A 72089-nucleotide genomic window follows, 5' to 3' on the forward strand; every position below is an offset into this window, starting at 1 on the left:
ACACTGCGATGAGTCATCCTTTTCTAAAGAGGTTGCCTATTGAAACTCATTATAATCTACTTCAAAAATCCATTACTATTGTTGTTAGGGGCTTTATTTTATATAGTTTGACTGGACATTTGAGAGATTAAGGTCACCAGTGTGAGGAAAATCAATACATTACTCGGGTACAGAACAGTATTTATTCGCCAGTCCATATACACCAGCTAGCTGGCTGATTGCTCCCCTGTGACATGAAAGCTTTAAATATGGTGAGAGCTTATTCAGAGTGAATATGCTGTATTGTTGCATGTTTCAGGAAGATTGCTTCTCTCTATTTAAGTATTGCTTGTCAGCATCAAGTGCTGCAACACAGCCGAGCAATTTGAGAGGCAATCCAAGCATATAGAGGGAAAAGATTCGCTCCCAAATTGCTTTTAAAAGAGACCTCACCTTGATTCATCTGCATTTTTTTTTAACGCAAAACGACTACAGGGAAATGATTCACCTTCCACACTGGAGATGGTCTGTCTTCTTTTGTCAAAATAATCCTGAAGTTAATACAGCTGTGTCAGCTCACCGTGGATAAGCTTGTATTGGACTTCATTGATAACTGTGGCAGCTTTATAGCAAACACAAGCACAGGAAATGGGGGCTGAGGGCTCTTTGCATCTGGTCTTTGGTGCAAAGAGGAGGAGGTGAGCTAGTTTGTGAAACAAAAAAGCGAAGCTGCGTTTATGCTCATTATATTATCCTGCACCTTGTTCTCTTACCTGCAGACTCACAGGCAAATATACTGGCCTTGAATGCAAAATTGCCTGCTGCTGTTTGATCAAAAGCAGTTTCTTCCATAAGATAAGTTGGGAAATCCTAATCTTCTGTTCTGCCTCAAAGCAGTCTCTGGTGCTATCTCACTGCAAACAGTGTTTTTGTTGAGTACCTGAACCCAGAGCAGCCACTTCACCACCCAGGGAGAATGCCTTTGACTAATCCCTACGGCTTTCTTATCAAGTATGATTGAATAGTGCCCTCAGTCCCCAGAAGACAGGCTAACCTTTATCTTTTTATTTTCTATTCTTGCGTCTTTCTTTTCCCTCCCAAAAAGTTGTTTGTGGGGAAAGGAGGCCTATTAACTGTTTACTCCCTCCAGTATGCGCATCTTTTCCACAGTAGGTGTGCGTTTAAAACATGAAAGGCTCAGAACAAAATAGGAAATTTCCACTCCATTTGCCATGCAGCCAATCAGTGCGCAGTGACCCAGATAAGGAGTGTGATATTGATAATGACAGCAATAAAGATGTATTTTCACCACAAGCCTTCCTTCTAATTAGGTTGATGTGTGAAGAAAATAAATTAATTTTGACAAAAAGCAAAAGAAAAAAGAAAAAATGTGCCCAGAGGATTAGACAGGCAAGTGTGACAGAAGAGGAGAGGGTGAGATTCTGGAGGTTTCTGGGGGTTAAGTGACTCCACTGTTGGCGAATGGGTGACAATTACCAGTGAAATGAGATTTTGTGGCTTCAGGTGCCTTCCAAATACGGTGTTTGGTCAGAGTAATTGTTCAGGGTCAAGTGGGTGATACTCACTGATGATGCTGTGGCTGTTTTTGCATCTCTTAATGAGCCCTTCCAGAACAGAAAAATATAAGGGTATTAAGAAAAATATAGGGTAGTGACTGTCTTGAGAACTTATTGTTGTTATAATACCAGGCTGGCTTTAACAGTTTGGCAGTTGGGAAGCTCTGCCTTCACTCAGTCAACACACTTTCTTTGTCTTTCCTTTTTTTAAGGTACTATTTTTTTTTCTGTCATTTAAAAACTCTTTAAAAGTTACTCCCTGTAAGGAAGAAGGCAGCAATTAAGCCACAATTTGCTAAAAGGGGCCTGTAATTTTCAAGTAATTTCACATGCTCTCTTTCAGCAAAGCATTTTTGTTTCATTATGTGTTTTACTTTAAATGTGCCAGCTGACACAAAATGAACATTATTTTTTAAAAATCTGTCCATGGGAAATAATTACATTGAGCGCATTCATGAGAGTGTCATTGAAATTATTTTAAAATATATATTTTATTAAATGGAATTATAGTTTTAACACCTTTCAGAATGCCATCAAGTTCATTATAGCAAGTCATTTATTTTTAGATTGTAGATTCTGGCTGACTAATGCTGTGAATTAGAAGGAAATAGTTCAAATATGATTCATGATTTTTTTCTTAGAAAGTTTTACAAAACTAAAAAAATATCTTTGTAAAAATTTCATGCTATCTTGTTTCAGCTTTCTTGTGCATTAAAATAAATAGGTAAATAAATAATAAAAATTGCAAAAGTTCTTTCATTTGTAGGACTTAAATGTGTAATTTCAAACTAGGGCTATTAGATAACCAGCCAGTCAAATTATCTGATTATCTGAAACCAAGCAATTTAATAAAATTCCACAACTCTGATCAGATTTGAGAGTGTACTGGAAGTTGGTAAATTCTGCTAAACTAGACTAGTTAGCTTTTAAATCATGTGAGGTGCAAAGTGTAGGTGCACTGGGAATATTTTTTAAGAATTAAAAATAAAAAGGATACAATTGTTAATTAACTGTGTAACCCACTACAGTTTGAACATGAAAGTTGAACATGCCAACAAGCCACGTAATATATATATATATATATAAATGCAAAATAATAATATTTAAAGTATTTAGAAAATTTTTTGGAATTCCTTTTAATGGAGTACAAAAACAGTTTAAAGTTTAAAAGAGCGTTAACATTATATATGGCTTATTTTTACAGTATCCTGTCTTATTTTGAAGAGAGCTGATTGTAAAAGGGAGTGAATGTGGTTGTGATCAGTAGCAGGATTAAGATCCGACAGAAGGCGTGAGAATTGTGTGTGTGTGTGTGTGTGTGTGTGTGTGTGTGTGTGTGTGTGTGTGTGTGTGTGTGTGTGTGTGTGAAGTGGAATATCTTCTCTGCAGTGTTTGTCGAGGCAAACATTTTGCAAACTGCCTGTGAGAAGCTGGTGACATTTATGCTCGAAATCCACCGAGCAGTAATTTTTTTTAAGCTTCAACAGCCCGCGCCATCATGTCCGCTGATCACTGCATTCCTTCACACAACTGTTTTTGTACAGAAAACATGTCCTCAGCCCACGGGAAACATGGGACTACAGACCCTATAGAAGCAGTATTAAAAAAATTATAATGAGTGTAAGTTTGACTTGAAAAGACGTCCAAGACAACCATTTGGACGATAAATTGCCCGTACACAGAGATCCTATGGACATCAACACTAAACATTCACATGTCACCTGGTGTTACAAAACAACCCAAAGACATCACTCTAATGTCACTTTGACCAGTGGATAATTTTAGTGTTAAATCTAGACTGTTTGTAAAAGAGGGTTAATTCCACCATTTGCTTCTGGACTCCACATTGGGAAGACTCAAATTGAGCATTTTGGCTGACAACACGTTTGGCACCATTCACTTGTCTGCTCTCACATGCATATGAATTCGAGGGACATCTGCTTCCTATTCCATAGAGTTTAATATGATATGAGCCCACCCTTTGCAGCTACACCAGCTTCAAGTCTTCTGAGAAGGCTTTCCACAGGGTTTAGAAGTGTGTGCATAGGAATTTTTATCTATTCTTCAAAAAGTGCATTTGTGAAGTCAGATACTGATGTTGGATGAGAAGACTGGTTTGAAGTCTCTGCTCTAACATCTAAAGGTGTTTTATTGAGTTGAGGTCAGAACTCTGTCAAATCCTTCAACACCATTCATCCATGTCTTTATGGACCTTGTTTTGTGCATTGATGTGCAGTCATGTTGGAATAGGTAGGGGAAATCCCAGACTGTTTCCAAAACGTTGGCATGAATGTCTTGTCCAAAATATCTTGCTAATGTAAGCATTAAGAGTTCTTTCACAAATGCTTGCGGAAGCAGTCTCCATGTCTAGGTTCTTGATTTTATACACCTGCGGGCATGGAAGTGATTGGAACTGAATGCAAAGAACTATATAAGTCAATTACAATTACTGCATTTCCACAATGAAAATATTGTTTTCACACTGTTTTATCCTCTTTTTCACAAGTTTTTATTTATGTTATATTTCCATAATCATGTTATCATGTTATCATTATATCATCAATGAGTTAATAGAAAGAGTTACACAATTAACTACAGGCTGTGAGAATGTTGCTTTCTCCAAGCCACCTAAAATAAATATCCTGCATTCAAGCCCATATGAGAATATCATAGAGGAGTATGGGAGTGTGGCTAGAGTGGATAGGAAGCAATCAAGCAAGCACGTAAGGAGGTCAGCAGCCAACACTGCCAGGAGGAACCGTCATGCATGGCAGAACAGAAATGCCAACCCCTACACTTCCCACTAGAGGAAGAGGAGGAATCAGCTGCTGTGTTAAGCTTCTACAGCATAGGGGAAGATGGGAGATGTCGCCCCACAGCAATATGCTGCAGACTCAGCAGGTGTTGACATCTAGATTAACCTTGGACTGCTGTGAGCACAACTCCTCTGGAAGTGCCGACCTGTTCTCATTTCCATGGCATCAAATACTGCCTTTCAGTCAAAGCCGCTGGCATCTCGGAGATATACATATATATAAGTTGTTCAACACCCTTTGGTGCCATGACACATCAGTCACAGCAATATTGGACTTGGAAAGCAAACCCTCTGGTTTGAAAGAGTGACAAAGTTTGTGTCCAGTGTGGAGGCTTTGTTTTTACTTGCTGTGTACGTTTTGTTTTCACTTACTGTTGAGTTTGAAATTTTACACACTAAAATAATAATTAACAGTACACCCCTTTACAAAATTAGCTATACAGAGTGAAAAAAAATAGGCTTTTAAAATACCCAGTATTTTAAAATTTGAAGCCAAAGGGTTGTGGCCAGGTTTAGGATGTGACAAGCTGGCAGTGAGGCTCAGAAAGCAGGGTCTTATTAGAATGCACACAGAGAGCTTGTACCCAGTCCCCGAGGCTTTCAGGTACTGCCCCTCATTTGCTGACCTGTCAGTCAAATCATCAGAGAGCACTGCTGCAGGGACATGGCAAACTTGGCTGGGACTTTTAACCCAACAATGCTTGCCCTAATTCATATTACTCTGGCTGCTCCTGGTGCTTATCAGGTTCATTCATATGGGGCCAACATCAAAAGGTAAATTCTGTATCAAATGTACAACTTAACCCTTAAAGTGGGTGTATTATGCTCATTTCCAGCTCCGTATTTTTATTCTGAAATTCCAGAGAGATGTTCTGCATAATTCATAGTTTTAAAAAAAAATCCTTGTTTATCTTATGATTGCTGTGGCTGCAGTTCCTCATTTTGTTCACTGTCTAACACAAGCTCCTTTCCTTTTAAGCCTATCCTCATTTTAAACTAATTTAAACTTCTTTTTTTTTTAATCTTTTCACCATATTTCACCAAAATTTTATATTGGTAAATTGCCTGTCTACAAACATTGCACCGACATAACAAAAAAAGGAGATCCACACAGCAATTTAGTCAAAAACTATTGAAAAGTGTATTAAAGATGAACCGAATAGAGCAGCTGATAACCCAAAAGAGCTTGTTGCTTGAACTGGTTACAAAACTAGTGATAACTCCAAAGCATTCAATGCAAAGAAAATGTAAACCAAGCCTTTCAAGAGAGAGAGAACTACTGAGGGAGGAAACTGACATACGCAAACTCCTAACTATGAAAACCTATTGATCGGGACCTGAAAAAGTGAAAGCAAGAGAAGCAAAATTAAGAGTAACGTCTGAGGCATTGTTTATAGCAACATCATTTAAATATGACATTGGACACACCTGCATTGTTAATTGTTTTGTCAGAGCTTGACAGCTGCTGTTATTTCTGATAGCTGGTGTAATAGTTCTTGTGACTTCTTTTATATTTACAGATACAGATACCTTTAATTAAATTCATAACCTGTTAGAATGTGGCAAGATATAGAAAATAGTGAAAGGCAGCACATTTAAACATAATAATAACAAATGAATACATGTGAAGTTTTGTTCACACAGTCCTCCTCCTGTTTGGTTTATGTATTCCAGCTGTGGACCATGACGCTTTAAACACTGAAGGTAAAAAACACAGGTAACACCTACTGTATAAGCTCCTCCAACAAGCCTCCTCTTCCCTGTGTCTTGTGTCCTCCAGATGCATTTTAGGAACAGAGACATCCTTCAGCACTGAGACTGATTTCTGGGTCACGGGCAGCAGGATGGAGGACAGAGTAGACAAGGGAGCACAAATTAGAGAAATGAGAAAACACCTACCATGAGGCCTGGGGCTGTCACAATATGTTGTACAGTGATATACTTTGGCTGCTCTAACACCTCAGAGATGATTCAAACAAATTAGTCAGCACAATATCAAATCAGAGCAATTTCCTTGTGGTGTTGTCGTTGCAACACTGTTGCAATCCAGCATTTTGAAGTCAAGTTTGAATCTGGTGAACTTGTTACATTTGTTTTGCATCACACCTTTAAGACCACTGACAGGTGAAATGATTTACTATCACAGACCGCTTTATTAGTTACACCTGGCTAGTACTAGACGGGACACAGATTCTTTGTTGCAAAGATTCAACAAGGTGCTAGAAACATTCTTCAGAGATTTTAGTCTGTATGGACAAAATAGCATAAACAATTCTTTATTGTCATTCTTTATGAAAGAAAAATGAATGAAGAATAAAAGATAGTTACCTAGATCTTGCGGTTGATGTAGATTTGTCAGGAGCACATCTATGTATACAACACATTGTATAGGTGCGCTATGGAATTGAGATCTGATGACTGTGGAAGCCATTTGCATGTGGAGAACTCACTGTTATGTTCAACAAAACAGCACAATATCCTACTGAAAGCAGCCATCAGTATACTGACAGAGTGTGGTCTTTCACTGCTGTAGCCCACCTGCTTCAAGGTTCAATGCGTTGTGTGTTCAGAGATGCTGTTGTGCATACCTTGGTTGTAATGAGTGGTTATTTGGGTTACCGTTGTCTTCCTTTCAGCTTAAAGAGGTCTGGACATCATTCTCGGAACTCTGGCATAAACCAGGCTTTGTCACCCGGAGAACTGCTGCTCAGTGGATATTTTCTTTTTCTGTAAACCCTTGAGATGGTTGTGCAGGAAAATTCCAGCCATTCAAAAGTTTCTGAAATGCTCTGTGTGGCATCACAAACACGCCACATTCAAAGTCGCTTAAATCTCCTTTCATCCCCCGTTTTGATCCTTTGTTTGAACTCCAGCAGTCATTTGTCCATGTCTACGTGCCTAAATGCACTGAGGTGCTGCCATGTGACTGGCTGATTAGATGTTTGCTTTATTGAGCAGTTCAGCAGTGTATCTAATGAAAAGGCTGGTGAAGTTATCCCCTGAGAATCACACGAGAGGAGGGAACAAAACAAGTCCATCAAACTACAAAGACGTGTAGTACAGCACGCTTACATAAAATAGCTAATAATGAGACGGTGTGGATGTGGGTTTAAAATAAAGATTACTTTATTAATTCATCTCAAACAGACTAATTCAAAAATACATTATGTTTCAATACATGTGATTACAGGTTACTGTATAGGCAAAAAAATCAGGAATCTAGTATCTGAAATTATTAGAATAAGTAATTTTAAGTTTGAGTAAATTATTGCAAACAGTATAAATGCTGCATACTTCTCAGTCAAGTTCATTACACGCAACTTTGTGTCGAAGACATGGCAGTTGTCTAGAGGAGGACAATCATAAAACATGGCAACTAATGACATGGTGGTTGAGATGAATTGTAATTCTTCCATCATTTCATCACCACTGCTCCTGAGCAAAAGCCATGTAAATACTAATTACATATATTTACTAATTAACCCATACACTGTGAATGAAATGTAATCACTCCACAGTGGAGAGCATGAATATCAGCTGGCAACACTGAATTAATATTCTCTGCTATGCGTAAAATCCATAGTGGAAGTCACACAACCTGTTGTCATAGCAACTCTGAGAAAGAACAATATTTCAGATGGGGTTGTCGGTCAGTTCGGACAAAAATGGAAAACAATGTAGATTCTGTCCTTCTGCTTGAGGATGAATAAAACATGGCAAAACTAATATATTTTCCTAAACCAATACAGCACATTGCAATGAAAGTGGGTGGTGTAGCTCCAGTAACTGAATTTTAAAGTAGAACAATGTTTCTTGTGAGGAGATGGTGGTGACCCCATTTTTGCCAAGTGGGAATAACAGTGTTTATGATCTCCTGTGAAACGCACAATAATCTAAGCAGCTCTCGACCTAATCCACTGGCAGTTTTCACCATTAAATGCCAAAGCAGCAGAAAAAGTGTTTTTGGCACATTTTAGTTGTTTGTCTCAGTCATATAAAGAAACAGGCTCTTAAAGGCATACGATTCTGTATTTTTCAGTTAGCCCTTAACCTATCTGGTTTCAAACAATTTGTATCTTATAAAATATGTGAAAGATGAAAAAATCAGCCAGTTGCCTAAAGTTCATAAAAATTCAAGCTTTTAAATAACAGTTGAAAAAAAAATGGAGTGTCGTTATTCCCAGTTTTACCCCAAGGTATGCTATGTCCCAAATAAATCAAGACACAGTCATTAAGAAGTGCATCTATGTGGCCTTCAGCTCATCATTTTATTTCATATTGGTGTTTGTATTGGCATCAAGATGAAGATGTACCTGAAGCTACTGAAGAGAAGTGTCTGTAAATGTCTCATGTCACTGATGCAGATCTTTTGAAAGCAGGAAAAAAGACGTAATCTGGTTTGCAGAAGGCTGTTTTAAATTCATCATAATTTCTAATATTACGAAATGGTGACTTTCAGAGACCTTTCATGATCTCAAAATAATCCGATTGCATGGAGCATTTTCTGTAACATATGGCAATGTTATACAACAACACAAACAGGACATATTTTACCAACATCAAGGTATTTTTAAATATAAATACAAGGTATATTGTTTGGTAATGATGCAGCTCTTAGGCTCTGGGGCTTTGTGTTTCACGATGCGTGTCCTTGCATAAAAGAGGGCATTCGTGTCAGTGTTACATTTGTTTTTTATATCTATATGTATATATATATATATATAACAAATTCCATAAAGTGTTCTTTTATTTTGGACTATTTCGTGGTTGGTCAGTCATTGACTGTCGAATTCGGTGTCTGATTGGTTAGAGAAGGAAATATTTCCTGTTGAATGAAATGCGTAAAGCCCCGCCCATCCAGCCTAGCAAGACCAACGGAATTGAGTTAGCGAAAACTTCTTAGCTCTGATGCGGAAAGAGCATGTAAACATTTTGGAAAGGTGATTCATTTGTGTTCAAATAGGTGTTTTAACGCAATGCATAGCAACTGCGTGACCTAAATAATACACCTGTGAAAATTTACTGTCAAGATATTACAGGTAAAATTTTTGAACGCTTCTGCAATGTCTAATGGTGCTTTATGCTTAGCTGTAAGGAAAGTATTCTGCTTGCTTAAAGCCTAAATGGTGATTTTATTCATCCATAAGATAATATGTAAAAGACATTGTGTATAATCACTTAAAATATATTTTTTAATTTGTATGTATATTTTTGATATTTATGTTATTTTAGCGTACATTTTGTACTGTTCCTGAGCTCATGATAGATGTATTCTGTGTACAATTTCTGTGGTTTACGTTTTAAAATTCAGAATTAAAATGAAAACGCATTTAATGGCTGATTGAACTGCAGTGTCATGTTAAGGGTTATTGATTAGCTTATGGCCATACAGGTGTTTCCCTGCCATATAATTTGAGGGGTCACTTCACACACTGGTTCGTGCAAAGTCAGTTTTATTTAAAATAGAAATATGAACATTTCCCTATTTCTGATTGTTTATTAATAATATGAAGAAATGAAATCCCAATAAACAAAACTGATTAAATATCTATTTACATTACAATTCTGGTGAGATTTGGGTGCTTATCAGTTTACTATTCAGGATATGCTCTGCAATAATACCCACAATAACAGTCCTCTTGGTGTCTGTGCTAGGTTTTTGAGACTTCTCAAGGATACTGTGTCTTGGACCTTGGACTCTGGTAACTTGCCATCACTAGAGATGAGCCAATCTTCAGAAAGAAGAAGACAGACCTCAGTTTGGCGGGAGCACTATGGTAGGACAATCACCCAGTTACTGCAGTTCTTTTGCTTGAATTGCCAGAACTTGAAACAAAACTGATTTTAGCTTTAAATGGTAAATGGTCTGTATTTGTATAGCGCTTTACTAGTCCCTAAGGACCCCAAAGCGCTTTACACATTCAGTCATCCACCCATTCACACACACACATTCACACACTGGTGATGGCAAGCTACATTGTAGCCACAGCCACCCTGGGGCGCACTGACAGAGGCGAGGCTGCCGGACACTGGCGCCACCGGGCCCTCTGACCACCACCAGTAGACAACGGGTGAAGTGTCTTGCCCAAGGACACAACGACTGACACTGTCGGAGCCGTGTCTCGCGAACTCCCAACTCTTGAGCTACGATCGCCCCCCTTTATGACATATTGACCTACAAGTAAACTGACTACAACTAAGGACAATAACGGAGTCTGAATATACCAAAGAAATGAATGTTGTTACTGGATAAGGAGCACTGCTCTAGAAGAGCAAAGGATCTGTGTATGATCTTTAAATAGACTGAACCGCCATAAAGCATATCACTTAATGTTTTATGGATTTTGTGCTGATATTGTACCTTTATTTTATTTTTTATTTTATTAACAGAGGTTGCGCTGCATATTCACACTTTTTCACGTGAAATGCAGGTTTCAATTCTACCTACCCACCCTTGGGTGTAGTGCAGGGGTTACAGAACTGTTGATAATTTATAACAGAGGCCCACAAGACAAAATCTGATCATCATTGTTGCAGCATCTCTACAAATATCAGAGTCTGTGGAGCAAATTAAGTAAAAAGTCAACCTTTTGGTGAGAAGAAATGTTAAATATACTACTTAGAATAGGCCTGTTGTTATGGCTGGCTAGTTCAGGAAGTCCTGACATTACTATCCAGAGTTATAATTTTTTAATGTAGCCCTAGTAAAGAAAACACTTCACAGATATCACCGAGATATCACCAAGGTCTCTTGGATGTTTTGGATGGTCCAAATAAAACCTTTAATTTCTAACCCAATTTAAGTGTTCACTGTTTAAAAGACTTTGGGTAAGTCACATTTTCTTCCTTTCGTTTCTTTTTTTTGTGCCCACACTTTCAATTTAGTTTAACTTTTGTAGTGCCAGTAAAACGACAAACATTTGGAGAGATTAAAAAAAATCCTAAAAATACATCCATGCAGAAATAAAAATTAAAATGGGGAAAAAGGAGGATAAATGAATGAGTTCAATTAACTTGTTGAAATGTTTGTTTTGTTTTGTTTACATCTTCATTTATGTATTTTTACCTTTTATTATAATAACTTGGGTGGTCCCAATCGCACTTGAAGTGATTGCGCAGTTTAAAGCAAGTAGACATCTGAAGATGATATATCTGATATATATGTTCTGACTGAAGTATTTCTAAAACAACTAAAATGAAAAGTAGTGGTTTTAACTGATGGATGCGAACTATTAATGAAAATTGAAAAACAGTTGAGGGCTTATAAAGTTTGTCTAGTTGGTGTATTGTGTAACGATGTGTTACCTGCTGTTTAAGTAGATAGCTGTGGTTGTATTAACACATCAGGATGAGGGTTAAATTGTTCTCAGTGATGGTCCATGTTGAGAGCATCTGATGGGCAGCAACAGATGCCATTGTATGGCGCAAATAAGACATGGAAAATTGACCAAACTTTACCAAAATGAACACCAGGTTTGTTATTAATATGCTGCTGTGTGGTTTTGATTGAAGTGCTAAAATAATCCAGGACAAAGGGGTTTTGTGGTATGCTGTGAGTTCTTAAAAACTGACCTTAAAGTGCAACACATAAATAGTGCTGATAAAAACTCTAGGGGCAGAATGGCAACTGAATCGTTTTTTGGGGACTTGTGTCTGTGTAGATAACAAGGGACAAAGCACAGCAGCACGCTAAAAGATGAGCACCTCATCCAGCACAGACGAGGCCTGGACCTGGAAATGGAACATTGCTATAAATGTTGAAGCTCTCACTAGCCAGCCCTAGAAATACATGTTGGTTAAATAAATTATTATTCTAATATATTAATGTAATGCAACGCCAGTTAGCTGCTGTTTTTTTTTTTTGAGATTCTGTGTTGTTACCAATCACTAACCTGTGCCCCAGCAGGCAACAGCTGCAGCCCACTCAGAAATATGCCACTTTAAGAACCGTGGCATTATATCATTTATGCCCTTCTGCATTTAGGAAATCTCTAGATTTATTTCTTGAGATATTCAGTTATCTTTTAAATATATATGGCATTAGGTTATGTAAGTATATTTAACTGTTTATGCCATCCATACTAGAACAACATATGGCAACAAAGTTTCTCCCCTTATAATAATTCAGTAACTATTTAAAACAAAACTGCCGGCTGTGTCGAGTCACTATGAAGGAATTTAAGAAAAAGAAATGAAAAGGCTGAATCCACAGTGGGAGGTGAAGGGTTAAGATGAAAACTGACATACAGTTTTCGATGATAATAAATGTGATGCCTCAGCTTCCTAACACAGAGCAAAAAAGTCTCAAAACATCTGCGTCCCCCTCTGTATTCCTGTTATTTGTAAAAATTTCTGTATCACTGCACCTCTATTCAAATTCAAATTCAGTGTCTTGCAACAAAGTGTTGAATTTACTCAGCTGTAAACCTGCTGACTGGCTGCTTGCACGCTGTGAATGACATGCAGTGGAAGTTTCACACTAAATCCCTGTTGCAACGCTGAACTGGCTTTATGTTAAAAATACTCAAAATCTGATAGAGCATGTGCTTCTCTGTGGACTCGCTAGGGCACAGAAGATCAAACAGGGTTAAAGATACTCTCTGGTGGTGACTGAATATTAGGCTTTAGTGCTGGACATTTTCACAGATCAAATGTAACTCTGGTAGTCCACAAACTGCACAGCCTTGACTTGTGGGGTCTTTTTTGGCTCCCTAATATATGTACCTGCACCAGACCTTAAAGTTTGGAGTCTAATTACGCTGGTCTTAAGTGTCCTCTCGACTTTATTGCTATGCAGAAGTCCGGGCCTTTGACCTGTAAAGGTATTTTGATCTGGGATTATGGTTGTGTGATGGAAGGATTAAGACCCAATTAACTGAAGGGCTGTGAATGATGATGATGTTTGAGGACTTTTCTTTGCTTTCTTCAAAAGTGAAGCACCATTTCCTGTGTGAAGCATTCCAAAATTCTTGAGAATTATAGTCCATCACCAGCAGGATTTTCAACAGCTCATGTTTTTTTAGACACTCCACAAGCATTTGTTACATATTTGTCCATGTCGTATATATAGACATATATTTAAATGTGAGTTTGAGTGTGTTTTGGGGGCATGGTAGTGTGTGTGTGTGTGTGTGTGTGTTTGTGCACAGCAAACTGCCCACTCTCTATGGCAGTGAAGTCAGTGGTTCATATTTTGGATGATATAAAGATTAGATATGCTCTAAATTCAAATAGCTTCACACTGCAATAATTCCACTCTTTGTGTGTCTTTGTATGTGCACACATTTGTGCGTGCGTGGGCCGTGCATCTGCACATATGTTTATGTCAGTATAATAATACGATTCTGCATTAAATTTCCCCTCTTACTGCGATTCTCAGACTTGGCTGTGACATTATTGTAAATCCTTCAGTAGCGATACAGTAGCACTACATCAGACTCAGCGAGCCGGCCTTCCTCCTTAGAGCCAAAACACCTCCGCCACTCACGCACACATTCAGGCAGAATTGGTATCTTTTATCCTCAACTGGCCTCTTTTTTCAGAGATTGAAATTGACTATTCAACATTCTTCCCCTTGTTAGAAAATAGAATATTGCTTTCTGCCACTGACAAAGTTGGCTGAATTAGAAAATATGCAACAACCTGACACCACCTTCTGTTGCAGAAAAGAGCCTCTTTTTCATTTTTTGATTGAATTATGTATAAAGGCTTAGAAGACACTCTTTGGCCATGGTGGTGTTACTTTCCCCATATTACTTATTCAACATGTCTAACCTTAGGCCCCATTAGCGTTGCAGAAGTGGAGCTATTTCCTCAGCTCTTCATGTTCAAACACAAGACTAACATAGAAGCAGGAGCTGAAACCCCACAGTGAGTCACACAGTCACAGTGTCTTCCCTCTCTGCCTCCTGCTCTGCCCACCTTTGGCAAATTAAGGCAAGATTTCATAGCTTTAAGCTACAGATAGCATGCACTGCCACAGGCAGTATGGTCCCAAGGTTTGCCATATTTGTCTACAGGATGTGACATTGTTCCTCTGCACGTCTTTGATCTGCTTTGTCTTTTTATGTAGGCTTGTCTCTGTGAATCAGCGACGGAGAATAGTGTGTTTATTTTTATGAAATGTGTAGTACTCCAGCCGTCACCTGGATGAGGTGATTTGTATGTAACTCCGATGCACATATCGAGTCTAATGCTTTGACTGTTCTGTTCATTTTATATCACGATCCCAAGCGTTGTGCAGCAATTGAATTTGGGCATTTTTTATTCCTTTGTGTCTGTCTTCCTTTGACATGTTGTCAACGTGGAAATTCACAGCACCCCGCCACTCTTCCTCAAGCAACCTCTTGATGTGCCACAGTGAGAGTCGTGTCATGAATAAACATGCTGATGTACAAAGGGATGAGTGTTGGTTAGAGATGAGATAGACAGTTTACATGTGTTTGAAAGGGAGGGTCTGCAGAGAGGAGAGTGACAGGGTCACGGAGCCCAAATGTTTAAAAAAAAAAGCTGCTTCCACTAACATCTTTTTCTTTTCTCTTTTTTATTCTGTGGTTAAAACATGCTTCTGTTGAAATTCTAGTTGTGGCTCCTGCTGTTGCTCTGCGATTAGTCAAATCCTGTTTGCAGCACTCCTTTTTTTTTAAAAGTTAAAATATTTTTTCCAGAAGTCGGTGCTCTGAGTGGTAAAAACACGTTGAGTTCTCAGCATTGTCAGGAATGAGCAGCAGCACCTTCTTAAGTTTGGAAATAATCAGAGGAAAAAAAGCTGGTACTTTACACTGAGACTCCTGGAGCTCTGGCAGCACTTGTCAAATAACATCAGCCTATGTCAGACCATAAGACCACAGAGCTGATAGCCTTCTCTTCCAACTCTGTATACTCCTAGTCGAGCGCTAAGATCATCAGGTCAATTACTCTTGGTGCAACCTAGGTCTCGGCTGAGGACCAGAGGCGATCGTGCTTTTGTCTAAGCTGCACCTAACCTCTGGAACAGCCTTCCTGCTACTATTCGTGCCTCGGACCCTATCCAATCTTTCAAATCATGGTGGAAAACTTACCTATTCCCGACTAGCTAGTGCCCTCATCTCATCTATTTTAATCTTATTATTGCATCTTTGTTTAGCCTCCTAGTTGATATTTTATATATGTGAACTGACCCTATCTCTGAATTCAGGTCTGATACCTACTTTATTGAGCCCACACTTCTGGTCTAATTAGTGCTTCCCATCTGTTAGTGTTAGTGCTAGTGCTTGTTTTGTATTTTGTTACTGCCTTTCTATATAGGGCTGGGCCATATCACACTGTTCACGGTAATACCAGTATAATGTTAGGCAATGATAAGAAAATTAATTGCCCTGCCCTACTTTTATATACATTTATTTTGGTCTATTGTATTATTGTGAAGCACTTTGGTATACCTTTGGTTTTAAATGTGCTATATAAATAAAGTTGTATTATATTGTATTGTTATTTTATTTGTTTTATCTGGGTAGGTATTTGTTCCCATTTTTGCAGAAGGATAGTTAATCTTGAAACATTTAATGGTTGTTTCAGCTCTTCATCCCAATTTTTAAGCATTTAGCTAGTACAAAATAATGTGAAAACAAAAAATATTTGACATTGATAACTGATTGGCTGACGTGGGTAGTTAGTTATTCAGGTGATTTATCTGTATTTCATTTAAAGTTTTGCAAAGTGTGGTTCATATAGTGGTTTCATTAATTGGACAAAAAGATGATGTTAAAAGTTGTGAATGGACTTGGAAGAAATCTAATTTGTTTGTTTTTGCTATACTTTAGAAAGCACAGCAAAATGTTAAAATGTGGCTTTTTAACATGAGATGGTGAAGCATTCCAGGTTTCGAGTGTTTAATCAGAAAAGGCTTCGCCACCAGCTTGTTTATGGGCTCTCTGGTGCGAGAGCAGCAGGGGAGTATTGGAGGACCGTGGGATATGAGCTGGGATTAGTACCTCTACAAAATGGGTTGGGGCTAAGCCATTTAATGTTTTGCAAATCATTAAAAGAACTTTAAACAACTCACTTTTAAGAATGACTGGGGAATAAGTTGGAGAAGCTAAAGTCGCTATCCTGTCCTCACACTGGTTGTGAGCCTCAGAGTGGAGCTTTAGATAAGTTGTTGCTGTTTTGTGGCTTTTTTATAAGTTCTTAAAAGTAATCAGATCGTTGAAGGCAAGAGTGATTTTTATCGCCTTCATGTTTTTTTTTATTAAATTACTGAGGTCACTGAGTAACACCCAGGCTTGTAACTTCTGATTAGCTCGTCCAGCTAAAGGACCAATGAGCTGATGCCATTGTGCCTCTGTCTACAGTTAACAAGAATCACTACTACTCCCAGAGTATTGTTCAGATTTCAGTGAAATTTGCACACAATGATAATCTAATGGGTCTTTACTCAAATGCATGGTCAAGGTCATATTTATCATTCTGCAGCTGAAACCAGTATTTTGTTACCTAGCTGTGCAGAAGCCTGTTTTCTTTTTATGAGCAAAGCCACTTCAGAACCGTTCCAGCCATTCCAGACTTTTAGGGTTTGACATTACCTAACCTCACATTGGTGACCATTTGTTTGGAATGATTATGCCTTGAGTTCTGGTCTATTATGTGTTTATTACCTTGCGGTCGTGTCCTGGTGATTTGTGTGCGTTGCCAGACATGATAGAAACAACCAAAATGCAGACGTCTTTGTGCAAGTCATTTTTTGTCAGGGGAAAACATATTTATTCCTCTTCTTTTTCCACTTCTTTTTACTTTCCCGTACATCCATTCTGACAGTTTCAATAATGTCCCAATTTGCTGACATTTATGAGTGCTTATCTTGATGCTGTGATTATTATTCTTTATGTGTTATTCTCTCACTGAGAAATTCAAAAAATGTGGCAGAAAAGTAGCTGGAATTGCACAGAAGGAATCTATGCTACTGAACTGGCCAATCATAATAGTTGTGGGTAGGGCTGTGCGATATGACCAAAATCTCATATCCCGATATAAGAATTCTATCGTCCCGATAACGATATAAATCACAAAAATGTAACATTTTCTGTAAATTCTGTGAATCTCGGGCAGCTCGACTTGCGGGAAGTGTTTCCAGCTGCGCGTCATGTAGCTGGAGTCGAGTGTTTTAACCGATGCATGAAACGATACATTTTTAGACATAAGTTGTAACAGCCGCCGTTTTCTTTGTATTTATTATACGGCGTGCTGCGGGGAAAAGCCTGTTCTAACGTTTGAGTCTAAGGTTTATTTTTTAGCACCTGGAGGCTATTTTTTTGCTTCTCATCCGTAAATCTGCTCTTTCACGTGGTTCAGTTTATTTTGAAAAGTCTCAACAGGATCTTGCGCTTTATTGTGAAAGGTTTATGTGGAACATAGACAAGCGGACACGCGATGCTGTTACCGTCGTTGTTGCTAACCACAACGCATAAAAACAGGCGCTTGTCCGTCCGTAGTGTGGTTATATTAAATATAAGAGAAAGAGAGAACTTTAAGAAATTAATATAGCCACTACAGTGACCATCAAAACGATGAAAAAATATTGCCGTAAACAGTTTATTTTGCCAAACCACGAAACAAATGATTGCGTAAAATGAAACGATAGACGTTTTTATATCGTCATCCGATATATATGGTTATATCGAACAGCCCTAGTTGTGGGCTGCGTTGACGCAAACTTTAGCTACATTTTTAGGTAGGTGCACACCAGGTTTGGCCATGCAGAGAAAAATGTTGCCCATACCTGAGCTAGGGTCAAAGCAAGACATTTGTACAGAGTTGTAATTTCCCTTTATTGCTACCACATGTTAGCTTGGTTTTGAACCTTTATCCAGTTCTACCAATATACATTATTAACTGTTGTAGTACTACCGAACCAGCATTCTGAGTGGATTATCAGATGAGTCTCACAATCATCTGCTTTTACATGCATGTGGCACACACTCTGTCTGTCTCCTATCCTCTGTGGAACGTGAATGAATAGGATGAAGTACTGAATAGCGGTTGCTGAATGCTATAGTGAGAAGAAAAGCAGCAGTGAGATGTTATCAGTGGGGGAAATGGTCTCTCCTGGTTGATTTACTAGTCATGTAGTGTGCTTGTCTGACTGCAGTATAGCAGATAGTGTCAGAGGGACATCAGAAGAGGCCCAAGGGACTGTCCGCTAAGAGATCAACCAGAAAAACATGTTATCAGTGACATACTGTGTGACCATGAGCTAATGCTGGCTGCGTTTTCACTATGAGATCAAAAGGGATTTTTAAGATCAACTGTCTGAATATTTGCTCAAAGCTGCACCGAAGCAAATTTATATGTACACAAGCACCCGTCTTATTAAATCAGAAGTTTGAGCCCTACAAGAGTAATGCAGTCCAATATTTCTAACTGAGATGCCATTGATTTACCCTGTTTGGCCAAATTAAATTCAGGTATGGGCACTGATACAGCAGGAAATCTGCTCACTACAGGAAGTCGCATTCAATAATTAAGACTGAAATGCAAACAGTATTCTAATCAGCAGTGAGTAAGTACCCTCTCAGAAAACTTTACCTTTGAATATAAGCTTTTCTTTCTTCCCCATCTGGTTTTCTTTTCTTTTCTTTCTTTGTCTTTCAGTGTAAACCATCAGGTATTGGTTGTGTCTGTTATGGTGGTTGATGTAAGAGTTTCAGCGACAATCTTTTGCCATCATTTCCTACAGCAGACATTCCCAAGACTGCCACGGCCCAGTTTCAAAATCTAAAAATCCACCCAAGCCGATTATAACATGAGCTCAACATAAAGTAATTCCTTCATTGTGTTTTTGTGCATTCATTTTGATCACTATTTGCTTATTTAGGTTGATTTCCTATTAACAAGCCTCTGCCACCTGACAGCTGCTTCTTTGCCGCTAGTAAGAAAAACAAAAAATAGACAAAATACTTGGTAACCACTTTACACCTACAGGAGCTGACTTGATAATGAAAACTTGTAGCATGAAGCTCCTGGTGCACAGTTCTTAAGTTTTCATTAGTTCTTAAAGTTGTCATTAGCTAGTTCCTCCATGGCCCACACTTTGGAAATCACTGTCCTCCAGGGTATCAATTTCTTCTTTTATGTATTAATGCTGGTAGAAATATTAGTAACATACACAGGGTTTTCCTGTATATAGAAAATCTTGGCGCTCAATAAAAGAATAAATCAGGACTGTAATTTAAAATTGTTTTTTGTGAGTTTTATTTCCTCTAGATTAAAATACTGTCAATAACTGGCAAAGTTTTGTTTATTAAAGTAATACTCATTCTTTGGGTAGTTATTTGTGGTATTGGAAAGCCTGTCCATTTCCCATTAAATAGTACCACATCTGAGTATGTGGGTTGCACCAATTAAAAAACTTACCTGTCTGGACCAAAACAGCTTATTCTACTATTGCATCTTGTTTTGACCTTCTGGTACCGTAGACAATCAGGTGCTGACAGTTAGAGTTCTGACTGGCACCTGATTAGGGCTGTTTAGCAATGAGTCTAGATTCTGCCTATGGCATTTGCATCTAAGGGTTGAAGGAGAAGATGTAGAGAACTCTATCCTGATTGCTGGACCAATAGGGTAACAGAGTTTAGTGGAGGCAATATCATGGTGTGGGGCGACATGTCCCTCACTGGAAAAACAAGGCACTTGTGGGATCAGATTGGGCGTGCTGTTCGTGTCAGAGTGAACTACACTGCCACACTGGCTGTTGACTACAATTACGAGTATTAAGAGAGTTCTCCTAATGCTACAGTCACACAGGGAAAACAATGGCTGAAGACCATGGCACAATCAAAATTATTGTGACTGAACTTGCAATCAATACGATTAGATGATGATAAGTCTGCTGTTACTTTTCTACTGAATGGGATTAAGTTTGCAAATACATGCAATGTATTTGTGATAATGCAACAATAATACTGTGATACTTTGGTGAAAGTTGCAAACCTGTTGTCATCAACATACACAGAAATTTACATCAAACACAAATTGATATTAACTACTGTATTCTGCAACCTGAGCCAACCCTCATTTCTTTATATATTGCTTCCAGAGAGCCAGACTTACCTGTATTTTTAAAAACTGGTATTAAGCAGTATTTCTCTAAGCTGTCTGTGCCTATTTTTAGAATGGTTTGTGTTTGTTTGTTGAGCCACTTAACACTTAATCATAGGTTAACTTACTTATGACACATTCAAACATTAAAATTGGCACCTAAATCAAGGTATGAACTAGGGTTGTGTCTACACACAACAGAAACTGTAGGAAAAAAAAAACAAATTTAAATGATATCTTTAGGGACACTAGGCACAGCCTGTTGCATAAACACAATTTGTTACCATTTTGTTAGTCAAATCCATGAAAACTGCCAACGGGCAAGAAATAGAATTCTTGCATCAACAAGGTTACTCTTGAAGACCTATTAACAAAAAACTTGGCATATCTAGACATGTTACAACAGTTATTTAACTGCAAAATGACACAGACACTTTGTAATCTTGCTTTTGGCATATAGGAATATAATCAGCATACCAAACACCAGACTCGACTCCATGAGTCTGCTGTTGCAAAGAGAAATTGCAATTAATGTCAGACTTTATAAATTAGACAGTCATTATTTGAAAACCTATGCCAATCTGGCTGGGAGAGTTTGCGGTCAATCTGAATTGGACTAAAATTGTTTGACAAGTTGCCTCCCACCAGATAAACTATGTAGTCACTTTGAGATTAAATGTAGTTGTTTAGAGGTTGGTGGTGTTGCATGTCAAGCACTTGTCAGCCAGTAACAGCAACTACTTGCAATCGGATGCAGAATATCGTTAGCTTCATAGCATAAGTGCCTAAGTCATTTTTTGGTCAAATTGAGATTTTTGCCTAACTTTACTCCCCTACCACTGCTGCATCATCCTGTCCGTCTGAAACACAAAACACAAAAAAATGACTTAGGCACTTATGCTATGAAGCTAACGATATGAGAAAAGATTATGCGATCAGGCAGATTTTTGGTTTGTTTGTTTGTACTCTAGTATTATTCTATCAGGCTGTCATATCAGTGTAAACTATAGGTGAAGAATCCTAACTTGCTGTTTACATGTGTTCCCATTTTAATCTACAAAATCCACACGGGCTCTTCCTGTAGATAAAAGCCGAAACTGGTTTATTAATCTCCAGGTCGGCAAGTATCGACAAAGGGCAGTTGTCAATGACTCAGTTATGACCCTGCAGAAAAAACTATTATGCTTCAGTATTCTCTCACTGCTGCTGCCTGCCTTTAAGTACTCATTAAGCACTGTTATGTATTGGTAGTGGTCTTGTATGAGTATGCAACTCTACGTGTAACTCTACATTCATCAGTGTTGGGAAGGTTACTTTTAAAATGTATTCCACTACAGATTACAGAATACATGCCCCAAAATGTATTTTGTAACGTATTCCAATACGTTACTCAAGTAAGTAACGAGTAACGTATTCTGAACACTTTGAATTACCTATTATATTCTCATGCTTTTTACAACCACATGAATGTACGATTGCTGTGTGAATTATTACTTTTACTGAAGGTTACTCGCCATACCCCCCATATGGAAAAGATATATATAAATCTTATAAAGTTTGTATCTGTCTTGTGTGAAACTTGTATGAAAAGCATACAAGAATGAAAACAGATATAAGATCCCTTGAAAAATTATATAATGAAACTTGTATGTTTTGGATACTTACTAAAACAATAAATGAAAGTAATGAGAAAGTGGCCACTTTCATGAGTAAATCATGTAAGTTTTTACTATTTCTTTTCCATATGGGCAATACCGACTAGATCTTTAAATCTTAATATAAAATGAGTAACAGTAGGGTGGACATTAGGGTAAGGCTGCATTTTTGCAGCGATGTCGTATAGAAAACTGTTTCACGTGCATATAAAACAGGTCCGCGGCTCCAAACCGTAGTTAAGGAACCTCTGGCTAATACGTCGGGTTCCATGTCGGGCTCATAGCCGAAAACTAGCTTTGCTTTGTTGTCTGGGTCAACTTTGCTTGCGAGAGACAAAGAGAGGCGTTGAAAGGCTGCTCCAACGGAACTTATTGTTTCGGAGGGAAACACGAACACAGTGTACAGTCGAGTCTTAATAGCTTACTTACAACTGGGCTCGTCAGGCACTGGTCTTGACTGCAGTGGTTATTATTATATTTACATGCTTCCAGCTCCCATTTCTGCTCAGTGACAGCTCGTACCTTTCCACTCTCCTTTTTCTCCCTTCCTCGCGCTCACAGACACATAACGGGTATGGCAGTCCATTCTCCCTGGAGTACGGACTACACTGCCCATGATGCTACATTCTTTAGGGCTATGCCTGTAACACTCTGCCTATTGCCTTCATATTAAATAATTTTTGTGAATAATTTTTTAAAATATTTCTTCACGTCATTATGCGGGCCGCAAGTAGAGGTGACATGGGCCGCAAGATTGAGACACAGACATGAGAGCCTCTTAATGCGTGTTTTATTTGGGGCGTGGAAACCAAAAATAGAGAGGGCATAGCCGAAGATATGAAACAGGAAAATCCCTTTATTTCAGCAAAGTAACTATATTCTGAATACCACCTTTTTAAACCCTAACTGTAACGGAATACAGTTACTCATATTTTGTATTTTAAATATGTAACGGTAGTACATGTATTCCGTTACTCCCCAACACTGACATTCATGTAACTCTAAATTTATTATACAGTTGGGAGGAAATTATTCATGATAATGCAGATTAGACTACAACTAAAGTGTAATTTTTTAGCACTATGGCTGAATGTAATATGACAGTAAATATTAATACACTGTAATTTGTTCAAACTGCAAATCAAATTCACATCCTCAGATACGCCGTCAAGTCAAAAAAAGCCAACGAGACTCACTTTGCTATTATGTGTGACAAAGAAAAACATAAATTAGAGTTTTGTAAGGATTAGTAAACTGTTGAATATTTGCATACCTGACTAAGTAATTATTATTTTTTGGTGTAAAGTTTTGTTTTTAAATCGAGGTCTTACAAAGCCTTTAAAAAAATTAGGTGTTATTTATTTATTTATTTAATGAATGGAGCAGGAACACTGGCATAGTAGTGAAGTCCAAGGTCTGTTGCCAGTTTAACTAGTTCCATTTTAAGCTGTGTGTGGGATGTCGGTGTCAGTGGTCAGTGTTTATTTGAGCTGCCAGTGGATAAAGAGGGAGGAAAGTTTCCGGATAGGTCAGAAGACCATCATCGACCAAAAAATGTATTATTTTTGTAACAGTTAACTCTTCATTTGATATTTGTAACCACTGGACTGTAATCAAAATGCCTATAAGAAAAAAGTAGGCTGTCAGCAAAAGACTGGAAGCTTTATGTTATTGGATAAAACTCATCAGAAACAGAATATTTTATTAATCCCAGAGGACATTATGTGGTCACAGTTGCTCCAAGACAGTAAGAACATTAACTAACAAGTTAAAGTACCAATCAAATATTACAATATTTTACAAAATATTGCAAAATAGCTCTAATATATAAATATCTCAATATATTACACACAATTAAATATAGATAAAGTTGTAATTGAGGTGCTCCTCTTATCATCCCGACTTGATGTTATTTTCTCTGTAGAGACTGTGCAGATATTAACGGTGTGCAACTACTGCAGTGTGTACTTCTGCTTTTAGATGGAGGAGTTGTACAGAGAGATGGCCGTAGGCAGGAATGATTTTCTGTGTCGTTCAGTGGTGCATTTGGGTAATCTCAGTTTCGCACTGAACATGCTCTTGTGACTGGCCAGCACGTCATGGAGTGGTTGGGAGAATATTGTCTTTAGCTTAAACGACATCTACCTCTCTGACACCGCCTTTAGAGAGTCCAGCTCCACCTCCGCAATGTTACTGCTGTGCGGATCAGTTTTCTGGCATCCACAACCCTCAGCCTGCTGCCCCAGCATGCAACAGCAGACAGTATGGCACTGGCCACAACAGGCTCATAGAAAATCCTGAGCATTGTCCAACAGATTAAAAGACTTCAGCCATCTCATAAATAGTCATGGCTCTGGCCCTTCCTGTACAGTGCATTTGTTTTTAACCCAGTCTAGTTTATTGTCAGTGTGTACTTTGAGGTATTTATGGTCCTCCACCATGTCCACATCAACTCCCTGGATTGAAACAGGGTCCACAATCATGTCCTTGGTCTTTATTACGTTGAGCTGCAGATGATTGTGCTTGCACCATATGACAAAGGAGTCCACCACAGCCTCATCGTCTCATCACCCCAGCGGATGCATCTAACCACCGCAGAGTCATCAGGTGCAGGTGTCGGTGCAGCAGCTGAAGTCTGTGATGTAGAGGGTGAATAGGAAAGGGGAGAAGATGGTCCCTTGTTTTGCTCCAGTGTTGCTGACCACCATGTCAGACACACACAGTGTTAAAGACGCTCAAGTCAAAGTTGGGATGTAGTTTGTAGAGAAAAAAAAAGTGGTAATAATGAAGCTTTTGATATATAAAATGAAGGGTATGTAATGTTGGCTGTTTCTAAGTAAACTGACATAATGTGTTGTGTTGTGTACGTGCCACATATTTTAGCAACATTTCAAATATAATTAGGTTATTGAAGAATGTGTTTCTGACTCTTAAAAGGCTCTTATATGTATACAAAATAAGTACATACAGTATTTGGTTGGAAAACAGTTTAACTAGCCCCGTTTAATTGCTCTTAATTTTGACTGTTTTCTCATTGTTTTCTACTTTTACACTAGTCTATTAGTTTTATATTTTTTCTCCAGTTTAATGGAGTCTGAAATTAGTTGCCAAGAACATCTCTAGTCCATTTACCATTGCACACTGTTCCCAGTCAGTGTGATTATGTTCATTTGCAACAAAAAGTCACAAACGAGCATAATCCTGAGTAAGTAAGATTGGAGAAGGCAATTTTTACCCTTTTACAGAAACTTCAGAAGTCAACAAATCAGTGATGCTGAAAGGGGCCGTGGCAGCAATCAAGGACTATTTTCCTATATACCTATCTTTGACTGAAAAAACATCAAGTTCAAACATTTTCTCTGGGTCTGGAATTGCCATTCAATAAAATACAGAAAATAACTGACTAAAGTACAAGTGGACAAGCTCTTTGAAGGAAAAGTCGGGGGAACAATAAAGTAATGCAAAACCAAGCATAAGCTTGATGTGTTAACAAATGTCTCAGAGGCTGAACTGTCCTCAGATGAATATGAGTATGCTTATCTGTGTGATGCAATGACCTTTTACAGATGTATGTGGCTAACATAAAAGAAAATGTTAGAATAAGAGGGAAAGGGGTATTTCCAGTGTGTTAAATAAGATTGAAATGCAGACTGGTAGCCTAATCGGGTTGTTCTTCTGTTCCCATTGCTGCTGTAGTCTGCCTCCATCAGGGAGTGCTGTTAAGAATCTGCAACTATGTTCCTTCTCATCTTCCTTCCCTACTTTAATCTCGACCCGAGTGCTTGGTTTTACAGTGAGTGAAGTGTGTCTTCTAAGCTTTGGTGAAGGAGAGACAAGGTTCTTCAAGTCCCAGCAGGTCTGAGAAGCTTCTTATGAGGCCCCTTAAAGACAACTTTTCAACAGAAGTGAGATCCTGACTGACTACAGCATTTTGCTTCTCTACAGAATTCTAGTGAAACTTCTGTACATTCTTGATAATTATTTGTGTTGTCCACATTGATGGCAAAAGGTGAGGAGCATAAAAATGATGCCATCACAAATGGCTTCATTTCTTGGGAGTGAAATGCTCTGAACCTATAGCCATTTCAGTCACGAACTGGATTAAGCACAGATAGAAGAAAGCATTTCCCTGCTGGGCATCTGTCCTACCCAGTGGCTCATTTCTTTCACTTAGAAGAGTGGTGGTCTTACATTAATGAAGCCTGTGTACCCAGGATGCTTCAGGCCAGCATTGACTTTTGGCTGTTTACTTGACTGTCTTTCCCTGGAAAGCTGTCAGGCCAGACAAGACTTTATGATGCCATTAAACATTAGCGTCAGACTGCTGAGGGACTGGATCTGGTCACTCTAACTGAGGTTAAATTAGCTTTTTTGGCAGACAAAAGAAATGCTACTGAGCTTAGAGCAGTATCAGAAGTGGAGCCATCAAGCCTAGTGTTACCTCAATATAGAAAGAAATTAGGTTATTCGGTTGACTTATGTATGAGCCATAATGAAGGTTTAAGGCTTTTGGGAATAGTGGCTTCATTACAAAATGCTTTATGTTAATAACTGGCATCTCCAAAAATAACTGAATTCAGCCTAGCAAAAGGATTCAATAAGGCAAAGCGGGCCTGATTTTAAAAGGGAACATAAGACATACAAAAAAAGCAATGAATGATGTTATAATTACTGCTTCAGGTAGTCTTAAATTGATAGGTTTTTACCTCAGTGACCTGGTGCTGATCATAAATCCAGCTATGTCCTGTAGGACACATTACTAAATATCAACGAAACACAAACAGTACTCGTCACACACATTGTTGTGATGTTGTGCGATCATTGTGTAAAGATCTTTTGTGTGTTAACAGGACTAAATAAAGAGTTATACAAATACACCTTATTAACCTTATTTTGAACTGCGCTTCCTATTTTAGTCAAAGTTCTACTTGCCTTTTTTTTCCTTTTGCCACATGTTAGTTCTCATATGTAGATAAATATGATGTGCGATGTTGTATCTGTTACTCAGGATATCTGCAAGTCCTTAAAAAGTCTTTATTTGCTAATTAAAATATTACAAAATTATTAACTGTCCTAAATTTAGTTTGAAGGATTCTTAAATGTTATTTGGATGTTTCATAAATGAGATTTTGAAGTACACAATGTTTTCACCACCTGTTCAGATTTAGATCACGCAAAATGACCTGAATTTAGATGACAGAAGACACGACAAGCAGAATTTAAGCTGTTCTTTAAGATTTTGTTCTTTTGTAGGCTTTTTTTTTTATACATTTTAAAAAAGTTAATTGTAATAGTAAGTTGATAAGACACATTATACTTCAAGGTTGGTTCATCTATATAAGATACTTTTGAGAATACAAAAATGCCTGATACATCAATCAATCAATCAATCTTTATTTATAAAGCACTTTTCATACAAAGAAAATGTAGCACAAAGTGCTTTACATAGTTAAAAGCAGCCCACCCCACCCTCCAACTCACTCCCCACACTCTCAATACACATATATCCCCCCACCCCCACCCACATACACATACACACACGCGCACACTTAAAGACATATACCTAGTGGGGTCATTTTGGGTCCATTTTCAGGCCACAGACATGTTTCATCATAGTAACTGAGATTACACTGCTTTTCAATCATAACTACCGCAATCCCTTCATACCTTTTGTTACTGCTCATATTAAAATCCAAGGTCTCCTGAAAAGTCCTGAAGAAGCGTGAATGCACAGTAGCATTGTCTCCATAAAACACATTAAACTACTAAATTATTTCCTCTGGGTCTTAATCACCTAACAGACTTTGTTCATCTTATTGTCCGAAGACCTCACATTCCCTGTGATGATAGCTGGAACAGGTGATTTATATTTAAACTTAGACGTCTACTTTGCTCGACCTCTGAAGCCTTGTTGTCTCCCCCGTAGCTCCTCTGGGATTACAGGCCTTCCTCCGGGCAGTAAAACTGTCATGACGATTAGCTGCTGCTGATTCCAATAGTGCAATGTGAAACCACAATTAGACTTGCAAAACTTGACTTGCCATTTATATTTTTTAAATAAATTTTAATGGATGATAAAAGTCATAAAAATAATAACATTAAAATAAACTGAAATTAAATTGGTATGAAACATTAAATTTGGGGTTTAAATGTAGACAACAGCATCTTGGTGCAGTTGTTAACACTGTCATCTCACTTACAGTATATAGGTGTTGGTGACCTGTGCAGTGTGTATTCTGCGTCTTGCTGTATGACAGCTGGGATAGGCTCAAGTCCCTGCCCCAGAACACTGAAATGGATAAGTGGATGAAGATAGATGGATAATTTTAGACAGCCTGCTACCACCAAGGAGGCATGTAGTCATGCCCAAAAGTTTTTGATTGAGATCCACCAGTTCAGCTTTACAACAAGATGGCAAGGTAGGACGAACCGTGACAAATTCTCCAAGGTGCTGGGAACAACTCATACACCAAGTACCTTTAAAAAACAAAAAAAAACAAAAAAACAAAACAGAAACCTTGCACGATACACAATGGATAAAAACTGGTGCTAACATCAAATTTTGTGGTTTGAATCATTCACACTTCTCTTGTAGCACCAAATACATTTCCACAGTACAGATTTTTTTTTTCCAGTTCCCTTTTAACATGGTCAGAGAATAACCAACAGAGGATACGTCTTTAAGCAAGAGCTACACTTTGAATCTAAAATATAAAACACATACTAAGCAGTAGAGGCTGCACACCACAGCTAGTGCAAGCATAGTGACCCAGTTTTCAAAAGAGCGTTGACTAAGTGGGACTTGGATCATCATCCTTACTTTTATTCTGAAAAAGATCCTGATAACAAGGAGCCCTTACATAGTGGTTCATGCTGTATTTAATTGGTGCACCATAATATACTGATTTTAACAACTTGTGTTTTTATGTGTAGCAGGCCTGGGTTTGACAAAAGAGGATACAGGGCAGTTTTAGATCCTTGTGTTGTGATCCCTGGTGTTGATGGAGAGGAATCCTGTGAGTTCAGTGATAAATGTTTTTCTTTCTGGAGTTTAACACTGAATTTTGAGCAGAGCAAGCAGTTTTCCTTTGTCTTTTGAGGGCATTAAATAGCTTGAAATTAAAATACTGGTGAGCAAATTTCCATTTTTTTCACATATTGATGATGTGGAGACAAAAAGCAATTAAGCTCTTTGCAATAATGCAATTAGACTCTTAGTTTTAACCAACAGAGAAGGTTATCCCCCTTTAATTTGGACACTTTAATGATAGTATGTGAGGAAAATGAGGGAGCATTTGTTTTCTCTACTTAAATTTGTGTAGCTGATCTGCGGATTCTAATTGGCAACATTCTCACCAGTCCAGCTCTCTAATCTAAAAGCCACCAACAGGCCAAATATACCGCAGTCAAGTTAATTTAAATTGGGCTCTACCAGCATGATGAAGAGTAAGGCACAGTGCCAGAATAACTGCATCTGCAGTTAGTCCCAGTTGGAGATGGTATTTCACTGAGACAAATGAAGACAGACACTGAGAGAATTGGGAACCCCCAAATTAAAGGCATAGCACAGTAAGGATTGGCCTAGATTGATCCCTTTTTTGAAGCATAAAAGCAACATTTGTTTTCTCAAGCATAAAAGCACTGTCGACTGTGTGAGTAGATAAAAAAAAAAAAAGATGTTTGCATTTTTTAGTTTTTCTAGTATGTTCAGTCCCTTATCTGAAAAGGACACTACAAGATTAGCACAGGTAATGTTTTATTCAGTTTTTCTTGTAATTTGGTTTGTAAGATTTTTGCTTTTGTAGAATTCTAAAAAACTACAAAAAGAAAAGCACGGCTCCTTTGAAAGCTAATGGGACTGGCTTGGAAAGATTGCATAGTTGTAAGTCCACATACTGCTGTGCTTTCATAGTATTTTACATGTAATCACAGTGCTTTTTTTTCATCAGAGTTACATATTCAGTTTCTGACTGAGGCAACTGTTGTTGTGATTTGGTGGTACATACATAAAATTGAATTGAACTAATCTATGCTTTACATCACTTGCACTTTCCCACACTGACGGGCTCATTGGTGACTTCAGTGGTGTAGTCCAATAATCTTTCTATCCGACTTCTTCAGGCCAACCAGCCTCCACTCTGTGTACGTTAAATCTCATTGCTCATCTGTCATTCTCCCTTGTAACCTACCTCCTCCCCATCTATGCCTCTCCTCCATGTTACTCAGGCTCCTTCAAAGCCTCTATCTTCATAACCACCACCAGCATGTAGACTTCAGGAGGTCATGACCTAATAACTATCACTGCTGGGATTCTATTCTGCTGTGATGGACTATTGGAGTCAAATCGCCAAATAGGTTAATTGAATTCTATATATCAAGAATTCCTTATTGAACTGATATTTGGATCAGATATTGGGGACAACAAGCCTAGTTGCATAGGCCTAAACCATCTGGCAACCACCGACCACTAGGGGAAAGTATGTTCTGTGACAGGTTGGCAAATGGTTGCTGGGAGTTTCTAGGTGAAATTGTTTGCAAAGAAGCACAAGGATGCAGAATCAAAAAGCTCCTTTGGAATTCTTTTGGCAACGAGCAGTTTGCCATGCTCGTCAATAGAGGCTCATGGAGGAGCTAGCATTAGCTCAAACACTTGGAAAGCCGAGAAAAAGCAGGAGGAAGAGAAGACAACAAAAAGTAATTAAAGTAAAAACGAATTCTTTAACAACCTTCAGAGCTTTACTCAACTGAACTCAGAGTATGGACTCAGAGGTTTCATAGCACCTGTTAAACTGAGCTGAGTGACTCAGTCTAACTTAGCAGGTTTGCCATAGGAGATAGGAGTCTATCGGTGTTTGAGAAAAGTTGCAGCAGTGACAAAAAGTGAATGCTTTTAGTGGCTGTCAGATTATTTCAGTCATCCCTAAAGTGTGCTGATAAGCTGTGGTTGCGAAAAAATAGTAAGTGAAACAGACTGCCAAGTTAGTCTGTAGCCCTAATTGTGCTGTTGTAGTTTGCTTACTGCATTTCTCTATGCATGTTTGGAATGCAGTGTGAAATTTACTGTGCAGGGGAATCTGGCATATACGTGGATACTACCACATGTCACATACCATCCATATTAATGTTGTTGTACACCCCCTGTGGGACTATAGCCACTCCCTGGTAGCAGCAGCCTAACCTATCATGGTAAAATACCCCATAACACTGCACAATCGCTTATGAATGGTTCAGAGACACGGCAGAGATCACTCCACATATGATCACCTCATCTGCCTCAGTTTATGTACACACTTCTTTGTGCTGCTTCCTTATTTTTTACGGAGTGGCGGAGGTTATTGCCAATTGTTCACAAAGATGCTTGATGAGTGCCAACCCTATCATCAATATTATAGTAGATTTTCACTGTTTAGAGAGCTCTTTATATAAAATATTAAATTTTAAAATACCTGAAAAAAAAAAGCCTGAGGAAGAGCCAGTTGATCAGATTCTTGCAATGAATTATTAATAAAACACAGTAGGAGCACAGCACATTCTATCTCTCTCTATCTTTTTCTCTCTTTTTTTATAAGTATGCAGATTTATTTTCTCTTCTGTTCCAGCAACTGCTCGTCCTTTTTTTTTTTTTATCTGTCACATAAGTAGCAGACAGAAGAGATAGAAGTTGCAGAAACATGAGCCAGTGTGTGAGGATTTAGCTCCTGTCACTTAATAATCAACATTATTCAAGGCTGTGTCATACACAGCAGTCTTCACCACAAGTGTGAAACCACAGGATTTCTGTTAATAACAAGTATGTTTGCGTGAAAGGCATCAAAAGAAAAGGCAGGTGCATATTGCAGGTAGAAATAACAAAGAAGCTTCCAGTAGACAAGCAGTTTGATGGACACACATTCTATAGGGAGGGATGTATAGTCTACATTAGGGCTGTGCGATATGACCAAAATCTCATCCCGATATAAAACATCTATCGTCCGATAACGATATAAATCACAAAAATTTTATATTTTCTGTAAATTCTGTGAATCTCGGGTAGGTGAAGTGTTTCCAGCTGGGCGTCGTGTACCTGGAGTCGAGTGTTTTAACCGATGTATGAAACTATACATTTTTAGACATAAGTTGTAACGGCCGCTGTTTTCTTTGTGAGTATTTATTACACGGCGTGCTGCGGGGAAAAGCCTGTTCTAATGTTTGAGTCTAAGGTTTATTTTTTGGCACCTGACTGCTCTTTTTTTGCTTCTCATCTGTCAATAGTACTTTTTCACGTGATTCAGTTTATTTTGAAAAGTCTCAACAGGATCTTGAGCTTTATTGTGAAAGGTTTATGTGGAAAATAAACAAGCGGACATGCGATGGTTTTACCTAGGGGTGGGTTTTTATAATCGATTCATGGATTAAAATCGATTCTGGCTTGGATAACGTAAAATCGATTAATTAAAATCCTGAATCGATTTTTTAATATAAATTTATTTTGCCCAAATTGCCAGAATCTCAAGTGACATCTCACAAAATTTCAAGAACCACCAAACAGTTAAGACAGTGAATCGGAATTGAATCGATTCTAGAAATCAGTGACGATACCCAGCCCTAGTTTTACCATCGTTGTTGCTAACAACAACCCATAAAAACAGGCGCTTATCCGTCTGTAGTGTGGTTATATTAAATATAAGAGAAAGAGAGAACTTTAAGAAATTAATATAGCCACTACAGTGACCATCAAAACGATGAAAAAAATATTGCCGTAAACAGTTTATTTTGCGACACCACGAAACAAACGATAGCGTAAAATGAAACGATAGACGTTTTTATATCGTCATCCGATATATATGTTATATCGAACAGCCCTAGTCTGCATGTCTACATCTTTTTATCAATCTGACAGATATCCATGGCGATGCTGGCCTCCCAGAATGTTGCGGGAAATGTAGATGTGATTTCAGAAACTGAAAATGTATTGTCCGGTTTTAAAAAGCAAGATTTTGATAAAATAATCAGTTGCAGGAAATGCAATTTTACGATAACAGGAAAAACATGGCTCAGTCACAGAATCAAATAATACAGAAGCCATTCCTGTTCCAATATCCTCCCAGATAAATATCAATGGAAGGCTCTTTTCTTTCCAGATGGCATCTCATTCAATCAAGTGCTACCTTAGACCACAAGCTGGGCAGTAATTTAGTAGATTTTTATTGTTTATTTTGTTTTAATGTGAATCAAACAAAACAGTCAAAAATCAGCTCTGTAATCATGACTCATCTCTGCATGCTTTAGAGGAATTACTTCATATTAGCTCGTGGCCAATCCATGCAAAAGAGAACAGGTCAGTATGTCAAACCTCAAATTTATGAAAATAAGGAAAATAAACATAATCACGCAGTTTAACCAATATTTATTTTGCATTTTTTTGGTCTATTTTGCAATAATATAATTTTTTACTAACAACAAGGCTTTTTACAGGAGCGGCTCCCATCCATCAGCATACACACAGCTCAGTGATACACGTGATAGCTGGTCTGCCTTCATTAACCATGCACGCCACATCCATGTCTTGTTTGATGGATAACTTCTTGGCACATGAGTGCATTTCTCTGAAACATCTGACCTTTATTGACACAGTCCACTTCAATATACTGAGCAATGAAGGGCTCCATCTATTCAATACATGATTGCTTTCGTGAAACGCCTGCTTGAAGAACTCTTTTTGGAATATGTGGGTAGAATTAGCATTTTGCCAAATAAATGAAATCAAGTGACCTTATATGATGAATAGACCAAACAGCATCCTATTCATCACATTCATCAAGAGCTGAAGATGAATAAAAGATTAGCATTTACACCCACAATCAGTACAGGTCAATGATTTTAACCCAGACAAATTATTTAGACAAATGTCTTTTTTTTACTCTGAGAATTTGGCTGAGAATATCTAAACGAGCCTCTGTATTTGTCAGGAAAATGTATAGACATAGACATAGTTGTGAAACTTGGTTAATAAAGTCATAGTCATCCAGTGCACAGTGTGAATACAGAGGTTTAAGTTCTGTTATAATTGGTTGGCTTTGATCTCCGAACTCTGCAGGAGACTGCTTATGATCCATCCCCAGAGAAACCTGTACTGTGCGCCTCAGTCAGCTCCAAAACCTCCAGGTTCTCATCCTTTTCCAGAATTGAAGACAACACAGCCGGCAGCTCATTCTGATGTAACAGCTTTACTCTTACTTGAAGGTCAGTAACTCTGTTTTGTGGCCTGAAGCTTGTAGTCATTTCTTTCCTGACTGTCTTAGCTGGGACTCCTCCTGCAGGACTACGAAAGCCATATGTCTTCTCCTATTAATATTTTAATTTAAATTTTTCCATATCTTCAGTTTAGGATCTTGATTTCTTTTTTATTAATTAGCTATATTTACATGTATCGTTATATCATTTATGTAGTAAGTTGAGTTTCATTTTAGTAATAGTATTGTTTCCGAAACTATTTTGGATTGAAAGTTCTTTTGTATATTACAGTATAATTTATCACTGATAAATTGATGTTTCTAAAAAAAAAAAATAGGACAGCTGGAAAATTAGTTAATCATGGATGCATAAATGTGCATCCGGTTCTGATATACATTAATGCAGTTCACTAGTGTTATGTGTGGGTTCAAACACACATCTGTGTGTACAAATCTGCACTCAGAGTCGATTAGAAAAATTTCAGTAGAAATGACTGCTTGCCTGTGTCTGTCCACATATTCAAGCAAATATATGCTTCATCCAACCTATGCAGCCACATTGACGTATCGACGCAATGAACAGCAGCGGTGGAAGACAGATGAATGTATATATATCCATTGGCTGTGACAGCTAAATTAACTGTTGCCAACTAAACTTTTCACCACCTACAGCTTGTTAAGAGACTTCTTTGTCTGATTAAATAAGATAAGTTGGAAAGGCCAAGGTTATAGTTAGGTATATGATAAAGCAAAGGACAAAGCAAAGTAAACATATACCTTAACATAGCATCTATTCCAGTTATGCTTCCCTCGCCTAAGCATGGTATTAATTATACAGTAATAAGGACTCAAAACAACATCATTGACTTTGGAGGCCACCGTTGTCAATATCATCCTTTTCAATAACAGGCCACTAGTTGATGTTACTTCTTCTCTGTGCTACTTGCTTGTGCTTTGTAGACATGCTGCAGGGATTGGTTTGCTGTCTGTATACATCCCTGAGAGAGGGTCTGTCATTCATAGCCACACTGTTTATTTTTTGACCTTTGCATTCGTTGTATCCGTCTGTCCTTTGGCTGGCTTTGCAAGTGGAGCCGTGTCCTCTGAGGAAAGGCAAGGAGGAGGAGATGAAAGATTCATACAGGCACACGCGGCATGAGGGAGGTAGCAGGAGAGCTCCACCAGAGAGAGTTAATTAGGATCTCCCTTTCCCAGGCAATCACTCTGCTCTTGACATTTCATCTCACTTTTTCCCGAACAAATCTCCCTACGACTTGCAGAGACAGGCAGAGAGACAGAGAGGAAGTGCTTGACCTTGGTTAGGTGTTGTGCTGCATTGCTAGTTTTAGCTCACATCAGTCTGCCTGCCCATGATAACGTTCAACATGAAACAGTGGAATAATCCCACAGCTCTCCAAGCAACCTGTCTCTAACAGTCTGCCTCCTTTCACCTGAAAGGAAGAGCCCATTCTTTTGTCCTCCCTGGTGCAAATTCATTATTTTGTAGAAGAAGCACACATATAAATGTTCCACAGACACATTTCCGAAGGCCCATACTTTCCCTGCTGTATCAAAACCCCCAGAAAAACACATTCATACGCAAATCAGTCCCAATGGTGAGGTTAGCAAGAGTGCAGCGATACAATAAATGAACAAAACAGACCATCAACACTTAGGATTTTTTTTCTTCTCATAATAATAAAAATAGGAAACATAATCATAGCTTGGCTAAATTGAAAACCTTCAGTGTTCAGTGAGAGAGAGAGAAAGATCTGATGATCAAGCCATAACAAGAGAAAGGATTGGTCTGAGAGAGAGACACTGTGAGAGTGTGTGAGGAGGTAAAATGTGTTTATTGTCCCCGTCTCCCTGTCTGTCATTTGAAATTGGAGAAAGCAGACTGTATTATTGGACACCAGTGCCAGTCGCAGCCAATGATCTGGCTCCGTGATAGATCTGTTTAATGCTCACTTTATAGCTGGCAATCCCCTGCTGAGGATTTTTCAGAAAGCTGACAGAGTGGTGTGTAGGTAACCTGCACGCAGAGAAAGGGGAAAATTACTGTTCTGAAATTACTTTGACTCAAAGCTTTAAAGTGGCATCTCAGTCCCCTCAACCTTTTTCGACTAGGCCGAAATAGATGACAGAATTTCCTCACCTCTCAAAGGTTTCATGGTGATAGGAACAAACAAAAGTGGGAGTATTTGTGACAACACACATAATATGTATGAAACGTGACTTGCCTCTGACATCCTCACTGAGTTTTACAGCCATTCGTTGCTGCTTTTATGTAGTCTGGCATGAAGCGGTGCAAGGACTTCTTTGATTACAGTTCTGAGATGCTTGTCACATGACCCGAGGGGTCACGAAGTCAGTGGTGGGCATTCAGCAGGACCTTGGCAGAGGCATTACCAATTTGTTCATTAGACCTTTATATGGGTGTAGGTCAGTGGGGCTCTGACAGGTGTTGTTGAGATGAACGACTTGGTTGTAAACTCGCACACATTTCGATCTTCACTCGTCAGTGAGGGCAAACGCTTCCAGTAGAAACAGTAGTCATGGAAATGAGGGTTACTAACCCTGCCATGCTTAATTCATAAATCAGCTTCTGTGACCGCTAATGAAGCCAGTGTTTAGTGAAAGAGTTTTTCCATCCAAGTGTTGTTTTTTGACACAAGAAATAATATCAGTGGAATAATTTTCCAGTCCTCTGTCAGATGTCTGACAGCTCTGAAGTGAAGTCCTTATTGATTTGTGTAATTGTAATCATCTTTCTTTTTTCCATTTTTATTTTTACACAAGGACATTGTCTTAGGAACTCCACTGTGAGAATAATTTAGTTTTAGACATTTAAATAATTATCTTACTACGAACACAACCCAAAGAAATGCATTGCAGTTCACATTGTACTTCACTAGAACTCCAGGTTAAAAGTCAAGTCTTCCAGTTAGACCATGTCAAGTCTTCATGTAGCCTTATATTTAACAATTCTATGGTAATTTATGGTAATAACAGTTGCCTCTAGATTAAAGAATGTCACGGCTTTAAAGTGTTTTTTAAAATTAGCTAAAACAGAGTCAGCTTGGACATTTTAAAACTGTTTTTCGGTGCTACAGTTGAGTGCTTAATTATCTCTAATTTCCTCTGTCAAATTGTCTTCATCTGCAGATGGGGAATGTTTGTCAAAAGGAAGTACTAAAACAGATTCAGAGCCAACTGAAGCCGTGCAGCAAAATGATTGCAACTATTACGTTGAATTATAAATAGCAGCTGCTTTCAATTTGCTGAAATTAATATTTTGAAAGAATGTATTTGGGGAATACAGTTATTTGCTTCCTTGCTGAATGCTTAATGAGGAACTGATGCCACACTCATGTTTGCAGAGTAAATATGATGTTACACCAGCAGCCATTTAGATTAGCTTAGCACTGGGGGGAAAGGCTAGAAACAGCTTTACTAAATCATAAAAAAACAGGTTTACAGCTTCTTTCTTTCTTTCTTTGACTGGATCTGACCCGAGATTTAGTCCTGTGCACTTAAGAATTCATCCTATTACTTTTATGAGCAATCATAAATAAGCACTGGAGACTCAGTTCCACTGGCATCTCATGCCATAACGCTGCCTCCATGTTTGACAGATGATGATGCTGTATACTTCAGCTGATGAGCTGTTTTTCTGCTCCTCTATATTTTTCTCTTCCTAGAATTCTGGTAGAATTTAATCTCTGATCATCTGTCCAAAGATTTAATTTCCTAACTCTGCATGCTCTTTTAGATGTTTTATGGTAAAGTCTAGTCTGGCCTTCCTGTTCTTGAGTGTAACCAGTGGTTTGCTGTTAATGTAAACTTCTACGTTTACATTCATGATGGACACTGTTGATTGTACACTTTATGCCCACCTCCTTGAGAAGGTTCTTAATTTGACTAAACGGTGTAATTTTTGTTTTTCTCAACCATTTGTTATACTGTATTCTAGTTGTCTCCAGTGGTCCTCAAGAGCTTCTGGTGTTGTCGAGCTTGTCAGTGTCTTCTCTCTTTGATTTGCCCATATGGAAAAGATAGATACAAACTTTATAAGATTTATATATGTCTTGTGTGAAACTTGTATGAGAAGCATACAAGAGTGAAAACAGATATAAGATCCCTAGAAAAATTATATAAATGAAACTTGTATGTTTTGGATACTTACTAAAACAATATATGAAAGTGGCCACTTTCATGAGTAAATCATATAAGCCTTATATGATTCATTATATGAAGTAGGCCACATCTGATGCAAGTCTTTTATAAGTTTTTTTTCTATTTCTTTCCATATGGGTGGCCACTTTGGCCACACGTTGGTATGTCTTCATTGTGTTTTTGTGGTTTCTTTCTATTATTGTAGGTTCTTTACCTTGAAATACAAACCACCTTGAGGCAACTGTTGTGGTGATTTGGCACTATATAAATAAAATTGAATTGAATAATTTTTATTCACACTGAGTGGTCTCTTGAAAATACAATGGAGGGGGAATACAAGGGAATAGGTCTCACCTGGCCATGAAAATGTTTGTCAATCAATTGTCCAATTACTTTTAAGAAAATGGGAGATTGCAGAAAAATGTTGCTGATTTTCAAAACGTGATATCCTTTGAGTTTTAACTGAAAGTTTGCACTTTAGTCACAGCTTGATTGTTTATTTGAAATTCTTTGTGATGGTATATAGATGCTAAATTACAAAATGTGTCACTGTTGAAAAACTGTGCGCCCAGCTTAGAGCTGGGCGATAGAACGATAACGATATGTGTTGCGAAATAACTTTTTCTCGATAGAAAAATTAAACTATTGCGATAGACCTCACCGCTCTTGTCCTCTTAAAAAAAAAAAAAAAAAAAAAAAAAACAGCCAATCCAAATTAAGTAGCGCAGAGCCGAACCAATCACAGCCGCAGCGTCACGTCCGTGACTTGTTACGTACAGCACAAGTGCCAAGCCGCACTGTGTATTTGTTTGGGAAGCAGCCAGCGCCGCCCGGGTAATGGAGGAAATGAGTGTGCCGACTAGAAAAATCAACCGAGCGTGACCGAAGAGAAAACAGATGATGGTTCCAATGCCGGAGAGATTGTCGAACGGAAGAGCCATAGAAGTTCCGTAGTGTGAAGGTATTTCGGCTATTTCAAGTCTGACAAAAAACAGAGTAGCGCGCACTGTAAATTGTGCCGAAAGCAAGTCTGGAAATACAATAAACCGGTGCATGCTCAATCTCTGACTGGAAGCGCTAATTCGTCATTCGGCTTTTGTCAGACTAAAGTAACTGTTAAAACTGTTTGAAAAGCTCAGCTATACAACAAGGAGAGATTGAGAATTTCCTTTTAGTTCTCAGTTTATTTGATATTGACAAAAGTTAGTCAGTTTTGTCTGTTCTTCTGTAAAACAAACTAAGATTTATTTTTAGAATTAATATTTTGTTTCTAAGTGGAATTGACAATTTAGTCTGTTTTGTTTGTTCTATTTTGAAACTTAAACGCTTTAGCGGCTGCCTTTTGTGTAGTTTGCAATATTTGCCTTTATTTATCTGAAAAAGTCTCATGTTCCTTAAGTACATCTACCCTGTTGAACTTATTATGGGAAATAAATATTTAAATAAAAACAAGCTGCTGATTATTTCACATTTTACTTGTGAGCAACGGCACATTTAAATCTTACAAATATAGTTATTTGGCTTATATCGTGATAGATATCGTTATCGCCTGAAATGAAAAAAACATATCGTGATATGAAAAAATCTTATATCGCCCAGCTCTAGCCCAACTATTCCTGTCCAAGTTCATAACCTGAAGTCATATTAGAAAACAGAATTAGCTTGACAGGACCATGTGACGTAAAAGCAAATAGCTGAACATTATTACTAAAACAAGGTTTCTAGAGTGCAATCTTTTATAGTTGGTTTAAGTCAGCATTGTTGGATGCATCCAAAATAGCATGACAGTAAACTGTCAAACTCCAACACAGTTTCTGGGCAGCCTGTGAAATATTCACAAAATTGCCTCTTTTACAGACATGAATTGTAGTGCTTTTACTCTGAGAGACTCTGAGAAAGTCTGTCATAGCAGGTAATGGCAAAAGTCAAGACTTTGCCCTAACTGACTGCAATCAACTAATATTTTTAGTTCTTGCTGTTTGCTTATTTTTCATTGTATTTTCTCTTTGCTTGATTGTGTTTAGGAACCAAAACGAATTGTTTTATTAAAAGATCAGAGTTTGGGTTAAAATAAAATTACATTTACAATATGACTACTTCATTTAATGATAATTAGTTCTTTAAAGGCAAGTCCTAAAAATTACATTGTGCACAAATGACTCATGAAATCAGTTAAAGAGACTGATGATACAGTAAAGAAAAATTCTTGTTACTTTACAATAATTAAAAGAAAACTAAAAATAAATCAAAATAAATAATCAAACTAAAATTTTGGCTAGGGAGCTTTGTGGCAGCACACCTAAATAAGATCATGTCTTAGAGGTACACGCTGTCATTTCCTGTTATTTTCTGATTTCTCCAGTTTAAAACATTATCTTCGTGTGCACAGTAACTAATGTTTTCACTGTGGTGGAAGTCTATAGCTCTATCTGTTTGGAGATATTCATATGGATCCTGCTGCTATATGAGGCTACAGTGAAGAAACAACATGCTTTTCTTTGGTCAGATTTTTGTCTGAATATTAAATGATCTGTGACACTATATTACCTATAATTTTCAACTAGTTGTCTCTGCTCTATCCACAGCAGGTCTGTGCTCTATGTTTGGGGCCTGCCCCACAGTTTGAGAACCACTGGTGTACACATATCGCGTATTGTTATTTCGGTAAGCTCTGTGTATCTTCATTGTGTAAACACTGGAGCTGAAATGTGGAAAAAGCCTGATACTCAGACTTTGTCCAGTCTGCAGAGAAAGGCTGGTTAACATATAAAAGGAGGGACTTTGAAGCTGAGACATAGCCTGAGAGCTGGTGTCTTAAGCGTGACAGTTTGCAACCCTGCTATAAACATTTTCCTTTTTTCATATTCTGTACACAGTTCAGTTCTGTTTACTTTAGCTCAAGGGCTTTAAAGTCACTGAAACCGAGTATGTGGTACAGACCCTGTGGAAGCTCCTCTGAGACCAACTTAGCTTGGTGTGCTTGCTGATTCAGGGTCATGCACCTTTGTGTGTCTGGCAGAAACACAATGAAATATGAGTTAAAGTTTGTCAGAATCCAAAGAACTTATTGTGCTGTGCCCATCTTTTGAAGTCTTTTGTATTTTGTGTTTTATTGTCAGTGAAGTGTAAACTCAATAAAAGTAATGAACAGCAAGTTTATCTCTGCATCACTGAAGTAACAATTTTCATTTGATGTACTGTCTATCTTACTCTTATCTAAAGTGACTGAGTGGGAGAACACATCAAGTGCATTACTGTAATAATCGGGGACTTAATGTTGTAATATTCCATTAAAGTTGGGCACTTTGGCCTGTTAGAAATCCTGCACAGAAGAACGTTCCAGGAAAATTGAAGGGGGAAAATGAGTGAAGCATCAAGAAAGGTTAAGAAAGGATTATTTTACCATATAAGAGGACATTAGAGTAAGTACGGGACCAGGGGAAGCAAGTGACTGGAGCGCATACTGTGAAGATGATTTCATACAAGCAAAAAAAGTGTTTGCAACCAAAAGTTAATAATCAGGTCATGCAAGGCAAACATAAGACGCAGTTCTGTCATGTTGAAAGAGAGAAAATATGATAAGTATGTTTAACAGGAGCACAGAGGTTCAGCTTAAAGTTATGATTATTTCCTCCAACACAATGAAAACGTTTTTAGTATAAAATCCCTTAATTAAAGATCCCATTCTTTTTCGTGGGACTTTCTCACCATTTATTTAGTCTATAGATTTAGCCGCTCTTTCATCACCACACAATGGATGATTTTCAGCTATAAAACACAGATCTTGATAAGGCGTCAAACGTTTGTCCAGAGACATTTCAAACAATCCCCATCTTGAAAGAGACAAATTATCAGCTAGCCTGCAATTAAATTGGATGTCATTTGTAGTGAAAAAGAACTCAAAGAGAAATAAGTGACACATTATAAAACTATCTAATTGTCTCGGTTCATTGCACGTTTTTTTTTTTTTTCCTATTCTCGCTGATTTATGTCTTTCCCTGCAGTACTTAGCATGTCTGTCAGCGGCCATAGGTTCTGACAGAGTGTCCTCGAGCAAAACAAAACCTGTTTATCTTGGAGCCCACTCTTCCTTAAATTATACTTTGTCTGTTGAATTCCTTGAATATAACTACAATCCTGTCCTCTGAATCAACAAATATTTCCCCATCCTTTCTTTAATGTGAATCTTATCTGGTACATGACCACTGATCCAAAAAATTTGGCTTATTCTTTCTTAGCGTAAGCATGTATTGGATTTGTATACAGTACATGCAGATTTAAAAACAACCCAGATCAGATTGTAAAGGTTTAGAAAATAATCCACCTCATTTTTTTCTTTTTGACGTGGGACAAGCTGTTATTTTGGTTGTCTGTTACAGGGTTTGTGTCATTAAGCTGGACGAAAGACTCTTGCATTGTTTTAATTGAACATAGGTTTATTTTGGGAACACTGATTCATTGTTCATTTGTCTGCATCACTTGGTAGATATTCATTAACACAAAAGAGACATGCATCAGCCTGTTCTAGTGCGAGTCATCTGACGGCATTTGTTTCGGTTTACTTTGTTTTATGGATCTGGATGTTTCTCACTGCTGCCCACTATGTAAGACAGGTGCTATTCCACCGTTTTTTAAATTTAAATCCTACAGTGTACAGTTCACCTTTGCTAAACTCTAGGGTATAGCGGCATATTGGAAAAATACAAGTATTTTAATTTGTTAAACCATTTATGCATCTAAAAAAGAACATGGCAACAGAGATAGATTTGCCAAGATCCAGTGAACAACCCAGAACACTTTAATGTTCTTTGGGAAGACAAAAGTAAAGTGGCCATAATACATTGCATTACATTTACCAAATGTAGCATATCAGGACCTCATGGGCTTTAGGCGTCTTTTGGAGCTATAGGACCTAGCAACGTTGCAGTCTCTGAGCCATCCACAAACTTCTCTGTATACCTTAGTATTCTAGCGTCAAATGTAAGACCATCTGTCCAACAGCTTGGCCCAAATTGGGTCATGGAACAGAACAATGCTCCCAATCACACCAGTAAGTCTACAATAAAATTACTGAAAAAGAATCAAGGCAATGGCTGACTCGTGGGATGTGCTCTTTTACAAGTCACAATTTTCTTTTGATTTTTTTTACAAGATTATAATTGCAGAGCACTGTCTGTTTTATACCTCATGAGTTTGTCATGATTTCCAAATGTCTAAACTTAAGTCAGAGATAATCTTATTCTCCCTCTCACACAGACAAAAAGCTTCCTCTAACTTTAGGTAATTTCAGGTAATTTGGTATTATACCACGCCCTAATGATTACTGATGTATATTATCATTGAATGAAATGTGCTTAGTGTGCTTGAAATTGAATTGGGAGGCGCACATTGGTTTTGACGCTGCAGGGCAAATACCGAGAGTCATTAGACGCGCTTCTGAGATAAAAACGTAAACTCTCTCGTTGTAGATTCAGCTCCCTCTGGCAGATAGTGCCTTATTAGGAAAATATTGTCTGACTTGTTTGTTCGCTCCAGTGTACAATTATCTCCACAAATATAACATACTAAAGACACAACAGTGAGAATAGCTTCAAGTCAGAGAATTTTAAGAGGTTGCGTGAACTTCCTATACTTGTAACATCGGTAATCCAGAAACAAGAATTCAGTCATTCATAAACCATGTCAGGTCAGTGAGACAGACACATTTGACAACAGTTACCCATTTTACCATGCATTTTATTTTAGAAGTTACCGACATATAAAGCCAGAATACATAAATATTGCAGGAGCTGAATTAAAGAGCAAGTTTTATCACTTTTATCTGAATAGATTGCTGCCTTACGCTCTGCTGGCCTAGTTAACAGACCTGCAGGACATTTTTCCTAGAGGCCAAAGGGTCAGTAGCGTTTCCTCTTGGAAATTCAATCTATAGATTGAACCCCCATAAACACATAGAAACGTGGTGACAAACAGACAAAAAAGAAACACAAAATAACCACAAAGCAATACACAAAATGGTCACAAGGAAGTACAAAGAGAAAAAAGATTAATAAAGATTTCGATTTGTAGTACCCCAAAAAGTTGATTCTGTTCATCTGGACATAGCGAAACACTACCCTCAGATGGCATTTCCTGGTTGATTGAGCATGCATCAAGACAGATCTGTTATAGATTTTATTTTCTGAGGAGAGATTTTGTATTTAAAACCAGAGCTGATGAGAGCAGTGACATTAAATGGAAACCTTAAAGTTATTGCATGTAGGTTCAAAATGTTGACCTGGAAGTTAAACCATAAACCATAAAAGCTGAAGTCTAGTTTGACAGAATTTTGCATTTCAAGTACACACTTTATGTGTGCACCTAATCTCACATACAGCCTCAGATGCCAGGCCCATTGGTCATTTAAAAGTATTATTTAAAATCATTAAACAACATTGGTCATTTAACAAAATTATTCATTAACTTAACAAATCCATGGTGTAGTGGTTTAAAGATTCACACAACATAAATTGAAAGATCAGTGGTTTGTTCCTGGGAGGAAACAAAGATCCGTCAGGAATCCAATGTAAAAAAAACACACATGGCAAATCAAAACATGCAGAGCTACCCACTGTGGTGACCCCTTGTGAATAATGAAGCAGCCAAAAGCAGCTTTTAACAAAGATACTGTACAACAATTAAAACACGGCATCAATGGAGAACCGTGTTAAAACAGATAAAAGCATAAATATCAAAAGAATATCAACTGAAGGCCTGATTAAACAAAATGTTTTTGTTTTTTAAAAGACTCCACTGAGCTGGAGCGGTAAACTGTTCCAGAGCTTTGGTGCCACAGACTTACAGACCCTGTCACCCCCTAGTCTTTATGAGGCGCTACTAATAGATTTTGAGCTTGTGAGCGAAGACAGAGAACAGCAGTGTGCTTAATAAAAAGTTGGGATAAATATTCTGGAGCCTGTCCATTTAGTGCTCTGTATGCAGGAATGAGAATTTAAAAACTAATTCTAAAATCAACTGGGTGCCAATGTAAAGAGATAAAATAGGGTAATGTGAGCCCACTTACTAGAGTGTGTTAGAAGTGTGGCTCTCGGTAGGGGCCGTGCTAACACCTGCTGCTCTCTGGCAGCACCATGCTCTCCCGTGTTTTAAATGCACCTTAGAACAACACGCAGCAACACTACACATGAGCGAGAGGAGGGAGGTTTGGGGTCTTCACACACCCCTGTTCTCTGCTGGCCATCGGGGCGGGGGGGCTGGGAGGAGGTGTTGGCCGTCCGATTGGGATCTGGGATGCGGGGCCTCCCTGCTGCTGCGGAGCCTGGGGCGGTCTGCTTGCCTCCACCCCGGGGGAAAGGGTAACATCTCCTGGGTCTAGGTGCCGTTTCCCCATCCAGGGGCGAGGGTACCTGGACCTGGGGTTTGTTTGTTTGGGGAGTGTGATTGTGTGTCTTTCTCACTGTCCCTCTTCCCTTGTGTTTTTCTTTTCCTTCATCTTTCTTTCTCCCTTTCCTATCCCTCAGTCATGTCTGTCCCGTCTGTAACAACTGAAAATAAAATAAAATAAATAATAACAACAAAGGTCGATCAAATGGACCAATACGGCAAGGCCGTGATGATCCATTTGGCAAAGTAAATCCATTGGGTATCCTTGTTGTTCTTCAGACAACAATTCTGACGGCTAAAGAACCAAATGGGACAGGCAAAAAAAAGAAGAAGTGTGGCTGCAAAATGTTGTACAGAAAGACTGTCGTTTGTGTCTTTTAACAGAACTCTTATGAATAAGAATTAAATAAGTTTAAAAAAACATCTGGAGCTGATAGAGGTTGCAGTTGAAGCCCATTTTACAAGGGCAACTGTCAGCCCCTGTCAATCTGCCTCCATATCACAGACTTTGCAAATGCAGGTTGAAAAGAGACCCAGGCAGCAGTGGGCTTATGTGCCCGAAGGAACTGCAGTGACAGAGACCCAAGTGTCGAGTGCCACCGAACGTTGACTGAGTAAGATACCCCAAGTGATCAATAGGCAAAGGCAACTGTTAATGATCCTTCCACAGGTTCACCTACAAAAAGTTTTGTCTCATGTATTGTAGACTGATTTTATTCAATCAAGTTCTCTTGGTTCCAGCAGCATCATATAAAGAAATGTGCTTAATTGCTCAATTTATAGCACACAATTACAAATAAATGGAGCTAAGTGGCAACAATGAACGCAATCGATAATAAGCCAAAATCCCAATGGAAATGATAAATTTGACTGACTGCCCAACATATCTAACTTCCCTGTCATATCTAGTCATTATGTTTGTAGTTCTGTCCCTGTGCTTTCTTTCTGTTCCTATCCTAATCTTTCTGCTTTGTCCCTTTGCATCCCATTCTCCCATTCCATCATGTCTCGATGTCAAGTTCACGTCTTTGTGTGTGTGTGTGTGTGTGTGTGTGTGTGTGTGTGTGTGTGTGTGTGTGTGTGTGTGTGTGTGTTACTTCCTGTTTTATTTTGCAGTCTCCTGTCTGGTTTGTGATGCTCAGTTTTGCTTCCCCTGTGTCGTTAGTTATGATGTAGTTTAGCATGTGTCTTCACTTTCCTTAATCACCCTCTTGTGTATATATTGTCTGCATCTCCTCTGTCTGTTGTTGGTTCTCCTTCATTGTGGGTGTTGTTTCCATCTGTCTGTCATTTCAGCTTGTTGTCAACTCTGTAGTCAGTCGGCCAATTAATTCTGTCCTCTGTTATAGTTTTGCTTTTGTTTTTCTTGCATTTTTTTTTGCCGGCAATAAAGCTGTGATATTTGGTTTTATGTCTGTTGAGTCCTTCATTCTACTCCCTGCCTGCCACTTGCCCCGCTTCGCATGACACGTTCTAGCAACAAAATCCTTATTCACCTTCATCATGTTATTCATTAAAACACAGACACATGTATCTCACAGTCATTATTTAATTTTTATTGTATGTGTACAACTGCAGTGGGGAAGAGCCATTTGTTCAGGCTTAGTGCAAACTGTATGCATAAACATGGCAAATAAAAATGCATAAATTCTGTGTGCATGTATATGTACAAGAAATTTCTCTTAGAAACACTGTTTAATAAGAATCTCAATAAAACAAAGCACACAGTCGTATGTTTATAAATACCAATAACCTTTACTGCTACTTTCCAGCCAGCTAGCTTTTTCATTTACTTTGGCAGAGCTGATAAGGCTTTGTGCTTGTTGCAGCTCATCCAACTACTGATTTTAAGCATGTAATTTAATCCTGGGGTTTGCCAGTAATTGATCTGAGGGGCACACAAAATGTCAAAAAGCAGAAGTAAACTGCTTTCAGCTTTCAGCATTGTTGAATATTATGCAAAGAAAGGTTGATTAGGAAGTGTATGGAAAGGGGTAACTGTCAATGCATTTGAATGTATTCATACTGGAGCATTTGAATCACATATAATATACATTTAATTTATTTTTACCATCAAATCCAGTTTTGTGGGTTTGTGTTTCCTCTCAATACTGGAAAATGTTGTTATTTTCTTCTTTTTGTTATCATCTGTGTCTTTTCTTTTAACTTACCAGCCAGCAACCTTACCAGCCCATTCTCACTCCTGAGGCGTAACATGCTGACGTTTTGTCACGTCCCGCGGCGTTCCTGAGGAACGCGAAAGGAGACCTTCGGCGTTCTTATGGTACGCGGCGAGTTATGGCTGAAATCCAGTGCAATGACGCTCCCGCGGTAATAGACGTTGCAGCCCTGTATTCCAGCCCTAAACCTAACCATAACCTTTTTCCTGATCTTAACCAGGATTTTAATGATGTTAAATAGCGTGTTTCTAAGCGATTTGAAGAAAAAGAGAAAACGTGTAGATTGAGTCCATACGGTTGTCATATTTCCTCATTTTTCCGAGGTCGTCATTTAGGAACGTGGTGGGTAGCCGAAAACGTAATATGTTGACGATTTGGCACCTAGCGTAAAATGTTACGCTTTGGGAGTGAGAACATGTTGACCTTACATATGTACACGTCATGGTAAAGTTGGTGTGCAAGGCTGTGTAGGTACATCTGGTTTAAAGAAACACAATTGTCAACCAGATGTAGACGTACAGTAAATGAGTGGTGCTTAAAGAGGTTTTAATTTAGTGTAGCTGAGCATACTGTGGAGCATTGCAAGGAGATGGATGTTTTTCCACATTACAAGATGCATACAGATAATGGATGCAATATAGAAAAGTTACATTGTTATTTTTTTTTTTACCCATATTTATGCATATTAAATGTGGGGATTTTAAAAGCCTTACTCTGTGTCTTTCGTTGACATGTTGTCACACTGTGCTATCCAGTATCACATATTAACTTAAGCATATTTAAATGTTGGTCAAACAAAGGCAATATTGTGACTGAGGAAGATCTAAAACATGTTAATGCCTGACTGTCACAGTAATGTCTTTCATGTGTTATTTAATTGAATGTCATTCAGGATTTTGCAAAAACATTAATTTCACTGATATGCTGTTTGTCCCTCACAGCCGCCTTTTTGTCAGATTTCCCGTCAACTTTACACAACAACAAATATTTAAAAAGGGCTTCATTTAATTGAGTGGGATGTCTATGTTTGTGCACGTGACAAGCAAGGGTAATTTCGTTAACACATAGTCAGGATCAGACGGTAGAACATTCTGAGTTCTTCTACACATCTGAAAGGTTAGCCGCTGCACACAGTGTACTGATGGAATTGTTTGTAATAAGCTCAGCTTCATCAGAACTGTCAGTGCATTTTTATTAAGATAAGGTTATCATTATGCATACAATTAAATTTCAGCGTTGGAACATCAACTTCTGAAGGTTAATTTTCTGACAGCTCAAATAAACTTACCGGTCACTTTATTACTGTTGGTGCTAGTTCTGGGTTGGAGCCCAGTTTCCTTTTAAAACTGCCTTAATTCTTTGTGGCACAGATTCAACAAGGTGTTGGAAACATTTGTGTGTGATTTGGTCCATATTGACATTATTGACATGACCATGTCGGTCAGCAACAACACTGATTTAGGTTGAGGCATTTACAGTAAATGGTGCTAAGTTGGCACCAAGGGGACCACAGTATGCCAAGAAAATATCCTCCACACCACCACCACCAGCACAAACCATTGATATGGGAGGATAGATCCATCTTTTCATGTTGTTTACTACAAATACTGGCCCTACTATCCAAATTTCACAGCAGAAATCCAGAGTCATCAGACCAGGCGACATTTTTACAGTCTTCTGCTGTGCTGTTTTGAGGAGTCTGGTGTGAGTTATAGTTTCCTGTTCTTAGTTGACATGGGTGGCACCTTCTGCTTAATCCCATATGTTTTAAGGTTCTATGTGTTGTCCATCGAGAGGTGCTCCTCCTCATATAATGAGCAGTTTTTTGAGTTACTGTTGCTGTCCTGTCAGCTTGAAACATTCTCCTATGACAAAGTATTTGGGTTACCCTTTGCATGGATATGTAACTGCTGTTATAAGTATCCTAAGGTAATAATAGAGCCTAGGTGTATTTTTCTTAATTTGACTGCCTGTGGGTTATTTCAGTCTTTTTTTAGGCTGACTTGTTTATTTTAGTGTTTATTTTATATTTTTCTTTGTTTATGCCCTCTACTCCCATATGTGCCATCTAGAAGACTAAGATTGCCCAAACAACTGCATTAGTCATCTCTGATAATTGGTTACCCAAAATAGCCACAGAAACAAAGAGTGCACTGCTCTCAGTGTGTGTGTGTGTCTGTGTGTGTGCGTAGGTTCAGCAGCAAGCCAAACTCCATTCAAAAGAACACACTGCATCGCCACTCTGAATCAGAGTGAAACTAAAACCTAAAAACAAAATAATACAATAAGTAAGGTGCTTAATATAATGATATAGTACTGCTCCACGTGTATCTGTTTGAGAATGCTTAAGTTGTATTGTCTCTACTAATGTTAAAGCAAAGAGAAGAGAAGCTACAATATGTGAAATATAAGAATACAGTTATCAAAGCTCCTTTAAATGTCCTTATTTACTTTACAGCAGGTCAAGAGGAGCAATAAAAGACAAGGATATGTTTATATAATAGGCCATCTTATATATACACAACATGTGGTTACAGACAGAACACAAACCTACCAACCTGTTAGTAAAATATGGTTCTCTACCCTTAAGTTAACAAGTTCTTACAGACGATCATTCAAAGGCATAATCAAGAAAGAGGTTTGCAGAAGATAATTACAGGAACCCTTCAGCACATGTGCACCTGCTTATCCCAGCTAACATGGCTAACTTCCTGTTCTGGGTCAAAGTGTATGCCACATTAACAACAATTTGTTAAACCCAGGGCAGAACAAAGAGGTTTAATTGCAGCAATCGGGCTGCAGCAAACAACACGCTGGCGATCACAGTTTGAGAGCAACAAGCCGAGTCCCATTAGGTTTCCCAGAAAAATAAACACTTGGTTTTTTACAGCCATGTGGAAGGTGTACAGAAATTCTGTGTGTAAAATTAGCGTAGGTTTTACTTGTTCCGGACAGACATGGCATCTTTACTCTATCATAACATTTTTTTTATGCATAACACCTGCCAAATGAATTGTGATACACTAAAAATGTAAAGCTCAGCACACAGAGAAATTCATTTTTAATTCCATTAATCAGTTAAAGCAGTTTGAGTTTGTGACCTAGTATGTAAGACACTGTATGGAGTCTGAGCTGCCACAGTCATGTTTACCTGTCATCATAAGAGGAGGGGGTGGGAACTGGAGGCCATTTTTGTTCTGTTTTTCAGGTAGCTAAAGGAAATAAGATAAAATTCTGCACAATGATCACAACTTTTGTTTCAACCAGTTTTAAATCATCAGCGAATTTGTAATGACTAAAAAAATTTACTACAGTATCTAGTATGGTAAGTGCCCTATATAGATAAAACATACCAAATTGTCCAATTTAGATGCCCACTAGGACACCTTCATTAAGGCCTTAGTGTTGTTTAGGTAACTAGTCAGTCCTATCTACATGTGCTTGTTGAATTTTGAAAGATTCCTGCAGATATCCTGTTTAGGCTGTCAGATTTGGTACTCATGATTCATTTCCTCTGTGTACAGTTAAACTGAGAATGTTATCTGCACTCCTACGTGGTAAAGGTAGGCATGAGTATTATTTCATTTATATTTATATTTGCTGAAAGTACTGAGTTTGTCCATTACTTTTGTCAAGAATTAAATGATTTTATAACTGATGTCCAGAGATGGGCAGTAACGCGTTACAAGTAACGTAATGTAATCTGATTACTTTTTTCAAGTAATGAGTAAAGTAAGGGATTACTATTGCAAAAACGGTAATTGGATTACCGTTACTTTCCCATAGGAACGCTGCGTTACTGCGTTAGTAAAACCGTGATTTTTTGCGAGAATGTCTCACGACAGTGACGTAAGCGAGTGCGCCGTTAGCGACAACAGCTGTGTGCAGATCAACAATGGATCACATATCGATTGTGGGAGAGAGTATGAGCGTGCAGCGTTTAAAGCGTGGAAGTACTGACCTTACTTTAAGTTTGATTCCATAATAGAATAGAATAGAATTCAACTTTATTGTCATTGTACATGCACAGGTACAGGGCAACGAAATGCAGTTTGCATCCATCCAGAAGTGCTTTAGTGATATAGATATATTACAATACATATTAGCAATAATATAGATATGTAAGTATATTACAGAAATGGGTCTATTATGGTATGTTATAATGTACACGGTATGAAGTATGTTGTGAATATTCTATAACTATAAGTATGTACAGGCTGTAGTGAGTACAAGCTATGTACAGGATATGAACAGGATAGAAATATGAAAAACTATACAGAATATGAAATAAATAACTTTACAGAAATCTGAGATATACAGCTATACAGAAATGGGAACTATGCAAGTTGTAAACAGTTGTAGGATTAAAAATTATCGAATGTACAGAATGATTATTTACACAGAGCTATACAGTAGTGCAGTTAAGATAAGTGAGATATAATTCCTACAGAGGCTATATAAAGTGCTAGTGGTTGTGAGTGGTGGTTCAGTCCATGTTATTATTGTGTGTTTGAGGGTACAGTTGTCCATTGTGGGTGTGTGTATGTCCAGTCCATGTGTTAACGTGGGTCAGATGTCAGGAGGCAGAGTTCAGGAGTCTGACAGCTGTGGGGAAGAAGCTGTTCCGGTACCTGGTGGTCTTAGTCCACCAGGTATAAAAAGTGACAAAAACATTAGTGTCCGTTGTGCGTGGGAAGAGAACTTCTTTTTACAGCGAAAAAAACCCCTAAACTTCCAAGCAAGCACCGAGTGCGCAACGACGTAATGGGAAACTCACAGAGAAACTCGTGGATTCTTCAACTGACCGCGGCACACCTGCACCAGGGTAAACCTCCGCCTACCGCAGTCCTGCTTTACAGGTGAAAATAGAGCAACAGGACCGCTGAGTCTTTGACTTTATTTATTTTCTGCTGTGTTTTACTTGCATCTATTTGAAAGAGTGAGTGTAAACACAAAAAATATTTTATTTTATGAGCTGGAATGTGTAGAAAATAGGTTTAAATGTTAAGTTATTTCTTCAAGTCAGAGAATGTTGCATATAATAAAATTTTTGCTTGATGCATAAAGTTAAAAGATTAAAACTGATAGAACAAGTTTTAAAAAGGGACCTTTCCATTTGATTACATTTTGTATGATGGATTATGTAGAAAAAGTAGAATTGGGCTGAAAGATCTATCGCTTTATCACCTCTTCAGGTTGTAAATCGTGTTTTTAACTAAGTAATTAATTACTTTTGAAAATAAGTAATCAGTAAAGTAACGGGATTACTTTTTTGGGGAAGTAATCAGTAATTAGTTACTGATTACTTTTTTCAAGTAACTTGACCAACACTGCTGATGTCCATTTAAATTTGGTGCCAAAATTATTGGTTCCCTTGATGATAGATTCCAGAGAGTTTGGTGATTTTTAATACCAGCGCACTGAGACTGAAATTTAAGGTTTGTGCAGTGAAATTCTGAAATTCACACTTGGTTGCTTTAGACCAGCAAACTGCCAAAACGACTGCTTTTATTGGTGGTAAGACTTTCTGATGATCATTTAATCAAGTGCATTTTATGGGCAGAACCTGGATGTTCCTTACCCTATTAATTCCTATGGAAGAAGTAGATCATTCTTCACAGGACCATATATAGTCATGTGAAAAATATGTTCAAACAGATCATATGGACTTAAAACCTGTAGTGGAATCAAATAAGAAACAGTTTGATTCTCATTTGATTGATTTTTAATCCACCGTTACTTTAGCTGGATTAGTACCAGAGGTGTCAATTTAAAGGGCCATCAGATACTCTAGGAGTTATCACAGCAGTAAATTATATGTATTGTGACAGGTTTAACTAAAATATCTGATTCATTTTGCAAAATGGTCTACTGGGAATTTTTGCTTGCATGTATATATATAATTGGCCACAACAGTGTGTCTAGTGCATTTTTAAAAAATTAAATTAATGATAAGAATGCGTTCTTTCACTGAGGGCTAAATTCAACTAGGGTAAGGCCTTAGATGGCTGAATATACTGCTATTATTATCGATTACATGAGTGGTGGATATATTAACCATTAACCAGCTTAAAATGTAAAAATAACACACAGCTTAAACTGTAATTTTGTGTTCTGGGAGGGAGGTTTTTGTCCAACTATCCGTTTAGTTTCTCCAAGGGACTCACTTTTGTAGAACTTGTCCTTCAAAGGAATCAGGCACTGAACTGGGGCACGGCTATTGTTCTGATTAATTTGAGTTTTTAAATAATGTCAGCTAGAAGGAGGCCATCAGCTCAGGAGAGTAATAAATTACAACAAGGACAGAAAAGCTGTTAGCGGTGAAAATCTGTGTAGTTAAAAACACAATGTGAATGTCTTCCAGAAAAAATGAAATTGCAAATTTAAAAAATAATTTGTGCTATTAGGAGCAGAGTACGTGGGATGTTGTTTCTAGCGTAGTGCTTCAGTCTAAGGATTCAAACATACATGTGACAGACAAAGGCCCGCCGCAAGGAAGAAAAAATAGAAAGTGAGAGCGAAAGTAAAGAGAGAGGCAGAGAGCAGTGTTGCGTGTGCGATCTCCATTAGCTGTGACAGCCAAACCAGGATCACCGTGCCAGTAAAAGCCCACAGGTGAAGGAGCCAATTTTATAACTAAAAAGGTTTTCAATATTTCATTGATGGTAACGCTGACATTACCTATGAACTCGCCATATTTATTTTACATGCCCATTTTAGGCAACTATGCTTTTTAAAGTGCAAGTTGTCGTATGTGGGATGGATGAAGATGAGTGCTTTGTGCAAATGGGAGCAGATACGGGCCCAGTTAGCATGAGAAATTAATGAAGGCACTAGAAGGTATATTTTAACTTGAATCACTAAGAAAATGAATGCGTATCATGGTTTAGACTTATACTTGCTGTCACACCTGTCAGGTGAAAGATTGTGTTTTAAAAGCTCTTCTGAAAACACAGAAATACTTCTTATATTATCTCATACTTGAAAACATGCAGTAATTAGATGATGCTCATTTATACTGTACAAACACATGGGGAAAGCATCCACAAAATTTATTCATGTTATTCAGTGAGTTTAGAAGCATCCACAACAATCATGTGCTGCTAAGTTTTGGAGAGCTCAGAGACACCCCCCCCCCCCAGCGCACCTCACTCCCTGCAGTTCAGCTCGTAATGACACAGTGATTTGATCCTGCAGAGAAAAGAGGCATGTGCATAAGAATGAAACACTAATTAAGAAATTCAGTCATGTGTGAACCTGGAAGAGCATATAGCATTCAGATTAAGTCGCCAGCCCTACTGTCGTTACCTGGCCACACCCCATCAATCAGATAAGACTTTGCAGCTGAAAGGACAGGATTGTTGCAAAGAAGAGGGAGCCTGTACTACTTACAGATACCACAGCAAGAGGGAAGTAATATGCTGATGTTATGCAGGTTCACCATTTATTGTGTTTAGTGTGTTTGTTTACTGTAATTGGTAATTAGGTAGTTACACAGTATAGTTGAAGCTGATGTTAGTGTTCTTATGGGCTCAAGACCATCAGTGAGTTTTGGGAGTGTGGGGTTTTGGGGCCCTTGTTACTGGCTATTATATCCTGTACAGCCATAACTAGAACTTGGTTAGCATTGCAGAAAGTCAGACTTGTTTGCGATGGGTATTAGAGCCCACCAGGGCTGCCCTTTGTCACCAATTTGGTTCAGACAGAATTTCTAGGTGCAGGGTATGGAGGGTGTTGGGTTTGGTGGCCTCAGTATCTCATCTCAACATTTTGTGAGTGACCTTTGTCATGCAGGCATCACTAAATGATGACCTTCAGTTTGGAAAGTGTTGCAGCTGAGTGTGAAGTGGCTCAGATGATATTTAGCACCTCCAAGTCTGAGACCATGGTTCTCAGATGTGGGTTGGGAATGAGTTCCTGCCCAAGTAGTGGAGTTTAAGTATCTTGTGGTCTTGTTCAGAAGTGAGGGAAGAAGGGAGTGAGAGATTTTTTGACAGATTGGTGCAACACCTGCAGTAATGTGTGTGCTGCACTGGTCTGTTGTGATAACAAGAGCTGACCGCGAAGCCGAGGCAGTCGATTTACTGGACACTCTACATTCCTGCTCTCACCTCTGGCCATGTGGTAACCGAAAGAATGAGACTGTGGATGTAAGTGCTTGCCATAAGATTCCTCCAAAGGATGCCTGAGCTCAGTGTTAAAGATAGCGAGAGGAGCTCAGTCATTCAGGAGGAGTTCAGAGCAGAGATGCTACTCCTCATCAAACCAAGCCAATTGGCTTGGTTCAGCAGAAAAGGATGCCTCGTGGACACCTTTTAGGTGAAGTGTTTCAGCCATGTCCATCCAGGAAATCCTGGGGCAGACCCAGGACATGCTGACAAGATTATTCTAAATTTTTTATTGTCAAAATCATGTAACTATAATAGAGATGGACCGATCCGATATTACGTATCGGTATCGGTCCGATACTGACCTAAATTACTGGATCGGATATCGGAGAAAAATAAAAAATGTAATCCGATCCATTAAATATCACGAAAGCACCTCACAAAACTTGCAACACGCCGTAACTCACCTCAGAACGTTAGCACGTCGGAGCAGTATGCATCACGTGATAGAGCGGCTGTGGCATGCGGGACCTGTCGGTGGTCTGGATAGCATGTGGAGCTTCGCTAGCAACCCGGCATTTCATCTCCGACAAAGTTATCCCGAGAGAAGTAAAGCAAGTGTGTAAGTCCATCTCTGAATGTTTGTAAAGCATTCCTGCGTTAAGCTTAACGAGCGACTGCCTCTCGCTCTCCGGCTGCTACTTCAATCATGAAACTGCTTAATGATCAGCTGATCGGCTTTTCTGTCGCGAGTCTCGTCTTTGTTTTTGGCCCACTTTGCACCAGAAAGAGGAAACCAGCGGCTGAACAACAGCAGCACGTTTAAGCTTGATAAGCTGTTGTTAGAATTTATTTAATATTACTTTCTACACCAGGATCTTTTTCTACGTAGCTGACGGCTGGTAACTGTGCAGGGGCGGATCTAGCAAAGTTTAGCCAGGGGGGCCGATAGGGCATGAACAGGGAAAAGGGGGCACAAAGACATACTTTTCTTTCTTATTCTCATTTAAAATGTCTAGCTTTTAATAAATAATTATCTGACACCCAAAGTTTTAATTTGATGCAAAATGAATAGAAGTCAATTACTGTATATAGTGACTATTAAGTCTAATATATATACCCTAGTAAGCTATAGTACTTTTTACTTTGGGAAGGTACCATCTGTGCAGTCTGCAATTTTGTTGAAGAAAGATGTTGAATCTATTTAAAATTTCTTGAAAAATAATTGATTTCTGTGCATTTTTTTTCACACTGCATCAAATTAAGGTTGATTACGTCGATTAAGCATCATGAGGTGGCGCGTGAGGGGTGGTTCCCTATTTTTTATTTATTTATTTTTGTTGTTGCTGGGAGTTGGAACCCTATTAGTTAGGTTGCTTAATATTTACGCTAAGTACTCTTTAAAATACCAGAATAGGGAGGATGGTGTAGGTTTAAGTTTATTAGATTGATCAGTATTGCTGAACTATGAAATATTTTTTTTGCATACAGGTATAACAGAATAGCTTTAGTGTAGTTGTTGTTTTAAACTTGAATACAAAATGCAGCAAGATATTTAAAAAACAGTTTTGTTGATTAAAAACACTATATCGGATTCATATCGGTATCGGCAGATATCCAAATTTATGATATCGGTATCGGTATCGGACATAAAAAAAGTGGTATCGTGCCATCTCTAAACTATAATACACATACAGACAGAAAAAATGAAGTCCAAATTCTGGGCATACAAATATAAATCCATAATAAATTATATTTTCAAATCAGATTTAGCAGCACGGTGGCACGGTGGTTAGCACTGTTGCCGCACAGCAAGAAGGTCCTGAGTTCAATTCCACCATCAGGCCAGGGTCTTTCTGTGTGGAGTTTGCATGTTCTCCCCGTGTTTGCGTGGGTTCCCTCCGGGTACTCCGGCTTCCTCCCACCGTCCAAAGACATGCAGTTGTGGGGATAGGTTAATTGGATAATCCAAATTGCCACTAGGTGTGAATGCTGCTGAGTGAATGTGAGTATGAATGGTTGTCTGTCCTTGTGTGTTAGCCCTGTGACAGACTGGCGACCTGTCCAGGGTGTACCCCGCCTCTCGCCCTATGACAGCTGGGATTGGCACCAGCACCCCCCGCGACCCTGAAAAGGATAAGCGGTAGCGAATGGATGGATGGATAAAAATATAAGTGATTACATAAATCCTAAAACACAAGTAAAATCTGTTGATACAAATATAAATGACACAGGCTAATAACATAAATCCCTTGTTCTTATGAGAATCAAATTGTAAGTCGCAGCTCTCTGTAATCTCAAAGATCTGTGAAACACTTCTCTCAACTCTTTAAAGAGAGATCTGCAGTTTATTTTCAATATTTCTTCTTGTTAACTGTCCACTATGCTTTGCTCATATAGAGAATAGTTTTTCTCTTTGTTAACAGTTTCTAGAGTTTTGGAGCAGCTTGAAAAATAGGAGAGTCGGCCATAGACATTGTTGATGATCTGATGCGGAGCTTGTGTAGATTCCTTCTGTTTAATCTTCAAGTCCTTTTGAAAGCACTGGTGTGGGGCTGTGTCAGATAAGGAATTTCACCCATTCATATGTACGTTTTTGAAAGGAAAATGAGTAAAAGTTGTTACTTATCTTAATCAGAAGTTAAACTTTAAAGTAAAAGGTTCATCAAAGTTACTACAATCCACCAGTTTTGCACATCAAAGTCTGTCTTGAGGAGTACTACAACATATGTGAGAAAGTTATCTGAAGCTTTTATTTTTAGTCTGCAGAGAAAGCTCTACAAAATGTCTCACAAGGCAGTGTTGTTTAGGGCTGATGACTACAAGTTTCTGGTGAAGATAGAAAAAAGTGAGTTTACCAGATCTCTGAAACTCTGTTAGAGGTTAGAAACTCAAGGCTACACTAATTGTTTCTGCTGTGACTTTTGCACATGGCTCAGCAAACTGTTTGTGGGAACCAGAGAGGAAGGATTAAAATGGGTGAATTTATAAAGGTTTCATTGGGATGTCAGTCTGTTTTTCTTACCCATTTCCCTCTTTACCTTTGGAGCTTCCACAGATCTGTAGAACTATTGAGATAAACATAGAGCAAATCTAAGCTGCATTTAAACACTGACTATAATCATCTATGCGATTTAAAAAAAAAATTGATGACCTACCTGCTTTGATGGAACCCTGTTTTCCTCCAAACTCAAAACATATGCCATGTATTTTATTTTTTTTACCTGAGATACATGGTTATTAACTACTTTTCCATTTTACCTTCCTGCTGTCTGCTGGATACCTTGACCTCTGCCAAGCAGGTAGTTAATAAGGCTGTGTCATATAGTCCCGATCAAAAGTTTAAGACCACTTGAAAAATGGTAAAAAAATCGTATTTTGCATGTTTGGATCTTAACGTTTCAAGCAGAGCTTCAACATCCAACAAGAAGAAATGGGAGTGAGACAAAACATTTTTTGAGCATGCAATTTATTGAAAACAATGTTTAAAGTGAAACAGGCTGTTTTACAACAACCCAGGCCGTTATGGCGTCCCTTCCACTGTGGCGCTTAGAAAACCATCAGGACCATCAACGTTACATTTTTTTGTCATCAGAGAATAAAACTTTCTTCCACTTTTCAGTGTCCCATGTTTGGTGCTGTCTTGCAAAGTCCAAATGGTCAGTTCTGTGGCATTCAAAGACATGAGGCCGTCTGATGGTTATGGGGCTGCAGTCGGCACCACTAACCGCCTTAATTTGGGTCGAGGATTGTCCAGTGTCGTTACGGACAGCCAATTGGATCCTCCTTTTTTTTTTGGTCTTTCACTTGACTTTTTGTGTTCCATAACCCATAGGATCATTTAAGAAATTCCAAATGACTGTCTTACTGTGTCCTGCCTCAGCAGTGATGGCGCCCTCCAAAAGACACTGCTTATGCAGTTCAACGACCCGACCATGTTCAAAAAAGGCCTTTGCAATCAGAATGTCATGACAGTGTGACTACATGACAAAAAATGGCACTGAATCCACATTTTTGCATTTCTTCTTGTTGGATGTTGAAGCTCAACTTGAAACGTTAAGATCCAAACATGCAAAATGTGATTTTTCTTTGCCATTTTTCAAGTGGTCTTAAACTTAAACATCCTACCTCATATATGAGTTGGTTATGAAACGTCTTACACGGACCAGAAAACTGTACTGCTGCAAACTGGTAACACAGCAAACCTCGTCTACCACCTACGCAAGAATCACCTGGACAAGCCGAGTAACACATCCCTGTATGAGCACTTCATCCGAGACTGCACACTCTGCAGTTGATGACTGAAGACGGGCTATTTTCCTGATGTGAGAAATGATAGCCAGAGGCCTCAGGGAACCTCTTGAGTCATGTGGCTTTGTCCATGTCACTACAGGTAACAACACATAAGGCCTATATTTATTTTGTTGGAAGTGTTTATTAATCTTATATAGTTGTTTGTGTTTTATTCTTTTCATATTTAATATATGTTGTGAGCCTGATATTACTGCTACAGTTTGCATTTTGTTGGTCTGTGTATTTAATATAGCATTATTTTATGTTGGGCCTTTTATCATTTGTTACTGAAAAAAGATTTTACATTTATGCATTAATATTTTTATGTTTACATTCTTAGTGAAATATTTTCCCAGGTGTTTTAAATAAAAGGACAAAAATCACATATGAATGCGTAGCCTTTATTTTTGACTATTTAATTGAAAAAAAGAAATAATAATTCTGTGTGATCATGATATAAACCTATTCATTGAGTTGACAGAAAATGCACTATATTGTGATATATGTTGTTATTGGAAAAAGAAATAAGTTGCATTGGGATATGAGATTTTGGTCACATTGCACACTCGTTGAAGACAACTTTCAAATTTTTCTGCCTGCAAGCACTCCTGAGCTGTGTGCAGTCACAAAGATGGACCATGGTTTTGTGAAACAAGCCAAATGAAATAGTGGTGTTCTAAGTGCAACACATAAACGTCTGGTGTGAACGTATCTTGCACAGCAACATCTTCAAAAGTTTTTTTTCAGTCAAGTTGCATGGCCAAATTTTCTATGCAGTACAGAAAAGTATTGAGTTTTTGTCCTTTAGTGCTATAAGGTACTAAGGTGCCAAAAATGTGCTAAGAAAACTTAAACCCTACATCCTGTCTTAATACAAGACAGGATATATCTATAGTATGGAAATTCTGTTACCAGAATTATGCTACCATACAAAATCAAGACTCATCAGACCAGCCCACTCACTGGCAGCTCTCCTTTTTAGACCATTAAACCCTATAGATGGTTGTGTGGGAAATTTCCAGTAGATCAGCAGTTTTTAAAATACCCATTATGTTGTTTCAACTTCAGCAGGCCGCCTTGACAATATCTATATGCCTAATACATAAATGCTTTGAATTGGTCCATGTGATAGATATTTGCATTAATGGGTTTTGTTTTTTCTTGGACATAGCTGTGCAGATGATCTCTGCAAACTGTGCAACAACTGCAGTAGTGTTTGGATTCATGGCATATTGCAGTTATCAGTGGATAGAACAAATGTAAACTAGAGGCTGTTTGAGAAACTGCACAGTTATCTGGAAGAGGAGACTGCCTCTGAATTCCCCAGCATATGGAGTTGTAGACTGCATTATTCACATTGCACTGAACTCACTCTAAATTGTTCTTATTGGCTTTTTTGGGAATCCCCAGCCAGAAGTGACTGTTGCACTGAAGTAACGGTTCAGTGGTTGTGCCTCTCAGATACTGTCAACATAGATCGTTGGAAAATGTCACTAAAAAGGCAAAAAAGAGCCATTAGAATATATCCAAGGGCTCTAGACATGCTGTGTGCTGCTAATGTTAGTGCCTTTACAACTGTAAAAAATAAATGAATTCTTTTGGTCTGTTAGAAAAACAAAACAAAAACAGAACCCAAAAGACATGTCATGTTATTGCTAAAAATCAAAACATCTTCCTCTCCATTGCTCAAGAGTGTCACGCTTTTCTAATAAAGTTTCTAACTGATAAGCTGATGCTACCTTTCCTGGAAGATGATCTTTTCACCACACTAAAGTGCTTTCTTCAGGGATTTGTCACGGATCATTCACTTAAGGAGGTGGTGAAGCTCTTCTCAGACAACTTCAGAGGTTGAGTAATTCACAATCATGCCTCCGTTATCAACATAGGATTTGATCAGGAAAAGGATTTTGCCAGTGTCTGCAACCCGAGTGAAATACCTCACAATGGCTCACACGTACCTTCAGATCTTCTGCACACCAAGATCACAGACCGAGACCTTCGCACCTTTTCATCTTTTGCATGTCTTCTTAACACAGTTAACCAAAGAGCATCCATCAAATATCTATGAAATATAACCCAAAAGGTTCTCCTTTCTGTCCCATGGAAAGACTCCTGTAGAAAAAAGGTTTTCTGGTTGCAGGTATTGGTACACCCCCTGAGCAATGGTAATGTCACTACTAGCTAAGGTATAAATGGTAGACCAAGCCTATTCAAATGGCGGCCCGCGGGCCAAATGCGGCCCAGAAGCAACCTGCGAGTGGCCCTGCCTGTGGTCCTGGCAGAAACACAGAGAAAACGCAAAAAATGAATTCATTAATTAATTTTTTAAAAATTCCTACAGCGTAGTGTAGACTGTGAATGCAACACTCCTAGTAGCCTAGCAATATTTAACCCACAATGCACCGTGATGTAAACATATTAAACAATCATCGTAATATATGATGCGACAACAGCATGTCTTTCTCACTCCAAAAGCGCAAAATTGACAATGAAAACTGTCGGTTTAACCCTGCCTGGACTGACAAATACTTATTCATTTTACCGAGTTTAATAATCTTACAACCGGAGTTGTACTACCATGGTGAGGGTCCTGTACAGCCCAAGAGAGAGCTGCAGCATCTTCCCTTCGTGTTTGCTTCTTGGCGAAGAAGAAAAGGCCTTTCACAGATTCTGAAACAATGAAATACTGCATGCTGGCCGTGGTGGATGCGGTGAAAAGTGAGTGTGACATCTGCTATTAAAAACGTACCCCTGTAGGACAGTTCAAATATTCGTAGAATTGAAGTTCTGGCGTCAGACGAGTTTGAAATGCTGTTAGATGACCTGAAGAAAACTGATGTAATGTCTATAGCAGGAGATCACAGACAGAACTGATAATGCACAGTTGTGCGTATATGTCCGTTTTTTGGATGGGAAATTGCTCGGTTTACTACCGTTAGAGGGACACACAGCTGGCGAAATGATGTTTGAGAAGATTTAAGCTCTTTTTGAGGAAAATGGTCTGGATATGAAGCGTGTCTGTATACTTGTGACGATGGGGCTCCATCCATGGCAGGAAAAGTGAGTGGTCAGCGAAATATTTATTTTAATTTGAAAGGGAATTATCAAAATGTTTTTTGTTATTATTATTATTATTTCAAATGTGCAAAAAATAGTTTAGTTATAGCTCCCTTTTTTTTAAATGGACCTTTTGGTGTGCATTTGTGAGAGGTCACCACCAGATTTATAGGGGAAAAGGAATAAAAAAAAATACTTGTTTTTCAGTACAGTTGTGTGGGTTTGAAATTGATCATGATCTGCTGCTTACTGGCTTCAAAAAAAATATCTGGCCCAGATAAATTCCTCGGTTTGAAAATCTGGCCCAACTAACTTCGTAGTTGAATAGGCATGTGGTAGACTATGGCAGTCTGCTGTCAGTGCAAGATGAAGAGAGCGGAGAACAGAGAAACAAAAGTAATTGAGCAGTAATGTGAAACAGTCTGCATGATAGTTTGGCCTGCATGGGAATTTAGTTTAAAAAATATCTAAATTTATTTCTTTGTTTTTGGAAAAAACTTCATAAAGTAGTATAGTACACCTTTCCCTTAGACATTTGGGCATTTGATTTTTGCCGAGTTTGACTTGAGTGACAAATTTTTGTCTTTGCAAGCCATGGCTTGCACTGTCAAGCTCAGACTTGTTTAAGCAAGCTGCTTTTTTTTTTTTTGCTGTGAGCAAATTTAACTTGTACATCGAGTAACTGCCACTTAAAACTGAAGTGAACAAGCTGTGAATAACATACCAAAAAACAGCATCTAACATTAGATACTACAGCAAAGTGAAACAGTTCCAGCATGAAGGAGGTTAGTACCATATATGCTCAATAATTCAGTATGGCCCTCAACGGATGTTATAAGAACTGAAGTGACCTTTCATAGGAAAAAGATCCTACATTCCTGTACAGGGTGAGGTGGATCTACTTAAGATGAAGAGAAGAAAGCTTCAGATGAGCATTAAATGCACTTCTGATATGTGCAGGTGAAGTTGCAGTTGCAGTGGTGGGCACTGACAAGATCTTGTTCCTTGAAATAAATTAAATAGATAGCAAAAGATTATTCAGTCTAGAGTTAAAGAATGGAGCACGCAATTACTTAGTAGACAAACGCTGACCCTGTTAACCTGGCTAAAAAAGCCTGCAACTGCACAAGGCTTTCAAGCAAGCAGAAATGTATTTTAATTGGTGCTGTCAGCGCTAATCTCGATAAAATGACGTTAACGCTATAACCGCATTAAAGTGGCAAATCTTCGTCAGCGAGTTAACGCGGATTGCTTCGTGTGTGGGGCTGGATGGCGCTGACGCGTTGACACGACACACGGGGCGATCCGCGTTAACCAGCTAACGGAGATTTGCCACGTTAATGCGGTTATAGCGTTAACGTCATTTTAACTAGATTAACGCTGACAGCACTAATTTTAATCCAAAGTGATCTTTAACTAAATCTAAACAAGTGGTACCACAGTACCAAACTGTGACTGGAAATAACAGAAAAGAATAGACATACGGCCAGACAGTCCTCACATGTCATAAACTCACATGTTGTATTGTAACTGGAAGACTCGTTTTTATTTCAGTCACACATGAAAATTCTGTTCTGTCTTCCTTCTCTCACACCAACCAGTCGCAGCAGATGGCCGGCCCTCCCTGAATCTGGTACTGCTGGAGGTTTCTTCCTGTTAAAAGGAAGCTTTTCCTTCCGACTTTCGCCAGAGTGCTTGGGTTTTTGTCTGCATGTATTACTGTAGGGTCTACCTTACAATATAAAGCGACTTGGGGTGACTGTTGTTGTGATTTGGCGCTGTATAAATAAAATTGAATTGTTACGTCATTTAGTCAACTTCAAGTTATACATCAGTAGCATGAAAATTAAATTGAAGAAATTTTAGGTGGGAGCATAGCACAGATACGTGCTTCTGTGTTGAACCACTGGACTGCATTTGTATTAACAGAGAGAAATGTTACAATTTGAACTACAGGTTTGAATTTGAATGATCAGGCTCAGTATTTTTGCTCAAATATCTGGAAATTTCCATAGTTTAATCTTAAATTTGAGATTGTCATCGGTGGATTGCCACCAGCTATATGTGTTATTTCAGGCTAAATTTATATCAAAGCAGTCTCCTAGTATAGGGATTATTGTTTCATCTAATCTCATGAGTAAGGGGCTCCAAGCTGATCCACTAAGCTCTCTTTCATTGTATTTTAAGCTTTTTAGTAGGTTTGATCCATTGCTCTCCAGGTCTTTGCTGACCTAGTCAGCATGGAGGGTGCTGGCATTTTTTAGCAACCAGCATCACATCTCCAGCACTGGCAGCCGTCTGGCTTAGCACAGCTTCTGTGTGTTTGGCTGTTTTATGAGGCAGAAAATGCTTCCACAATGCAACTGCTTTATGATGCATTTCAAGCTTGGCAGCGATCGGGGGGGACGTTGTATTAGGTACTTGCAAAATCGATGTCCTGCGCCAGACTGGAGCCAGAGCTGATGTTTGGCTGATCTCCTTGGCCCTGTGAGATCAATACAGCAGGAGATCTTTTATTTAGCAATGCTTGACTTCATCTTATATGCCTTAAACAGTCACACGTTTACTACATGTCACGTGTGGACTATTTGTGTGGCTGTTCTGGCTCTATGGGTCATATTGACTTTGCTTTCCAAAATTCACTGTATTTATAGTAGTTTTGGCAAACCTGCATTTGCTCCCTGGTTTTTCCGTTTTTTACCTGATGATCAAAGGCAAAGGACTAAAGGAAATAAAGCAAATGCCATCGTGACCTCAGCCATCAACACTGTGATTGATTATTGTGTTTTTGAGATGATCGATTGTTAATGTGTTTATGAATGCATTCACTGACATACAACTATACCAGCAGATTTATGTAGATATATAGCATTCAGCCACAACATTAAAATTACCAACGGGTAAAGTGATTGATCATCTCATTACAATGCAATGGAAAACATGGTTCGTGCTGTTCATGTGAATGGTATGTTGACATTTAATGAATGGGGCGTGTTTGCAAAGACCACTCCCATCAGGATAGATATGTTTCATCATAGGATAAAGGGGTCATTCCATCAGCACACCTTTCCACACCCTCAGAATCATGATTTATTTATTTTTTTAAATAGTGCCATGACTTTAGTATGTAGTAACAACACCATGCTAATGTTTTCCATACTACTATGACATACTATGATTTAGAGGTCAGTAAAAATGTTTAATTTGCATTGTCATTTCTAGAAAAGTGCAAAATTTCAAAGATTACCTATGCTTTCACAACAGTAAAACCTTTCAAACTTGTGCTGTTGTCTTTATGAAATTGCGATGAAACGTAATTGCAATTACTTTCATTTTTACCCCTTCTTTCATAGATAATAAAGCAGATGTTGGTTAAAAAAGAGATGTTGTATATTTAGAGAAATAACGTCAGAAGTTAACATCCGAAGTATCAAGTCATAAATTTGCAAGAAAAACTATTTTGTCTTATTTTATATTTTGTCTAAGGATCACATCCTTTTGCTTTTGCAAGTTCAGATCAATGTCATCATAACACAAATGCCACCAGGAAACAATTTAAACAGTATATTACAAGTTAAAGTTATATTACAAGTTTTTCTGTATTACGATTTGCAGTCATACAGTAATACAAGTAAAAGCATCATTTTTTTCTCTCGTAGTAATAACCTCTTCCACTTACTCTATAGCTTCTTGTTCTTAAAATGGCCCTAATGTTTTTTCATACTTTCTTTGTAATCAGCAATTTATTTACTGCAACCTTACACTGGTATCCCTCTTTCAGCTGTAAATAGCAGTTTATGTTGCTGTTTTCCCCATAGAGCTGTATTAAAAAGAATCCTCCAAGGCTGAAAAATGAGTGTCAAAAACTGCAGTTCCTCTAGATGAGGCTGGTTCAGAAGACAGTCAATCCCCACAGACTCCCATGTTAAAACTTTACAATGTTAAAAAGTATTTTACAGCCAGGTACACGCTACAGTTTTGGCCTTTATGGATAATTTCTCCTTCATAACAACTCTGAGTAGGGCAATTCTTCTTTTTTCTTTTTTTTCCATGACTCATTCACCTGGATAATTAAATTAGGGGTGTGGCTGATTTGATTGACAGGTGTCCTAGAAAAGGCAGCTGGGGCTGATGGGTGTCTGGAAGCATCATTTCTGCTACTTTGGTCATTAAATTGGACCTCGATACTATGTGTGTGACATTTGGAACATTTTAATTGATTTTCTGGCTTGCTTTGGCAGAGACTGTCCACGAAGTTCATGCTTAAATTTTGGTGACTGAACTTTTAGTATTTGGTTTGTACCTAAAAAGCAGGTATCTGGATCTTTGCATTGCACCTGTACAATTTAGGTATGCAGCTGCTAAGTAAACTTGCTCTTGTTAGCTGCTAACCTAGCGCTTCACCCTCAAGAAAACAACATGCTGATGGGCAAAAAATTTATGTTGAAGCTTTGAAATATGAATCTTAAGACCAATGGATGTTGCCACTTTAGTTAAGTTCATCTTTCATACCATCTATGATCTGAATGCAGATATCGGTTCTTAAACAGTCTTTGTGACTGAAGCTCCTCCCATCTGATTTTGAGTTCATTGTCAGGAAACAAAGTCAAAACAATCTTTCATCTAGGCATACTGATGCAAAATTATTATTATCTAGGCCTATTTAACATTTTTATACACACCTTATAATAGCTCAGGTGTACCATGCAGTGCATTAGTATTTCTCCGTTTTTTTTTATCCAGGGTTTTCCTTTAATTTGTCACTCGTCTGTACATTTATTAATGACTTTGACTAATTGACTGACTCCGACAGTGAAATTTACATGCAGAGCTCTACGCAGCGCTGAGATATTCCTGTGAACCGTAATGAGTGTGCATTAGCGTAATCAGAGTATCAGCGGAGTGTGTGTATGTTTTGGAGCTGAAATGCATATGAACACACTCCGAGTGTTTCCACTTTGCTGAGCAGAGAGGTCTGATGTGGAGGTTTAGAGTGAGGCTAAGCTGTAATTGAATACCAACAGGACTGGTGTTTCTGCTCAGACCTCTGAAGGAAGATCTGACCTTGAGACGCTACCACTGATAGACAGCAACACAAAGACCGGGCTGGCTAATTAGATTAAAAAACATGGATCCCAAGGGATGGAGATGTGACAAGCACATTGATTCACTACATCTCTTCAATTTCCATCTCTCTCCAGCCTTCTCCCTCCTTTCCACCTCCCCCTATCCACTCATTCCCTGCCGGGTTTTTTTCCCCATCTCATTGTGCTATATATCTCAGCTCTATATTTTTCCTTTCCCACTGTCTTTGTTGCTCCCTTTTTGCCTCTTCTCTTAAGATTCACAATATCCACATATCTTAATCAAATATTACTCAGGAATTGTTAGGAATTGTGACATTTTCAAAAAAGTGAAATTGACAAATGATAAAGTAGTGATATAAAAATATCTAAGACCGAATGTCATCGCCTTATCTTACAAAGATGTCTTACAAATGTTTCACTGTCATTTCAAAATGTTATTGTCACTAAACTGTCTGTCCAGCATGACCTCTATAAAAGTCATGTCTGCCATCTGTCCCTTTGTATGAGGGCAAGTAGCCATTAAATAGCCATTACCAAAGCATTGCCATTTCTTGAATTTTTTTCTGCAGACATTCTATCTGAAAAGTACATATAGAAATAGAAAAGATTAATGTTATCAAAATGTGAATCTTCATACTAAAAAAAACTAAATGTAATGCAGTTTTCTAGATTACTGGCCAGTTCATAATACATTTTATTCTCTTGTGTTTTGCTTCCTCCTTTGACTTTTAGGTATTATTAGTACAGTGAGTTTGGAACAGGTGTATGGGGCATTAATGCTGGGTGGGATGACCAAAATAATATTGTCACAGCATTATATGATGATCATCATTATTAGTAGTAGTAGCAGTAATAGCATTTCTAATCCTCCATAAGAAGGGCTTCATAAAGCTTTACATTAAAAGTTATGTGGCTCTGTTAGCAATAAATTCTTTTCCAGTTTTTTTAACGACATATGAGTAAGAATAACAAAAGAAATTATTTATTTATCTCAGATTTTTGTAAGCGTTTTGTGAGAGAGGTTCGTATAATAATACCATCAATATTAATAAGTGAAATATTTCAAAATCAATGAAGCACAACATGATTTAAAAATAGTAGAAAAGAACATTCTCTGCTAGACAAATGTGTTGATTCGTAGAGAGGGATTGCATGAAGAATAAAAGATTTGATTTACTCGTTAGCGGTAACATTACAGCTTTGACACAAACTCTAGTTTGATTTATTCTTCTAAATTTTGTGGCATAAATAAACTTGTCTCCACTTAAAAAATACCTCTTAGCCACGAGTAACACGTTTTATTTTAGTCCCTCTCTGCTCTCTTTTCTTCCTCTTCTACATTTCAAAAGATTTTGAATCATGCACAGTGTACCAGTCATGCAAGCTTTGCGGTGTCTGATATCAGTACTTAGCTACTGTGTGAAGGGGCAGGGGTTTATGTTGTTTTTAATTTCAGTTCTGATTTTGGCCGCCCTAAACGCCGAAACTCTCTCACATCAGTTAAGCGTTATGTTTTATTTTTGTATCTTTTATTATTGCAATTTATAACATAATTATTTGTCAAGTATTTTTTAATATAATATGGATAATTTAGATTTCAATTAATTATTTTAATTAACTGATTGACAAGTTGTTACCAGTGAGCATGTTGTGCCAAAGTCTGATGCCAAAATGCTCGAGGCTTCAAAACAGAACTTCACAAACTAGTGGCTGCTGTCATGAAACATATAAGGAAAGATATAGTCCTTTAACTTTTTAAATACAACTCCCAAGCCGAAATCTCTCTGTGACTGCTTAATTCAGAGCGGCTGTTAGTCACATGCATCGGTTATAAAATTCACCTTTTTTTGGATTAAATAACTAATTAAAGCAAACTCTTGAATGAATATAAGTGCCATAAGAACTGAGAGGATGAGACAGTATTTGTGAAAATTAATAGAAGGTATACAACCTTTAACTTAACTGAGCTTGTATATTGGATTCTCATGTCAGGCTCCATAATATCTGGCTTTTGTTACTTAGACTATGCTCGTTAATACAACAGATTAATTGTTGCGCATCATAATCCTTAAAAGTAGCAGAAGGCAATGAAATACTACAACTACTGTGTGTTTCATAATGCTCATCTTAGCAGTCTTTGGAAAGGGCAGAAGCATCAATTACAGATGGGGGACAGGTAATCCTAAGTGCAGACCTCGGTAAAAAGAGGCAAAATGCATCATCATTCCACTCCCTTCTTGCTCCTTCACTAATTAAGCTATCTCCTGTTAACAAGGCTGCAGGCCCTGCTCTTTATGAAGGGATAGACTGAAAGGACACCAAGCAAACTCCTGACAGTTAATCACTACATTCTCCCACATCGATCACAGACCAAAGAAAAATGTCAAATGAGCAAACTGCATATGCTTACTTTTCAGATTATATGGAGAGGCTTTGATATGCATACTGAGTATTATTTTCAAGATATCACTATGACACTAAAAAAATCTTTCTTGCTTTAGAAACAGTCAGATGACTAAAGAAGTAGTATTGATCTTTTTTTCAAAGAGGAGGATAATCCTGATAAAACGTGCACGTTCGTGATCCTATTTAATACAGTGAGAGAACTGTAATTCTCTCATCAGCTTAGCGCGTACAGCATTGCTATCCATACACAAAGGAAAGAGCGGGAGACATTCATCAGCCTGATTAACAACTTCAGTCATTGTCTTCTTTAATTACAACAAAGTCAACAGCTCCATTACTTCCCTTGCTATCTATCTTTCATCTCTGCTCTCTCTGAGGATTGCGATGTTGGAACAAAACAGAGCAGGCTTTAGTCTCATCTGTAGGCCGTCGAGAAGGTCGGCTCCCACAGCGGAATATAATCAGCATTCAGAGGAAGACGAGGAATCGAGACATCCAACCAAAACATGTATCCGTGGCTCCTGGTGGTGATTAGTGTTCCTTCTGCCAATTGGGCTCAGTTCTCTACCGTTGCAACCACCGCTCGCCTTGAAATTGATTTGCTCGGTATCAAGCGAGTCAGTCAACTCAGCCAGTCACACGGTAAACCAATCTCTCAGTCACTCAATTAGTTTCTCAACAGTTAAGTAAGTCAGCTAGTAGGGCAGCTGTATCTGTTAGTGAGCAGACAGTCTTTGAGTAACACAAACTTATCCAACAAATAAATAAATAACTCAGTCCACCAGCTTTCTAGTCAGAAGTTCTCTCAGATGGTTACTTATCAAAGATAAATCAGTCAGTCGATCCTCGTCTTGTGTTATAGTGGCTACTCTGAAGCGGAGGGAGCTTAAACTAATGCTGTGCAGCTTTACGAAGAGAGTGATTGACGACGTGATCAGCATAACAAATGATCTGCGTCGATTTGTGCGGTTCTAAAACAGCACAATGAGAGTTATGGCGTGCCGTTAATGACTGTAACATTTAACAACAGCTATAATATCACTTGGTAGTGTGGCTGGAACCGCATTAAGACTGATAAGAGATG

At 38.3% G+C, this 72089-nt stretch overlaps 1 long non-coding RNA gene across 1 annotated transcript; it reads left to right on the forward strand.

The window, feature by feature from the left end:
* The first annotated feature begins 9237 nt into the window (after window positions 1-9237).
* LOC121814072 lies at window positions 9238-34409 on the forward strand. Its single transcript, XR_006054045.1, has 3 exons — window positions 9238-9410; window positions 10027-10148; window positions 34177-34409. It is a non-coding gene; the product is annotated as an uncharacterized LOC121814072 (long non-coding RNA).
* Window positions 34410-72089: the final 37680 nt, after the last annotated feature.

This window comes from Haplochromis burtoni, unplaced genomic scaffold (genome assembly GCF_018398535.1).
Source record: "Haplochromis burtoni strain Fernald_Lab_line unplaced genomic scaffold, NCSU_Asbu1 Contig_2, whole genome shotgun sequence".
NCBI lineage: Eukaryota > Metazoa > Chordata > Actinopteri > Cichliformes > Cichlidae > Haplochromis > Haplochromis burtoni.